Below are 72,089 nucleotides of genomic sequence, written 5' to 3'. Positions count from 1 at the left end.
AACTCTTCAGCAAACCAATCTATCATCACCAAGCTTTTCAACTTTCAATATCCCTCTAATTAACTCAATAATATTTTTCAGAATCATTGTGAAGACTTTCTTTTCATAATGTGAATAACAAGAAGAACTTATAATCAAATATCCATTTAGCCCTAAAAAACTTTTTCATACAATGCTCATGAACAAGTAACCACAAGGGATGCTCTTAATCAATCAATGCCAAGCCAAACTCCCAAATGCAACCATTACCATACTATCCAATATCACTGTTAGTGAGAAAATCAAAGTAGCATCATCAATAGTAAACCATGAGGACAATAGTATTAGCTCAATAAATGGAAAACAAAAACATTATTCATATTAGATTTGTGAGCCTTTGTGCTTGACCGTGCATAAAACCTTTGCAACAACATTTCTCATATAAAACTCTATTCATCATAATATATACCTGATTTTCATTAAAGAAACCAGTGTATATACACACTTATTACACATATAGGAATAGCGTACATATCTCAAAACATACCAAACCATACTCTATATCAAATCTTCTTTGCAACATGCACAGTTTTAATATGACACTATCATCAAACAAACAAAAAGGTCTCATTAACATTGCATCTAATTAATGTTTTACATTCTTTGCATATAGATCATTGACCTAGGTTATTGACTTCTTTTTCAACAAATCAAACATTAGTGAACATATTGCTGCATGTAAAAACCCTCTCAAAACATACATAATAGTAACAACACAAGTTTGTCGGTAGTCACACTATTAGATTACGCTTATTTAATAATCATACAATATCTGCCATAGTAAGCACACCTTGATATTTGCATACACATTGTCAATAATGATCTTTGCATGCACTTTTAAGGAAAATATATATCAACAACATTAAAATCTCTACGTACTTGTCTTTGCATACACAATCATACATTTTTGCATACTTTGAATTCAATCAACTAGGAAAAGCATTGAACATGTTAAGGAATATATCTACGAAACCAATAAACAAAAGCATTAAACCTCTATATATATCATATCAAGCAACCAAGAGTAGATCCAAGACAAATCTCTTTCACTATAAGCAACATCAAACAATCAATGTAGAAGATCTATAGATTCTACATTACATCACTGTGTATAACCCTTGCAAACAAGTAATCACACATGATACACAAAAAACCAAGTGATGGAGTATTCTTATTAATTCTACTTCATATAACTCATTGAATAATTATATATGGGCATTCTCCTTACTCCTTGGTGCACCCAAGTTCCCAAAAAAGTCACATCGAATATATCGTAAAAAATGCAAACCTTGTTATTCATTATCCTTCTGCCTTTATAACTTCTTTTCCTTACCTTGGAAATACCATAGGAAAATCCCTTGGGTTCCTTGATGGGATCAAATATAAATTTATTACTCAAAATATTATGAGAATACCATTGAAAATATTCATGGCTTTTGAGTTTCCATGTATAGGGTCATGTATGTGACCTTTTTTCATGATACCTACATATGTAAGTGACTTTATCTCACAGGATTCATGTACTACTTTTCAAACTACAAATTATTCAATATATATATAAAAAAATGTTAATAAACTTCCTAATCCTCTGCATCACCTATAGAAAAATTCATATCACCTCCAACACTTCAAGAACCTACTCTAGCTCCACCATAAATGTTTTGTTGACAAATCCCTTCTGTGGATAAAAGTGATCTCCCTAGGTTCAATGGCTTAACCTAGAAACAACTAAACAAAAAACACTATATTTCCCTAGAGATATTTGAAATATAGGAAGATAGCATACATGTTGTCCAACACAAGCTTCCTTCTCCTCTTCACCTACTCATTCCAGCTCTAGATTTAACTCCCAAAAGCAGAACCTACAAATTATCCAAGACAGGCAAACATATCGAAATATACAACATGATATACTCAAATAAATCTAAAAAAGAGATCAAGGAATCTTATTCTACACATGTATAATAAAAGATATGATGTATGGGAAAAATAGTGTAATTTGTATTAATGATAATATAGCAATATTATAACCCTTATTGAGGCCTTGATGTTGTGAATCTCTCCCAACATTTTCATACTTTCTTTGAAACAATGATAAAGCCTTCAACCTTTCCAATGCATAAGGATGTATTATGGATGTCCAAATTCAAATGGAAAACATAAGGTAAGAATCAGATATTCCAAAATCCAACCCAAACTCTATAGCAAGTACTTCTTTATAAGGAAAACGAGGTAGTTTTAGATCCACCATACTAGGGCTAGCTCCACTTTGAAAGGAGGTAAGTTTGATGAGATAAGGGTTAAGGTATAAAGCCACATTAGTAGGAATTTGAGATCATATTCAATAGGAAATGAATCAATCCCTTCCCAAATGTTACAAAGGAGGAAGCTTTGAAATTATTTTTTGTTTTTCATCATTTCGAGGTGTCATCACACTTTTAGTAAAGGAAACCTTCCATGACTAGCACAAGTTGCATGTATCCAACTTGCACCATTGTAGATAATAATGTAGACCACTGCAATGGAGTCTCAATTTACGGTTTTGAAGTAATGTAATCTAGGGTTCTTATAACTTTTGGGAATGTATTTTTTTTTGTACTTGGAACATTTTAATGCAAAGCATAACAAATGGGTGAGAGATCTGTGTTTGCGTCCTTTTTCTTATGTGCGAAAACATGGTCTATAACAAATTCGTCCCTAAAGTACAAAGTCAGAAGCTATGGATGAGGACTGAAGTGTCTTACCATGTGAAAAGTATGGATCATGAGTATACTGGTTGAGATGTAATAATCATCAATTAACTATTACAAAAAATTATCATCGTGATATCACCACTGAGGTAGCCATACCCAAACTCATCATATAAGCCATTTAACATCTACGATGATAAAAGTCATGTCCATTTATTTTTCATTGTGGATCCATGCACACATGAATTTTGTACCCCCATAGTCATGATACTTTGTAGATCTATGTATGAATCATGAAATCGTACCCTAGATGGATCAAACTAGATTTGGGGTCTTCTATCACATCACTCAATAGTATGATTCTAGACATGTGAATAGATGTTTTGAAGTTGAAAATGGAAAACACCATATGATTACTGACTAATGATTAAATATTTTAACATATGTGAGAGGAACCACCAATAATGATAATGATGGCCCTCAAGGTATGAAGCGCAATCTATGAGGTGTGAGTAAATGAGTTGAAGTCAAAGACCACATAAAATCTTCCAATTGAATCCCAATGATGAGTACCTAATGTTGAAAAGAAGGAAACTTTCCATTGAGGCATGCAAGTTCCAAGACACTAAGGGGAGTTTCTAGATCAAATTCCTAGATAATGTCGTGAAGTCAATAGGAAGTGACTTATCGTAGGAGGGCCTTGATGTGTCCCCCATCAATGAAACAAAATAGATACTAAGATTTAAGGTAGAATGTGATGATATAGAGTTGGTTCAGGGATGGATGACATGAAATATGGCTATAGGTATTGCAACAAATGTCAACTAAGGATGGAATTTTCTTGAAGATATCAATGACACTTAAATGGAATTGGTAGAATTGACTCAAATACCAATTAGAAAGAGTTTCAATAAGTTGTAATCAACACAGAGGCAAGTAGATTTCCCAACCCAAAATATACATGGAGCTGAAAGAGTGTCATGTTCAAGAGCGACTTACTACCAAAAATTACTTTTTATGCCCTCCTTCCCCAATTTTCCTTTACAAGTATTTTTAATGAACCCTATGAAGGAGTGGTTCGGTCTCGCCATTCTTGATGAGTCCTATTAGCCTTGTTGGTGAATGGACCAAAAATGGATCCAAATATGCTCTTTAAAGTCTCCATAAGCCAGAAAAATCATGCCATTGGACCCAAAAATGCTCTTGAAGTCTTCAAAATTTTCTTAGGATCATCAAAAGATCGAAACAAGCATAGGAGGAGAGCCCTTAAAAGGGAGGAAAAAAACTATCGGGAGGCTAAAACACTGAAAACCTAGTGAAAAAGCACATATCAGAGGCTTAAACAAAGAAATGCATGACAGCCATCTGATCTGGCCGATTAATGGTCCAAATCTAATCAGTGGATTACATCTGTGGATCTGATCGGCGGTCACAATCGGAAATCGCAATCGGCGAAGGCAAGTTGGTAGTTATCGGCGTAGACCAGGTGGAACTTGTGATGGTGATTAACGATTAAACTTGGACCGTCAATCAAGTGCGCAAATCGATGGCCCACGTTACATTGGGGTTTTGCTATCAGAGTTTCACAGAGGCCCGATGAACCGGACCCGACGGTATTATATATGATATTGCATAATATTTGAAGTCCACAGGAAGGCCATTTTTAATGCATTTTTGTGTATTTTCATTATATAACGAAATACAACGGGAGCCTTGGGCAGCACTGATGTGATAAGACCCAGACCCGAAAGGGTTCGAGAATGAAAATTTATAATATTTCAGGTCTGCCAAAGCTGACTTTTCATAGTTCTTAGTTTTTTTGACATATTTTCAAATACAAAGGGAAGACTGGGAATAGGCCATCTGTGATAGCCGATAGTGACCCAAAGGGCAGACCCAGTAGAAGGATAAGCCATATTTAAGGACTTCTGAATTCCAGAGGAACAAAAATGGGTGAGATTTACAATATTACAATGTTTTTCTGTATTAAACAGGAAAACAGTCATTATAAAATTTAAAAGGAAAACAGAGGCCCAAATATCCATTCCAACACAGATTGTTGAGAAAGAAAGACTGGAAAGGGAAACAAAAGGGTCCAGCACGATGCAGCCACAACCAACAAATGATCATGGAGTAGCATAGTGCAACACAGCCAAATCAACCCAAACGATGGTGGGGTATCTATGGCATGAGAGAGCTCATTGCCAGCATTGCAAAATACCAGAATGAGGTTATTATGCTATCAGAGGAAGAAACCTCCGAGCCATGCTTGCCTAATCATGGCATCAAACCTTTAAAATGACAAAGAGGATAGATTAAGACTCTCCGAGCCTTTGAGAGCTCAGGAGCATTGTAAAAGGGCTATAAATGGCTGAAAGAAAGATGTAACAAGGGTTCAACTTCTGGAGACTATTGAGACTTTGCTACTCAAGCTTCTCATTTTCATTCATTAGCAATATAAGCTTCTTTTTCTGTTATATGTTCAATGTCCATTTTCTCTTTTGTTCTAAGCTTTCACTTGAACAGGTTCTTCATGTTTCATCTATATCTAATGCCAGATAATTGTCATCTTATCTCTGCATTGATAAATTAGATTTGCAAGCTTCTTTATTGTCTGTAGCTAGCCATTCATATGTGTTTATATATGCATCTGCCAGTACAGTCAGTACTCTCATTTACATCCTGTAGCTAGTCACTCATATGTGTTTATATATGCATCTTCTGTTATAGTCAGTATTGTCATTTTATCCATTGAATCTACAAACTATTGAGCATTAGTGGTCTAAAGCCTTGTAAGCTGAGGGTGTTCATGCATGCCTTGAGTAAAAAAAAAGTTGAAATGGTTATCTGGCTTGATCCAAACCATCTTTCATTCCAATAGTTCAGAGAACAATATTAAATATTATATGTTACCAGGCATCTCCGAGCTGCAACCTAGGACAGTTTCCTGGAGTGATAACATAATTGGCACCATTGCCGGAGAGAGGAAACTGAAGCTCAGATTCCCTAGGAGATGACACAAATCCAGATTTGATGATAGAAAAAGTATGCACACTTTTTTGGTTGTAATCATCTATCTGGCAACTCTACTGGAGGCCGCACCTCTTGGCGACTCCACTTCATAGTTTTGGATCAGTTTGTGAGGCATACTCTGAGAAATCCTCAGAAGTCAGAAGCTGACCCAGTACCTGACCTTGAAAAAATCATCAAAGGAAGAAAGGTATTGCAGAAAGGAGCATTAGGTTCAAGTAAAACTAAACAATCTTCTATATCTCTTGAAGAAAATCCTACAATAGAACAAATACATGTTGAGAGTATAGCATCTAATACTAGCAGTGAAGAAAAAATCTAATAGATTTATAAATCTCCTTATTCTTTGGGTTCTCCTTTTGTTGTAAGCCTAAAGGAAACCTCACCTCCTATCTGTCATACTCCTTTAGTCTTATCACTCACTCCTCGGTCCTTTATCATTCAGACTGCTAGTACTCTTTTAGCCACCACAACTATGGCAAGACCACAAGCACCTACCAAAATGGAAAGAATCACAGCTGCTAGATATGGACCTCTAGTACTGCCCACTCCTTTGAATACCATGCCTATTGGAGAATATCAGAAATATAGGCCTAATTTCACTAGGACTGAAGGTGTTACAACTGAAGAACATCCTAATTCATTCTATAGCCATGTTGATAACATATACATTAGTGAAGATGATGTGTGGATGAGTGTCTTTGTCCAGAGCCTAGATGGAGAGGATAGGAAATGGTTTAGAGAACTGACCCTAGATCTATAGCAAATATTGAGGCTTTGGATCATGTGTTCCTAAAGCATTGGGGGAATAAGAAGGATCTCCTCTACTACCACACTGAGTTTGGCAACTTAAAGATGGAAAATGGTGAGTTGTTGTCTGATTTTAATAAGAGATTTAACCGCATGTACAACAAGATACCAACTGGAGTAAAACACACCACTACCTTTGCTAAACTCACCTATGCCAGTGCTTTTGATTCTGCCTTCTATTTATTGTTGATAGAGAGGCCATGTGCTACTTTGGCTGACATGCAGGATGTAGCCTTGGAAGTAGAATCAAACATCATGGCTACAGAGAAGCTCAAGGGAAATGTTGATAGAAGGAGACACAGGGGCGAGTCTTCATCATCCTCAGATCCAAAGATAGATAAAATGATCAAGATGATAGAGTCATTAGCCTATGAAATATCTAAATTAAAGGTTGAGCAGCACTCTGGGAAAGGAAGAGTTCCTAATACCTTTGGTCCTAGAAATCCAAATCCATATACAAAAGCTAATGAGCAGTTGTAGATTCTGCAAAGAAGAAAAGATGCCAATGAAGACCAAAGGCTAAAGACCCCTTTTCAAAACACAGTCATGAAGGAAGAATGGTTTGAAGAAGATGATGTGATCCATTATTTTGAATACATAGGTAGTGCTCCTTTTTTGACCTTAGCTACCTATGAAAAGTCATTATTCAATGACGAGATCAGCCAAGAGTGGGATCAACATAGATATAATTTGAGGTCAAAGATGAATAATGCCAAGGAAGCTCCTATTCAAAGAGTTGTTGTCCCTACAGTACAACAAGCTAATGAGCAGAAACAACCAACAGTTGATCCTATCATCCTTAAAGCTCCAACTCACAAGGTGAGAGGCCTTGACAAGTCTCCTTCACCTTTCAATTTTCAATCAGAAATTCAGAAGCTAAGAATACCTATGGCTCTGATTGAACTAGTGAAGAATGAGTCCTTCAAAAGATCCATCCTTGAGGCTCTTGAGCCTAAAGCCATCCAAGCCTCCACTGACTATGCAAATCTGCAAGATGACCAACCAGTTGTTATTCTCAGCGCAATGATTGAAAATTGTGAAGACAAATCCCCATCATTCTATGTCTCTCTGACTATTCATGACAAAACCCTTCATAACTACCTTCTAGACACTGGAGCCAGCCATAATCTAATGCCCAAGGCTGTCATGGATAAATTGGGTCTTGAAATTACCAAGCCTTATCATGACTTGTTTTCTTTATACTCTAGAAAAGTGAAATGTTTGGGATTAATCAAGGATCTATCCATCACTTTGTCTCAGCTACCCATGAAGAGCATGATGATGGATATTGTGGTAGCAGATGTAGCCCCCAAGTTTGGGATGTTTCTTTCCAGAGGTTGGATCAAGAGATTAGGTGGAACATTGCAAAATGATCTGTCCTATGCTACTGTCCTAGTTTTTGGAGGTGAAAATACGAGATTGTACAGAGAAGCTAAGTTGGCTTATATAATCAATGATGAAAGGAATCCCACTAATCATCCCATCTATGCTGTTGACACTAATTTTGGAGCTTGTTTTCTTCATATTGAAGAATCTCAATTGGCCTCTACACAGCTTAAAAAACTAGTTTGCCAGATCACAGAGGAAGAAGGCCCATAGATCTGGGACATGTTCTTTGAAGGAGATTGCTCTAAAGAAGCTATAGGATTAGGTGTAGTCCTTGTGTCCCCCACATGGGAATGCATTGATTCATCTTTTATATTAACTTTTCAGGTGAACAAAACCTTCCAAGAAAACCATCCAAGGCCGAAAGCATACAGAGATGAGGTGAAATATAGACCATCTCTACCTGACAATGTCAAATGTTGGAAATTTTTTGAAGAGGATGATCAAATTAATAGGCTTTTACAAGTCATTGATGAATTTTCTGATATGCACATTGACCAAGAAAAAGAAACCTTTGATAGAAAGGTCAAATAGGATAATTTTCAATTTGGTGACTGGGTTCTCAAATGGGATGTGTTGAAGGAAAAGAAGGGAAACCAAGGTAAATTTGATCCCTTATGGATAGGTCCAATTATCATCACTCAAGTTTAGATGAGAAACATTTTCGTTTTGCACAGTCTGGAAGGAGGAGATGTTTTTGATAGCCCAATCAATGGGCGGTTTTTGAAACTTTATTTCATTTAAGTCTTTAAAGCCTTGGTATTGTACATATGTTTTTTCCAGTTTTTATTTCATTGCAAAATAGACTCCATGCCCAATGGAACACTAGGAGGAAGATTTGATCTTGTTTTTACAGGAAAGGCATTGTTCTATAGTTCTTGAAACCTCACAAGGAGGCTTTCATCCCCAGAAGGAGCCATTGTTAGCCTTGTTGGCGAATGGCCCAAAAGTGGATCCAATATGCTCTTTAAAGTCTCCATAAGCCAGCAAAATCATGCCAATGGACACAAAATTTATCTTGAAGTCTTCAAAATTTTCTTAAGATCATCCAAACATCGAAACAAATGCAAGAGGAGAGCCCTTAAAAGGGACGAAAAACACTATCGGGAGGCTAAAACACTAAAAAAGCAGTGAAAAACCACATATCGGAGGCTGAAATGGAGAAATTCATGACAGTCATCTGATCTGGCCCATCATTGGTCCAGATCTGATCGGTGGTCACAATCAGAAATCACAATTGGTGGAGGCAAGTCAGCGGTTATCAATGGAGACCAGACAGAATTTGCGATAATGATCAGTGATTAAACATGGACAGTAGCTCAAGCGTGTAGATCAACGGCCCACATTACATAGGGGTTTCACTATCGGAGTTTCACAGAGGCCCGATGAACTAGACTCGACGACATTATATATGATATTGGATAATATTTGAAGTTCGCGGGAAGGCCGTTTTTAATGCATTTTTGTGTATTTTCGTTATATAATGAAATACAAAGGGAGCCTTGGGCAGCACCGATGTGATAAGACATGGACCCAAAAGGGTTCGGGAATGAAAATTTATAATTTTTCAGGTTTGCCAAAGCCAAATTTTCATAGTTTTTAGTGTTTTTGACATATTTTCAAATACAAAGGGAAGACTGGGAACAGGTCGTCTGCGATAGGTGACAACGACCCAAAGGGTGGAGCCAATAGAAGGATAAGCCATATTTAAGGACTTTTGAAGTCTATAAGAATAGAAATGGGCGGGATTTATAGTATTACAATGTTTTTCTATTTTTAATAGGAAAATAGTGGCTCGAATAGCCATTCCAACATAGATTGCCGGGAAACAAAGATTGGAAAGAGAAACAAAAGGGCCTAGCATGATGTAGCCATAACCAACAAATGATCATGGAGTAGCACAACACAACATAGCCAAATCAACCCAAACGATGATGGGGTATCTTTGGCACAAGAGAGCTCCCTGCCAATACTGCAAAATACCATAATGAGGTTATTCTGCTGTCAGAAGAAGAAACCTCCAAGCCATGCTTGCCTAGTCAGGGCATCAAACCATTAAAATGACAGAGAGGATAGATTAAGACACTCCAAGCCTTTGAGAGCTCAGGAGCATTGTAAAAGGCCTATAAATGGCTGAAAGAAAGATGTAATAAGGGTTCAACTTCTGGAGGCTATTGAGACTTTGCTGCTCAAGCTTCTCATTTTCATTCATTAGCAATATAAGCTTCTTTAGATGTTATATCTTCAATGCCCATTTTCTCTTCTGTTCTAAGCTTCCATTTGAATAGGTTGTTCATGTTTCTTCTATATCTAATGCTAGATAACTGTCATCTTATCTCTGCATTGATAAATTAGATTTGCAAGCTTCTTTTATTGCCTGTAGCTACCCATACATATGTGTTTATATATGCATTTTCCAGTACAGTCGGTACTCGCATTTACTGCCTGTAGCTAGCCATTCATATGTGTTTATATATGCATCTGCCGGTATAGTCAGGGTTCCCCATTTATCCATTGAATCTACAAACTATTGAGCATTAGTGGTCTAAATCCTTGTAAGCTGAGGGTGTTCATGCATATCTTGAGTAAAAACAAAGTTGAAATGGTTATCTGGCTTGATCCAAACCATCTTTCATTCAAATAGTTTAGGGAACAGTATTGAAGATTATATGTTACTAGACATCTCTGAACTGCAACCTAGAGAAGTTTCTTAGAGTGATAACAAGTCCTATGCTATTTATGTATTTATGACTCTAATGAAGATGTAACTTGGCTTCCTTTTCACATTTAGAGAGTCTCAAAAAGAGGTAAAAAGAATACTCCAAGGGGTTCCTTTTCATAAATTTAGTCCCTTGGGCCCGAAAAGGTGTAAAAAATTACCCATGAGAACATTTTAGTCTTTCATGACTATGGTATTCCTTTTTCGTAAATAGTCAACCCAGTCCATAAAAGGGGTAAAATTATACTCAGTAGACATCGTTTCATTTACTTTAATTATTGCAAAAGAGACAAGTGCTTGAAAATATTTTCAGATTTTTGCAGTTTGAAAAAAACTTGAAGAGGACCCCAGGGGGTTCCTTTTTGGTAACTTTTAATGAGCTCGAAAAATTGGTAAAAGTATGATCAGTAACTTATTCTCATGTATTTATAACAATGAGAAGGATTAACAAATACTAAGATTGATAACATATTCACATGTATCTATGAGCACATGAAGGAATAAAGACTAAACTCGGTAATGTATTCTCATGTACTTACAAACACAAGAAAGAACAAAGACTAAGCTCATAATAAGTTTCTTTTTCTTACACAACCTTGAAATAGAGGAAAATTATGCTTTAGAGTGGTTTCATTTTTACGTAATCTTGAAATAGAGAAAAATTATGCTTCATATAAGTACATTAGCACCAACATAGCAATAGAGGCATGACCATCCAACTTTTTTTTGTCTTCCAACTCTTCTCTTAGCCTATAACCTTCTTTCATGTCATCATGAAGGAAGGAAGAGGATAATGTGATATGGGAAAATGAACTTAAGGTTACATAGAAAAAGAACTATGGTCATAGGTTCGTTTTATTTTTATGCAAGCTTGAAATATAGAAGAAACTATGCTCATGGTGACGTATTTCATTTTTTAATGAGCTTGACACAAGAAAATAGATATGCTTAGGGCACTATTTACCTTGATCATGGCTCTTAAGAGGCCAAGGCTCTGGATGGAATACATATTAAGGTCTTAATCATGGCTTCCAAGAGGTTTTGATCATATGGAATAGCAATGATTTGGAAGGAATCAATATCAAAGGATTAAATAGGGGTCGGAATATTAGACTCCAATGGTCCTAGTAAATAATTTATCATATCACCTACTAGATCTAAGTTAAAACAATTTGAGCAAATAGTGATAGTCTCTTCTTCATCAGGTGTTCTTTGGCAAGTGGAGACATGGAATAGGTTTCCACATAATTAACTTGTGGCAAGGGGGATACCACTTGCATATTAGGAACATTTAGAGAAGTTAGATGGTTGGAAGTCAAATTAGGACCAATGAATTCAAGCTGGTCAACAGTCACAATTTTTCCATCATGTGGGAAAGACATCACTCGAAAGAGTGTGGACACAACATTGTTCATGGCATAAACAGAGTATCGCCCATGGAGAAAATGGATACCCAAGCATCCCTGGAATACCATAACATTAATACACATTTTTTTTCCTTCTAATATAATAGGAAGCTAAGGAAGGATCCCTAAAGGTTCACTGGTTCTTGTGTTAAAATCCAACAAATTCTGAGTAACAAACACAAGTTGAGGGGAACCTAAATATTTCCAAGCAATATAGGGTAGAAAGCTAACAAAGGCCTCTTCATCTATAACAATGTGATATATGTTCTTCTCACAACCCTCCACTATGATTTTGAAACACATGTAAGAAGGGAGATGAGGTTATGTCAATTGATTATAATCGGAGGAAATGACATCATTTCTTCGAAGGGATTCTGTGAAAAAAGGAGAAATGCCTCCTTGTTTGGTGGGATTTGAAGTAGCAAGAAGAACCTGAGAAGTATTAAATTGATTCTCTAAGGGGAGAGTACGATCGATTGAAGATGGAATCGACTCAACCAATGGTTGGTTGGAAAATGACTAATGGGATTCATGCCTAGGGACAGTGGGATTGCCTGAATATGGAATCAGATTGATCACTTCATTAACTAATGGATAATTGGGGAAAAATGATAGTAATGAGTTGGAACTCGTGGTTGAGAATAGTAATGTTTTCCAATAATTTTGAGGCTTCATCCATATGAGGGAAAAGGTGATGTTGATAGGTCCCTTTACATAACCTACAAGAAAACCGAACTTTACCCTTTTTCATGGGAACCTTATTATCACTCATTATCTCTTATCACCAGGATGATCTCCAGAGACTAACGATAAGGGCTGATGTGAGCATATAGACCATGCCTCTAATACTTGGGGAATACCAAGGCAATATCTAAGAAGGTGGTCAATGTTACAAAGATTTTAGTGGAATTTAATTTAATGAGCCATGTTGGAAGGTTTTTCAACATTAGCCATATTCATAGAAATGGTCTGTCGGTTACTGCCTTTCTTATTTTTCTTCTTCTTTTTCTTCCTTTTATTCTTGTTCTTCACTTTTTGGTTACTAAAATCAATATTTTAAGCAGGAAAAGAATAAGAAAGGGAAGAGGAAATGATGTGTGAAGAAGGAAAAGAGTCAACTTGAGGTTGGTGTTATTAAGGTGGGTAACTTACTTGTGAAGCAGTTGGGACATTCATAACTGAGGTTGAAAATAACCATACTGGTAAACCTATTATGAATCCTAGAAGACACAATGTATTCATGTAAGGAGCATAAATATTTCCAAAATAAGGAAAAGGATTATAATTCTAGTCAAAGGGGTTTCCTTGACTGGAAGACTCTTGAACTGTTGCCATCAGACTTAACTTAAGGTCTATTAGGGAGTAAAAAGTGAGAATTCAACCAAATAAACCGTAACAATGAAAAGGGGTACTAAGTATGAAGGGATTACTAGGTTGTTGTGAACTACAATATACTGTTAACCACATGAAATAAACCTCCTCGAATGCTTTGCTTGGTGTATAAAAAACAACAAGGAAACTGACTCAATTACCTATGGAAAGTTTGCAACCGAATGGGGACTTATGATATGAACCTGAGGGTATGTGGAAGTGCAGTCAATGGTGGTGTTGTCTAATGGGTAATTGTATGATGGGAGCATTCATATATATTCTTTGTATGTCGAGTTCCTTCCTATATACCCAAAGATACATGGAAGAACGATCCTATATACCTCAAAGTACTTGCAAAATTGACCATCCGCATAATGTAACGTTGAAAATTAATGACAAATCCTACATTTAGATATGTCGGAACACCTCTCATAGCCTAGACCAACTAAATGTGTTTTTACTATTTCAAAAGAACCTTAGATTAATTCATAAATTTTAAATTCTTCTCTTTGATTAAGGTTTCGGTTTGATTGTAAAAGTGAAACGTTCATTTCAATTCTTAAAATGTAGCTAATATGAGAGAACTCTTTTCAATTCAATGAAAATATGACTAGAGAAAGGAAGAGGTTTTCATTTAACAATGAAGAAATCAAATAATCCAAACAATACCTTAAAAGAAACTATTATAATTTCATAATTTCAAATCCCTAATGTCCAAGATTTTGTTTTATTTCTATTCAATTTACAGTGTAAATAAAATTAAAACTATGACTAGATTACTAAAACAAAAGAAATTTGAGCAGATAACTACTATAACATGAATTGTCCTTTAATGAATTAGTAATTAAGCCATATTGCAAAGAGCTCTAATTAACAAGAAAAAAATAATTTCCTACCAAGGAGCAATCAAAATTAAATTTTGCACAAACTATTGGCCTTACAAAGAACAAAATAGACATGAGACTGAGAAAACCAAAATAAACAAGTTAAATTTCAAAGCAATATAGGGAAGCACTAATCTTTTCATTTTTCAAAAACCATTGCAGGTAGTCTATAGGAACTAGTGTGATGAGTCACACTTAATGAATTGAAAACTTTCACCACAACACACTATCACATAAGGAAAAGTGAGATGTGGCTAATTCGAACAAAAAACAAGAAAAAAACCCTAATAAGGATCGAAATTTATCTTTCAAAATTCAAATTACAGTATTAAGAATACAAAAGGAGCTTGTAATAGCGTCAAGTTAAATCTTAATGTAATAAAGGACAATAAATGAAAAAATAATGAGACCAAGGTAATTTGACACATATCAAAATTTGAATGTTGGGAAAGTGTTATAATTAGAATAACTTGAGGTTGATTATGGCTAAGGAAATTGGCAAAGGAAAAGATGAAATAATTGTTATTTAATTATGAAAATAAAGGAAACTATGATAAAAGGAAGGTGAAGGGACACAAATATGCATGAAAATTAAGGTAGAGGAAAAATGAAGTAAAATGAACAAAAGAGAGGCATCAATGATAAAAAGGCATCAAAGAAATATTTCACAACTTTTTGTCATTTTTGATGTTAGATTAATTTGAGAGAGAGAAAGATAAAGAGATCCAAGAGGAGACACCGAATAAGAAAAGGAAGGAAAAGGAAATAAAATGAAGACAGAGAAAAAGAAAATGAAAGAAAGGGAGCGTAAGGAGTAGGTTGGATCAATAACTTCAACAGGAGGATTTTGCAGGTAACAGGTTGCATATGTGATTTGGTAACTAAGCTATGAATTCATAGTACATGGATTTATTAATTTGGTTAATTTGTTGTCATTGGCATGTGGTTTTCCTGGTTTGACAATGGTTTGAACCTTGCCGTGCAATTTCTTGGATAGCCATGGTGTGATGGGATTCATTCTTGGTTAAGCCTTGGACTACCGGAAGGTGTTTGGAACCAGATGAGGTGGTCTCAGGAACATTCCTAAGGGTTCAAGGTGGATATGGTTTTCTATAGGGATCCCTTGACAGATGTGTGGAGATAGAAAAATTCTTGAAGGTATGGTCAAGGAATTCTGAGGAATCCAAGCTTGATTTGGTTTTTGTGATCTTTGGGTTGGTTTAGGTGAGATCATGGTAGATTGAGGGTGGATGTTGTTTAACCTCGGGAATCCCTGTTTCATTATTTCTTGGTTTATCCCATGAGATCCCACATTATTTATTTGAATATGGCGTGGTGGTGATTAGCTGAAAGAAAGATATGGTTCATCCCATTCTATGGTCGGGTGGTGCATGGAATTCTCTAACTTCGATAGATTTTACATACATGATGATGATCTTTTTTTTCCTATTGTGATTAATGAGAACATGTACTTGTTATTATGATGATTTTATGGTATATTTGGTATTGTTCCTATACTCGTTATATCCTGGTTACAATCTTCATTTTATGATGTGATTTAGTTATGGCTCGTGTTCATGATTCTATAAATTATTGAATGGTTGATCAATTCATGGTCTAAAAAGTGTTATTAAAGCTACCATGAGAGGAAATTAGACCTTCTTGGTGACTCTTGTATGAATTTCATATCTTTGTCATTAAATATGCATTCATGACCTATAGCTCCGATGTTTACCATATGTGACAAAATGTCTATCATGGACTAGGAATGTCTAGGTTAAGTTCTTTTTTGAGTTTTTCTTGGTTGGATTTGTCTTCATCTTATTTATTTTTCTAGAAATTTACAAGAATTTATGGGTGGTGCTCTAGAGGCTAGCTTGAAAAGTGGCTTAGATCTCAGAACCGCAGACACATAACTGGAGCTTTTGGGTCATAACCACATAGAAGCAGGCCTATGAGTGCAATTATAGCTGCATAACTACATGCATAGTGTGTCAAGGGTGTGTTTGGGGTGTCAAGTTAGAGAAAAGAGGTTTCATTTTATGGATTGATCACCCAGGGTGGCTATTTGGCTCCTGAGTGGTGTGTAGTCCCTGAGGGATGTTATAAACGTTTTTGTTTGTAGGCCCCACTTCCATCAGTATAACATGGAGGTCGAGTCATGTCATAGTAGTAATTAGCTCATCATTACGCTGGAGATCTTGGAAAAGTGGTTAAATGTGGGAGGAGGCATTATAGATTAGTATCAGAGCTTCTAGGTTCAAACACTTAGATTGGATGGGCTAAATGGATGCATAACAACATGAATTAGGATGGTTATGGTTATGATGAACGTGGTTAGTATTGTAATTTGTGTCATCATGTATGATGTTGATATGTTGATATGTTGATGTCGTTGTGTATAGATATATATGTATCGTGCTAAACTTGACTGATTTTTGAAGATTTGATAGCCTCCCCTAAAGTTCATTAAGGTATGATTTTTATTATGGTATGTATTTGGTTTATCTAACATGACATGTTTGTAGGAAAAATAAGGCTAAACATGAAGAGTAGAATGGTGTACAAAAGTTCACGTGACTCCCTTTATAAGCCTGATGTGAATTCCCTAGAATGGGAAAGGTCCATTGATTAGTAAGGAGAAGAATATCCTCCTAATCGAGCAGACACATTGTAGATTTTAAGGGATGAAATAAGATGTTGCAAGGAAGACAATAACAAGTTTGTAGGTTTTAACGCTGTACAGAAATTACCTGCATACAAATTCAACAACATAGAAAATAAATAATGCAAGAGCAGAACACATAAAACACATATACACAGAGATTTTCCCCTGGATCCCAAAACCGGGACTACCAGCTTGATTTTTCATTATGTTTCTTTCAATGCTATAATACATATTTATACATGCCAAAGCATCCAATACCATGGACCGAAAACCATCACGTCCAAAAAACATGTGCAAAAATCATGCACAAAACCATAGATGGGTTCACCCAACCTAACATAGGGTCCAAAACCAAAACTTTCCGAGGCGCTGCCCTGGACCCCATAAAGTGGGGTTATGGATGCCCCTCAAAACCCCTGTTAACTACATGGAAAGAATATAACACAACCCAACATTCTCCCACTTGTTGTTTTCTTTCCACAAGGGGCCACAAGAGAGCTTAGTCATTTTTCCAACCCTGAAATGCCCATTGTCTCTCTACACTAAGAGAACTTCTCAAAGCTCATAGATTTTGTCAATGCATTTGCAGTATTCATCAAAGTGTCCACCTTTACCAGCAACACCATTTTGTCTTCTATCATATCCCTCACAAAGTGATATTGAACATCAATGTGCTTTGTCTTTGAATGATATGTAGGCTCTTTGCCAAGAAAATTACAGTTTGGCTGTCACAGTCTATCCTTTTAGCTTCTTGTACTAACCCCATACTTGAACACAATCTCTACAACCAAACTACTTCCTTGCTTGCGTGAGTGGCTACCATGTATTCTGCCTCTGTAGTTGACAGTGCCACTACAGATTGTTTCTTACTCGTCCAACTGAATGCACCTCCAAATAGGTTAAACACATACCCACTTGTAGATCTTCTCTGATCTAGATCTCCAGCCTAGTCTGCATCAACAAATCCATGAATATCCAACACTCTGTCCAATCCTAGTCTTCCTTGGTAGCACAAACCATAATCACTAGTGCCACGCAAATACCTAAAAACCCGCTTCACTGTTGTCTAGTGCTCCTTCCCTTGTTTTGACATAAGCCTGCTCAATACTCCCACTGCATGCGCAATGTCTGGTCTAGTACATACCATTGCATACATCAGGCTACCGACTACACTTGCATATGGAACACAGGACATGTCCTCTTCCTCTTCTTATGTCTTGGGACACTTTTCAGCAGATAACCTCACACCTACAGGAATAGGAACCTTCACCGGTTTACTATCTTGCATATTAAACCTCTGCACTATTGTCTCAACATACTTCCTCTGGTTTAACTAGAGCTTCCTCTTTTCCTGATCTCTTTTAATTTCCATGCCCAAAATATAGTTTGCAACACCAAGATCTTTCATGTCAAATTTGGAGGACAATTGGGTCTTCAAATCCTGGATAACTTCTTTGTCATTTCCAACCAACAACATATCATCCACATACAAGACCAGATAAATAACATGGTCACCAATTAATTTAAAATACACACAGTGATCTACTTTGCTTCTGGTGAAGCCAAGTCCCCGTATAAATGTATAAAATTTCTAATACCACATCCTTGTTGACTTTTTTAACCCATATAGAGACTTCTTTAACTTACATACCAGGTTTTTCTTACCATTCACCACAAAGCCTTCAGGTTGCTTCATGTAGATCTCCTCTTCCAGATCCCCGGGAAGAAATGTTGTCTTCACATCCATCTGTTCTACCTCAAAATCAAAAGCAGTAGCAACAAATAAAAGTAATCTAATAGAAGTTACCTTGGCAACAGGAGAAAAAATATCACCAAAATCAATTCCTGGCACCTGGGAATAACCTTTTGCTACCAACTGAGCTTTGTATTTCTCCACTTTTCCTTTTGTATTTGTCTTCTTTTTGAACACCCATTTACTGCCAATGGGCCTCTTTCCAGAGTTTTCCATCCTATGAATCCACTACTTCCTTCACAGTTCTGTGATCATCATCAGTAATAGACAAAGCAAAATTTGAATAGAAAGGAGATGGACTATACCCTTTTGGTTGCTTTCTTTCTCGAACTGATCTTCTCACAGCCGGAGTTTGTGGCTCTTCATCTTCTGATTCCTCCTCTGCTATAGAGTCTGATTCTTCCTCCTTTAGCTCAAACTCTATCTTCTCAGGTTGCTTTGGTTAGACTTCATGTTTAATAACATCTCTCACCTCTCTAAACACCACATCTTGGTTGTACATAACCTTCCTTGTTACTAGGTTATAAAGCTTATAACCCTTTAAACCATCCTTATACCCAAAAAATATGCACTTTTCAGATTTACTATCCAAATTTGGCTTTTTCTCCTTTGGAACATGTACATATGCATCACATCCAAATACCAGGTAACATGCAGTATCCACCGCCTCTGCCCAGAATTCTTGTCCTAAACCAGCACCACTGAGTATGTTTCTTGCCCTTTCCATCAACGTCTTGTTCATTCTTTCTGCGACTCCATTTTGCTGAGGTGTATATGGAGTAGTCTTTTGCCATGCTATACCACACTTCTTGCAGAATTCTTCAAATTCCTTACTACAAAACTCTTCACCCTTATCTGTCCTTAGCACCTTTATCTTCTTCTCTGTCTGGTTTTCCACTAGAGCCTTAAATTCTTTAAACCTATCAAAGACTTCAGATTTCTTCTTAAGGAAATATATCCATGTATTCCTTGAGAAGTGATCTATAAATGATACATAGTACACAGACTTACCCAATGATGGAACCTTCACAGGTCCAAACACATCACTGTGCACAAGCTCTAATATATGTTTCACCCTCTTACCACCAGAGGGGAAACTCACTCGATTCTACTTCCCGTATACACAATTTTCACAGAAATCAAAATCCAGAGAGCTATTACTCATACCTTCTACCATACCTTTACCATGAAGTATTCGAAGGCCCTTCTCTCCAATCTGTCCAAGCCTTTGATGCCACAACATGGTCTTTTCTCCAGAGACCACTAATTTTCTGCTCCACTTTCAGGAACCACGGAATTGTTGCACGCATCAACAACAGTGCTACCTTGCAGCTTGTACAGAGTTCTAATCCAAACTCCCCAGATCAATACCATTGCTCCCCAAACCATCTTGTAGGTATCCTTCTTGAACACTGTTTTTACACCTACATCATCCATCTTACTAACATAAATCAGATTTTTGGCTAATGCAGGAATACGTAGAACACCCAAAAGTTTTCTAAGCCTTCCACCTTGTAGCTTCAACTTTACTTTTCCATGACCAATGATTCTAGCCTTCTTGTCATGCCCCAAGAAGACATCACCACCATCATATTTCTCATACTCACAGAACCACTCTCTATGGGGAGTGAAGTGAAAGGACGCACCTGAGTTAATCAACCATGCCTCATGATCTACATGTGTACTTGAAGAAGCCAAGTACACATCCCCACCTTCATCTGAGGTGGTTTTTGCCTCTGTAGAAGAATCCTCAAAATATCCCTTTCCTTTATCAGGAGCTTTAGATTTACCGTCCCTTTTGAAGTGGCCTTCCTTTCCGCATTTCCAGCACACCACCTTTACAGGTTTTCCTGGAGATTTAGATCTCCCTCTAGATTTAGATCTCCCACTCGATGACTTATTTTTGTTTCTGTTCTGGGACCATCCTCGTACAGACAAGGCGTCACCATTTTGGCTCTCCATATTTTTCCGTCTCATCTCCTCCGTCAGCAAGGCTGAGATTATTTCATCAAACTGCAAGGCAGTTTCATTGCTACCTATTGCAATAACCAGACTATCCCACGAATTTGGTAGAGAACAAAACAAAATGATGCACTTATCTTCATCTGAAATTTTAATATCAACAGATGCTACCTGACTTACCACAGTATTAAATGCATTCAAATGCTTTATCACCGAGTCTCCATCTTTCATCCTCAGGTTATACAGCATTTTCCACAGGAATAGTTTATTCACCAGAGACTTACCAATAGTTTATTCACCAGAGACTTAGATTGGTACAATTTACTATAGCTTCCCTTGATACATTCAACAATACTGAATCTAAGACACAAAATCATATTGTGCTCTTTACCTTCCGATCCAACTTCTTCCATTCTTCATCAGACACTCCTGTTGGTTTAGTACCCGGATCTACCGTGATCCACCGATCTCTATCCACCAACAGATCCTCCATCTTGTGTTTCCACAACTCAAAACTCTGACCATTAAATTTATCGATCTCTATCTTTCCATTGTTCGCCATCTTCTTTCACCACCAGAATCAATCTCGAAGATCTCCCACTGAATAGGGTCTACCATAGGCCCGAGTGAAACCCCTTAGCAAAAAAGGCGTCCCCTTGAAGCCAAATTTTCTCTGATACCAAATGTAGGTTTTAACCCCGTACAGAAATTACCTGCATACGAATTCCACAACACAGAAAATAGATAATGTGAGAGAAAAACACATAAAACACATATAGACAGAGATTTTCCCCTGGATCCCAAAACCGAGACTACTAGCTTGATTTTTCATTATGTTCCTTTCAATGTTATAATACATATTTATACATGTGGAAGCATCCAATACCATGGACCAAAAACCATCATGTCCAATACCATGGACTGAAAACCATCGTGTCCAAAAAACATGTGCAAAAATCATGCACAAAACCATAGGTGGGTCCGCCCAACCTATCATAGGGTCCAAAACAAAAACTTTCCCGGGCGCTGCCCAGACCCCATAAAGTGGGGTTACGGGTGCCCCTCAAACCCCCTGTTAACTACGTGGAAACAATATAACACAACCAAACAAAGTTGATTGGGGCACATGAAGGAATTGCAAGGGCTTAGGAAAAGTAGGTAGAGCTCAATGGAGTGATTCTATAAATTATTTCAAAGTTATAGAAGCAAGGGTAGATGGGGATATCCATGATGTAGTGGGTTCTCTATTTGGATTTTTAATTGGTTCTCAGGTTTCCTAATGGTTGTGTGTTGGGATACAGTCTCTAGAGCCATGGAACAAATTGGGTTCCCTAGGAGCTATGGTTTGAAATGGTAGTCATTTGAAACCATATAACTATATGTGTTATGGTCTTGTTGACAATGCTCGACCTGCCAATATTCACGGGATCTCCCTAATATGTGGTCCCAAACAGACCTCACACCATTTGTGATAGGATCCAAATCTAGAATATGGCCTCGTTACGATTTTATTAAATATTTTCCTCGGCTCTAATTGTTAGAAAGAGAGATTAATTCATATATACCTTGGAAAAAGAAAGTGAGTGTGTTTGGCAAGCATTAAATTGTAGGTGCATCAAGTTTCTTCTACTACAGAGGGGAAACAAAGTGAGACTCTAAAAGAGAGGTAATAATACCACCCTAGTAGAGACACACAAAAACATGAAATATTTGTCTAACATCCAATGGAATAATCCACAAAGATGAAATGGTCATTGCAACCATTACAACACATGCCCAATATGATAAGTGCTAAAATAACTGAAATAGTTAAACTATTTTTGCACAAGTGAAAACAAACATGAATCATAAACATTCAAAGAACAATCTTACAAATATTCATAACTGATGCATGAAGAACATGTTGGCTATCAGTCTTTATATATTAATTAAAAGTTCCCGAACACATGTAGACAACGAACACAACTAGCTCCAATAGTGGAGTTTTGGAGCCAGTACTTGCTCCTCAAAAGAGCTAGCTTCCTTCTTTGGTGCCTTCTGGGAGGATCCAATCTGAAAATTACTTTTCTCATACAATGGAGGTGTGTATATAACCAAAGGGGTCATTCTTAACCTCCCTTGTGACTCTTTGACTACCCTCAAATTACTATTTTACTTCCTATGACTTTCCGACTTTGCATGAGTCTTCATATTATGTACATGTCCTTTGGACTTCCACTTTTACAATTCATTTTGAATAGGAATTTACATCATCCACAAAAATGATGTGGAACATGATGACTCATGAAATGACATGACATGAAACTAATGACATCGAATGTATGATGACATGGAAATGTCAATTTATTTTGTTGCCTCTTGTTGGGTGACTTTTGTCCACCTCCATATGGATTAGAGATAAGGAGTCTTCAATGTTATCAGTTCTTGAGTTGCAGTCAAAAATTGGTGTCCCTTTGCTTTCTCCTGATTGCTTATCTTGCATATTCAACTAGAAAGGTGTCTTCTATCATGTTTCCCTTCTCCCTCTCCTTCTTCATCATCCTGTCATGGTATGTTAGAGTACTTTCATATGAAATTTACTCGTGACGAGATGACATCAATATGATAGACTCCTATTCTAAGATGCTTCTTGATGATAGACTAAATGAGCTGAAACTGGGGCATAGGTTGTGGTAGAGGCTTAGTAATTGTGCAATTACATAGCTCAAGTATTCAGTGGTGAAGCTTGAGCCTTAAGACTCTCTAGGCTGGTTGTAAGAAATTTTGGTGAAGTTGTGTAGGCATTACATCACTTCTCAAAGATAAGCTACCATTATTCATGTTAGTGTTTTTAATTGTGCCTCCCTCTTGGATCTAATCAACAACAATTTTCTCACCAATAATTTATATATGATACCTTGCTCATGGGCCACCCTTCCCTTCAGGAGGCCTTGGAATTTAAAAAAATCTTGGATGTATTCGTGGCAACACCAGGAACTAATATAAATAAAAGTAAGGCTCAAATTTTCTTGTTTAACACTCCACCTGTACTTAAACTCCCTATCTCTTGTATTATTATCTTCAAAAGAGCTCCCTTCTATCCAGATAATTAGGAGACCCCCAAGCAACAAATTCCCTTCGAAAATATTTTTGGGAAGAGATCTTACTTAAATTTGAAGCTAAACAATTGAGTTGGACCTTTAGAGCCTTGAATCTACCTAAACGCTTCACTTTCCTTGTTGCTCCTAAAGTTATTCTAAATAAGCTTTGAAACCTTCAATGCTCCTTTATTTGGGGAGGGGCCATGTTGGAGTGGAAATGGGCCTTAGTATCTTGGAACAAGCTATGCCTTCCCAAACATGTAGGAGGCTTGGGCCTAATAGAGCCCTCTGTTCTAAGAAAGGCACTGAGTGCTAAAACATAGTGGCGATGGTTAAAAAATCCTGAAATTTTGTGGCTCCGAATGTGGACCAATGAATATGCACAAGGAATCCACTCATCTAAACTAGTCAAAATTTCAAATGACCTACAAGGGTACCATATTTAGGATTCATCTAGCAAAATAAACTTTTGATTCAGGATCACTATTTCTAGGAACTACGAAATGGTATGGTAGCCTTAATATGGGATTATTCTTGGAACCAATGGCGTAAAAATCCCTTCACTTGTCCACTCCCATCAAATTAGAGACAACATAAATCAAATAGGTCTCTTGTTGGTAGCTCATTACTAGGACCATCATCCAACTAACTTGGTTTGGCGCTCTTGGAAGATCTAATCAACTGATTATGAAAGGAATCAAGGAGAAGAGATCTACTTTCTGTTGCCAATTTTGGCTACTAGAAATATAACAATGTAGGTCGAGAATGGTATTCTGCATTAGGGATATGGACTATTAGGAAATTTTAATCTCATGAAGGCTTGTAGAATTTACATGTAACTAGAACAGTCAGAGCCCAATCACATTTGTAAACAACTCTCGAAAATGAAACACTCGATGAAAATTACTTTCTTTCTCTAGTTACTCTTGAAGAACAAGACTTTAACAATGGATAAGGTTCAAAAGCAATGGTTTCATGGGTCCTTCCATTTGTCATCTATGCTAGACTCAAGTGGAATATCATAATCGTCTATTTCCTACTTGCTATTTTTCCTCTAATCTTTGGGATTGGCTTGATGCCTCCTTCAAACGATCAAATATGAATCTGTAAATTATCATGGATATTCCAATGGATAGTTCGTCAAAACTCATTTGATAAATATTACATATAAAATACAAAAACTCTACACTATTATAGTTTTATTAAATTTCTAGACATGTAGATTTTATTGTAATTAATGTATGCATGTGACTAGAAATTATGCAGAAAATAGAGAACAAAAATATAAAATCTCACACACACATAAGACACTAGATATGCTATAGGAAACCCTTTCTAGGGAAATCCCATCTAGAAGGCGAGGTTTCTCTGCTCTCTTTCTCTGTCTGGAAATATGGTCGCAGGTACAAAGAAGTAGTGTATGTGGCCCATGGGCTGCTACAATGCACAAACCCTCTCTATGCACTCTACCTCCTATCCCTCTCAGCTATTTTTTCTTAGCTATGGAACAAATGCACTCAAAAGAATGGAATTCCTTTTCCTCCTAGTGTCCTGATTATAACACAACCTAATAGCCTACTAGTGGTTAAGTTTGACTAAATCAACTCTTAACCAAAGTTACAGTACATACTCTTCTAGAGTCTTTTACATCACAATCATGTGGCTAGCCCCTTTTCCATGAACAATGGGGGGTGACGCAACATCCTCTCAAACCATGGTGGTGAAAATAGGAAGGTCAACTTCTGAGTGGTATAATTTTCACATACAAATTCTGATTGACACACTTCTTATGTTGCTAGAAATATCTCTATCTATAGAATAGAATCAAAAGATGTGGCACTAAATCAATAAGTTTTTACCCCCAAAAAATGTTTCTTGATGCCTCAAAATACTCCTGAAAGGTTATAAAACCTATTTTCCAAATTGGGTCTCATCAATAAAAACGGTCTGATGAACTAATTCCTCCAATTTTTCCACTTCAAATGCATCAAGATGGATGACAAGCAATATAATTGTCCCATTCTGATCAAAGTTGGTTCCTAACTATATCATTGTTGCATTGGAAAATCATACAAACTCTCCTTTCAGTAGCCCCATTCTCAATTGAGCTTGGCTCTGAATCACACGCTTCATTACCTGAAATATTTGTAAAGAAATAAATACTTGAATTTTTTAAAATGATTCATCTACCCTAGAGGTTCTCTGACCTCTCATCCTCTCCTAGCTTCAAGAGACAATTGCCTCCTCGCACTGGACTTCTAAGGATTGGGAATGCCCTCCTGTTGAGAAAGCTATTATGTGTCAACTTGGGATAAGCCCTCATAAGTCCCTTCAACCCTATACTTTTTCTACCTCCTATTGTGTGATGAGCCCCTTTACTTGGTCTCCCCCTGCTCTAGGATTCCTCAAGATTAATATTGATGGGGCTTCAATAGGAAATCTAGGCCTTGCTAGTTTCAATGGAGTATTCATAAACAACTTAGGGAATATTCTTGATATTTTTGTAGGAGATCTCACCTTCACTAATAATAATGAAGAAAAGGTATGGGCACTTGTACATGGTCTAAGCACTCCCTTCAGGAGAAATTACAATCAACTTCTGATAGAAGGGGGTTCACTACTGATCATCGCCATTTGGAGGAAGCTTCAATGTGGTTCATCCATTTTTAAAATCTAAAGTAGTTGGTGCATGGAATATCTCATCTCTAGAGTTGGATCCTTTCCTAAGCACATATATGCTCTGAGGTTGTCTCGTATTCGTTATTCAGGAAATAATATTGTAAATCTCCTAGCCAATTATGCTCTAGACTAAGACAGTTCTTCACTTGATGTGAGTTGGTCCCATGAGGTTCCCAATGAGTGGAGATCTTCCTCTCTCTCCATTGCAAACCAGGATCTTTCCCCCACAATGAGTGTATACTTCAGCCATATCTCTTAAGCATGATGAGAATGTGTTGATCAAGTGACCATCTAACCCATGGTATAAGTCCCTCTGTAGGATGGAATGCTTGGATTAATTCTAGTGTGATGGAAGTAATTACCTACTTTGGGATTATGTACATTGTCCATCTCATCACTTACAATCTCATTATGTGGCCTTATCATTATCAAGAGTGGCTCCCATTAAGGTTGTCTTGTGGTGGCATCATATTTTTCTTGTATTCTTCTTTAAATTTGTTTCCAAACATGGTGCATTGCAATCCTACTTTGTCACAAATGTTAGTTATTCTTAACGTCTCCAACATATCGATTCATGGTCACCATTCCCACAATCCTAAGTATGTCCACACACCTAATGGTTGGTCCATACATTGGTCTACAATGAACTTCATAGAATTGAAAATTTTTCTGTTGACATCCTCCCTTGGCTTGGTAATTAACATCCACCAGAGTGTGCATGGTGGATATGATGTCTTAGTGAGCAACCAAGGTGCTCAATGATAGTTCGAATCTCTAGGACAATGTTGTGCCTCATTTCGATCAACAAGAAATTTTAATCTCATCACAGTCTTCTCGTCTCTCCTTTAGAGGGATCCTGTGGCTTCTTGTATGCAATTTGGGTAATGGTTTTACATGGCTAGTTGAAAGTAGCACAATGTTTGAATCCTTTCAACATACTCATTTCCCCTGCACTTTTGTGGAAGTTCTTGGTGGTCATGTTTGTCGAGGAGGCATCGTCATGGCTCGTTGAGCATGCTTTGTCATGGCTCACCTGTCATGGTTACGTTTGCTAGGAAGACTTAACCATGATTCGTTGTGCATTCTCGATCACGGTTATGTTTGTTAGGAAGGCTTCACCATGTTTTGTTGTGCATTCGTTGTTCATTCGTTGTGGCTATCAGGGCTGATGGCTTGATGGCGGTCTAATGATGGTGCTTCTAAGGAGATCTTAGGATTCATGACATAGTCGATGGCTTCTTCAAGCTTCTGGAAACTCCAATTTTATGTTTTAATAGTCAATGTTTAGTGAATTTTTGTTTTGTGTAGGCTGTAATTGCTCTGGAATAAAAAGCTTTTATATTTTTCTTTCATGTATCTCCATGTTCATTGGAGTCGTTTTTGCTTTATGACTATGAATATGTTGAAACTAGACACATATAATCTCTAGACACTCAATATGTGTTACTTGGTTGGTTTCTTGACACGCAGACCAGTAGCACAGAGAAAAATGGCATGTAAAAACTCCTCTTCCCAAATAGAATAACCAACCTTACGAAAAAGAAAAAGCATTATAATTCCACAAAAAGAAAAATAACTTAGAGGAAGTGACTTATACAAATATCTTGGAATTAATCTTCATTACAAGCATAATTGAAAATATAGCATTAGAAAAGGGATAAATGAAAGGTTAAAAAGTTATTATAATCTTGATAAGTGTGAAGCTTGGAATTGGAGTTCATATTTAGAAAATAGTGGAGAATGATACAACAAATCTAGTAGCACTTTATACCATAAAATATTTAAACTAAAGACACTACATGTTACTCTATCCTCTTCCCTTGGTAGCATAGCAATGAGTAGATAATTAATATATAAGAACAAAATAAATTAATAAAAAAACTCCACCTATACCAAGGCTATGCTAAAGCTTAAAAATATCATTTTGTTTTAACCAATGTAAACTTGAAAATTAATATTATTAAAATAAAAATAAAAAACACCTAAATCAAGATAAATATAAATAATTTGTCACCTCAATAAAAAAAATACTCTTTTTTAAATTATTCTAATTACTTTATTTAAAAACTTACTTTATTTTAAACTATGAGTAGTTTTATTTTTTTTAATTGCTATACCAATTTTAGCTAACCTTTTACTTAATCATAATAATTTAAACATATTTATCTAAAAATTTCAACCCATAAAAATAAAATTTTAAAATAAATAAAATAATATTGTGTTAATTAAATAAAATGATATTAGCTAACCTTTTAATTAATCATAATAATTTAAACACATTTATCTAAAAATTTCAACCCATAAAATAAAATTTTAAAATAAATAAAATAATATTGTGTTAATTAAATAAAATGATATTTACTTTTAATGGATACTAATAACCATGATCTTCATTTGATATAAATGGATACACTATATTTTATGCTGGTTGACCCATGCTTATCTGCATCTATCAACTTATTGCAATTGTTCGACTAAATATGCTCTTTACAAATTATAAACGTAGGAGATTAAATTGACGAGTTGTCACCCTCCATCGCAGCCACTATTAGCGGACAGTCGTAATTTCCCGATTGCATATGGCCAGGAATATGGTTTCCAGTAGAGGCAGACGGGCACCTGCTTAATAGAAACAGAGAAGATTAGCATGGCCCCTGCGCAAGGATGACACCCACAAATCGAGAAATGGTCCAAATTTTTTTGGATCCATTTGACTTCAGTTTTTTGTATGTATACTGAACTTAATATAAACTATGATATTTTTTCTCTCTGAAAAAAAAAAGTATCCCAAAAGTTCTGAGTTCACTAGAAGCCAGAAATAGCACTTTAACCCTAATACAGGGTTCTAGTTTTTCGGAACAACTTTCTTATATAAACCAACAGTGCAAAATACGGTTCAAAACTAGCATATAATTCGGAGGAAAACCAGACCATTCGGATGAGGTACGCTAAATGGCACCGGTGCATTTTTTGGAATCTGAGATTGTTCGTTTTCATATTAATGTTCTAAAATCGAATATCAATTACGAAAACAAAAGCAAAATAGCTACATAAAAGAATGACGAATAATAGCAAAGGTTAGAACATTGAAAGACCCCAAGATACTCAGAAAATGATTAGCTAAAATCAGAACAAATTTACTGCATCTGGTGTTAGCCTTAAATAATCATGTTTTAGAAAATACTCAACAGGGATTGGTCAATCGTAAATAGAACTCCTAAAGAAGTATATCAGAACAGAACAGAATTGTAGACAGATTACGCCATGTGTGAGTGAGGAGGAGGTAAGAAATCTGAAAGCAAAAGTGAATTGAAAGAATTACCCAATATGTAGAGTCGGTTCGCAATGCCTTGACAGGACGTGAGTGTTATAGTTTCCAGCAGTAGAGTGCCACGAGGCGCCGGATATTGGTATAGGATACCGATCACATGGATATTTTCCTCCCAGTTCCGACAACTGAAGCTGTTGTTTTCCACATAGCCATGGTATGGCGTAGGAACCACATTTCATCAGTTGAAGTCTTTGCAAACAAACTATTCCATGATTCATATCTTTGAAAGAACAATGACAATATCGAGGGCCTCCATTTTCCACCTACCTTCTTATGGAGCGACTTGTTTGCTCCCTCCAGTTGCTGCTCCTGCAGGAAATGTCATTCCCCGAACATTCAGAAACTACAAAGCTTCATATAACTAACCAACGACTTCATATTAAATAATCAAACAAGAACTAAAGAAATAGAAATATATAGATTCTCAGTGTTTAATGCTATTTTAAATTTTTTATTTGAAAATGGATCAGAAATAAAGAAATGAAAATATTATGCAAAATTTTTAAAAATATTTTAAACAGGTGGAAATATATTTCAGATCTGATGATATAAGAGGCCTGTGGTTATTAAATTTTAAAAATATTTTAAACGGGTGGAAATATATTTCACATGTGATGATATAAGAGGCCTGTGGTTATTTTTCTCTGCAGTCATTTTCGGCTCGTTTCTCGCTAGGGTGGGCCACTTTCTACACATAGCACAGGCTTTTTCGGACTCATCTTGTCGTGAAGGACGAGCGGCTAGACAGCTCTGAGTCTCTCACCATCCACTATGAAGGTCATCAGATTTGGGCCTTGCCTAGATCGTCTGCTGGTACTTTTGACCCACCTCTGTGTCTTGTGTGCTATTGAGATTTTTATGTGGGTTGGGATAGTGTTGGAGAATTTAATTCCAATCACCAGTTAAGTGTTAAAATTGTCTATCTAATTGTCTTAGTTCAGTTTCAGTTAGTCGAGTTTACTTCAGTTTATTGTTGATGTCCTCATTGTAATTTTATTTAACTGATTAGTAATGTTGAAAACATCAATCTTCAGCTTCAGAGTTTTCAAATTTTATCATGGTATCAGAGTACTAGGTCACATAAAACTCCAGAAAGAGCATCACAAAAAAACAAAAACAAAGGTCGTGAGAGATGGAAGAGAAAATACAAAATCAAATTCAATTCCGTACCGGTAAAAAATAAATACATCAATTACGCATCTGTCCAGAAAGATCACTGCTTCAGTTTTGCATCTCAACCCAAAAAAACTCGGCATATCTCCGCACCCTATGCGATGAGGAGTGCGCAAAACTGCGCAAACGAGGATTCGGCATTTTAATCATCGCAAAACTGCGTAAACAAGGATTCGGCATTTTAAAAAAGGCAGAGGAATTTTCAAAGGTGTCGTAAGTCGTTTTTGTTGAAGAATCAAAGAAAGTCATTTATATGAAAAGTCAAATGAACTAAAATCCCTCCACCTCCACGATAATTCATGAAAATTGTTTCAATGGTTCATTCGTGGTGTTTCAAATGGTCATTCGAAATCTGTTTCAAAGGTTTATTCGTGGAAAGGATTTATTTAAAGGATATTTTAAAAGGCTTTGTGAATATTTGGATGCATTATTTTTTTAATGCGAAGTGGGATTGGTATAATACACAAAGGAATAGGGGTTTCGTATTGTATCAACAGATCATTAAAATTCCCTTCTAAATTTCAAAGAGGGCTTTGAGAGTGGTGATTTTTAAATGGACTTACAGGTTTTTTTAAGTGGACACTGTAATATTAAAAGAAGCGTTATTCAAATTAAAGTGAGTATTTTCATATTTAAAAAAAACGGGTGTGTTAAAGTATTTTTTGGAAGTATTGCTTTTGTGAGTAATTTAGATAAATATTATATTCAAGATGAATCAATTTGAGATTCTTGAACTACCATTGCTACATGTAGACACAATGAATGAGAGCCAAAGAAATAGATATAGTTGACTGTCTAATTTGTTTGAAGATGCGGCCGTAAAGATGTTTTTATTGCATGCAATCACTATGTCTATAAGATGATTGCCTTGTTGAGGTGAATTCATCTAACACAAAAAAAATGGGAAAAGCTAAGAGGCTAAGAAAGTCAAAATAGCAACAAGAGATGTTTGAATTTTTGTTTTTGATGATGAGAAACAACAACTAGAATGAATGAATCAAAGAAAACCAAACAGGCATGGGATATCCTTAAGAGGAGTTTTCGTGTAAGAGGTAGTAATCAAGTTGAAGATAAAAAGTTTGTTGAATCCCACTGTGGTAAGCCGCAAGTGGACGATGATTCTGATAAAAAAGAAGAGAAGGAGCACATTGATGCTCGTGAATCCCACTGTGCACAACCCCAAGTGGATGAAAATTTTGTGATTCCAACAATGAAACTTGTTGATTACAACTTGGTGATTCCAACAAAAAAGCTTGTTGATGACAATTTGGTGAATCCAACAACAGAGCTTGTTGATGACAATTTGGTGAATCCAACGTCAGAGCTTGTTGATGATAGTGAAGTTGCCATTGGAGTAGCCATTGTTATGGTTAATCTAGCAATTGAATTTGCTGATATTAAATTTGATGAGGAGTTGTTACCTCATGATGTATGGTTGCAAATGATGCAACAAAAACATTATATTGACATGATTCTATTTGCGGAGATAATCCCAGTCAAATCTAAAAACCAAGTGGAAGAGACAAAGACAAAGAGAGACGGAGATATAGGCAAAGGCAAAGAAGGAAGCCCACAAAGAGAAAACAGAGACAAAGGAAGAGGGAGAGAGGGAAGCAAAATAAGAGAAATCTCTCATTACAGATCATAACATCCACAACAAATGTGGTTTTGTAGATGCTTTTACACTTGCCATTGATTTCTAATGTTCAGGTAAAATAGCCAATTATAAAAAAGAGTTAAAGTTCCTTGAAGCATGGATTACAACACCATGCCTTGATGAAGTCTGCATAGAAGTTGCAGAAATGAATGTTGAGGACAACATCGATGGTGAACAAATTAATGAATTTTCAAGTATTGCAATCTTGAAGAAATATATTTTTGTTATAAACTCATATAGCAACAAATTTATAATGAAGATTGCAGAAGAAAAGATGGCATGTGGTGACAACCCACATACAAGGCAACTTTTGAAGAAGTTTTGGACATGCTTCGACAACCTGTAACAATGGAAAACCTCCACCAACAAATGAAGAAAGTAATCTTTGAAGGAATACAACAAGAAGAAAAAACTGAAACAATTTAGAGGCTACATGATCTAGAAGAAGAGAAGAAGAAAAGTAAATCTAGTTGAAGTCAATTTTTTTCAATTGTAAGCCTAGTTGAGGGATAGACTAGCAAACATCTTGATTAAATTTTTATGTGGTTGTAATTAAGGGCGAGTGTTGGAGAATCTAATTCCAACCACATGCTATGTGTCAAAACCATCCATCCAAGTGTCCTAGTTCACTTTCAGTTAGTCCAGTTTTGTTCTGCCCCACTGTAGTAATTTATTGTTGATGTTCCCAATGTAACTTATTTTGCTAATTCGTAATATTGAGAAGAGAAATTCTCTACTCGACCTTTTCTCTTAGTTTTTTGTTAGAGAGGGTAACAAGTATGCAATTAGGCTTTATCCTGGTGACGCGAAGGATGAATGGGTAAATAAGGAAACAAATATAACATTAAATCATATATGAGTTTGGTATAAACAAAAATCTTATATTTATAGCAATGGGATCACAATAAAATATAACCATAACAAAGTTCAAGAGATAAGGACTCTTACTTAGTGCCAACTAAATTTTACATTGGAAATCCACATATTTTAAAATATATCCTTGACACTCTAACAATCTATAATATTCATTTCTCTATTATCTCTAACATTTCACCTTAATGGAGAAATGAATTATTTACCATACCTAACTTGATTTCATTTATAGTATATGATCCTCTTGATTAGCAATGTCTATACCTGGTTTAACCTAGCATTTTCATCATAGTTTTATGATGTTTATGTCCATATAAAGGAAGAACCATCCACTAGATTGCATGGGTACGTAGTTGTTGCAACTGTCAAACTACTAGGATGTCCTTCATGTACATGATTCATTCAACCTGCATACTTGTACTTGTGCCTATAACCCCCCCTACATCACCACCGCCATCATCATATTGGGTTTTATCACATTACTTGTAACCATGCTCTAATTTTTTTCATCTTACCCTCAACCATGCTTTAGGTTTTCTTGGCCAACCCTTAACCATGGTACAAGAATCCCTCTACACTTCCCTCTCCTAACTGGTTTCTAGATTACCACAAACCTACACTACAAAGTGGTATTAAGATTACCACGGATTTCACATGGGTATACATGCCTTATTAGGCTTACATCACAACTAACTTAGGTACATACACATTCGATTCATGGAGATACCAAGTAAATATTTTTCAAGGACCTTTAAACTTTCTTACAAACACATGTGACTCACATTACAATACAATATTTGAGTCTATACCACAACACTCAAACTTTTAACATCAATTTGTCCTCCATCCAATTTCAACAACTACTCCATTCAATATCCTTTACTACCATACTGCCTCCAAAACACTATCTCTAGTACAATCACCTGCTTCACTTGGGATTTCTTCATAATAAAAAAATGTATTTTCCCTCTTGTACATGCATACTATTGATTATTGATGTTAACATAAAAAGAGATTCATATACTGAGATACATATGTTCTAACTATTCTACTCGCCATTTTTCGAGGAATCCTCTTCACCTACATGGTTCATCAATGTGTTAAATTTTCTATAATTTTGTCCCTCACATTCTCTAGCTTTTGGGTCTCACTTGCTTAAAGTAGTGGAATTCTCCAAAAACCTCCATATCGACTCTTGCTTCCTTTAATTTTACTTTCATCACCCTTATTCCAAAATCTAACAAGCCATCTTCCTTTGAAAAATTTAGGTCAACTTCTCTCTACAACTCCATCTACAAAGTCATAGATAAAATCATTTTTGGTTACCTCAAGGACATTCTCTTTGACCACATCTCCCTAGAACAGTTTGGAGTCATAAGGGGAATACAAGTCGATGATGTAATTAGACTTGTCCAATGAAGGACCATAATCCATTCATTCAAAGAATAAAATATAAGTTACATATAAGGCTTATATCCCAAAGGAATTCATTTAAGGGATCTAGTTATACATCCAATTACTTCAAATACATATGCGATTATGTCACCATTTCATGTCCTTGATTATGAATTGTATTATATTAGCGTCTTTTGCTCTAATAATCAGTAGGAATGGCATTCCTTTTTTCGATGTTGAAAGGGGTAATATATGGATTTTGTTTCTCTCTTCTCCTTCTCCTTGTTGTGGTATAAGGGCTCAGTACATTGATCAAAAACACTTTGGATAAAGAAAACCTAAAAGGAATCTCTATTAGAAAACCCTATCTCATATCTCACATATAGTTTATTGATGAAATCCTAGTTTTCTATGAAGGAGACTTAAAATACATTGAACATTTGGAGGCACTTCTGAATATTTTCTACAAATCTTCGAGAATGTGGATAAACAAATCTATATCCTCCATTTATGTATAGCTTGGAAAAACATACTCTTCCACCTGTTTTAACATTATTTGCTTATGATAAGTTAGTATATTAGTCAACAATAATTTTAAAATGTTAAGTTAGGATATGGATGAAAAAGAAAGAAAAGTTAAAATGTTAGGCCAATTCAATGTTTTAGAGGAATCCATATCAATAAACTGTTAGGTGTTAGCTGCTATAAACAAAGAAAGTAATAGAGAAATAAAATGTTAGGGAAGAAAAAAGAAAAGAGTGGCTTCATTTCATATTTTTATAAATGCACATGTAGCTAGTCAAAAAGCACCACATTGGTAAATGCAAATGTTAACTTCATGCGCAGAAGAAAATGAAAAGGAGTAAAGGTTTTGCTCTAAGGTTTTATGTATCGATTAATTTTGGTATTAATCCATATTCCTAAGTTTTAAATCCCAAAATCACCCCTCCGCTCATATTACCCTCCACCCACTTATTCCTAAGTTTTAACACCCCTCTCATACATCGCAAATATTCCCAACTATGGTAAATAATTCCCTCTGGCCCCACTGGGTGTCCTATCACATCACGATAACTTTCTGCCACCTCTCACTCCATCTTCACCCATCTCCTAAGATTTGACGGCTTGCATAGCATTTTGGCCCGCCCTCAACATCCAAAATTTACCGTCGGGGGGTGGATCCGAAATGGGCAGTATTTCAAATCACACCCGCCCCTATGTGTCAACATCATAGCTTTTCGGACCCCCTCGAGTGAAACTGCTAACCACTACCCTTCCTATCTAAAAATTTGTTTCCATCACTCCTGATACTACTCTCCTACCCGTTGCACTCCTTCCATTCACCTTTCGCCACATTATTTGCCCGTTAACCCCACCAATTTCATCTGATCCCTCCAGAATTAAGTCGTTAAGCAATCAATTGGTTTAATCATTAAGAACCACACTGTTATATAAACTTCCCTTTCATTCATTAATTGGCTACTGAATTCATGCACTATTACTCTTATTGCTTTGTTACATGTTTGCTGGACTAAACTTCAAGATTTTCACCCACCAGTGACACTATCTGCTAAATTGTTTTCAGCATATTGCCCCTATTCTTGCCCCCAAAACCTATCTCCTCTCTATGTATTGAAGCTTCAAATCCAATTTTCCCTCTTGTCCTTAGCTTTATTCGAAGATGCCTCCAAAGGAGAAAGGACCAGAAGAACCTGCCAATCCCCTAATCTATCCTCCCATTGATTTTCACCACATCCCTTTTGCTGACATAAACCTTCAAAATCCATGAAACTCTTTGTGAATTTGACCTCTTTGAGATGTATTGCTGGCTTTAGGACAAATACATTGACAAATCCAATGACATTCAGTTGTGGGAGTCCAATTTACCCCAATATGCTTTTCCTCATACCCACATCACCCCAGAGTTTGTTAGGAAGTCTCAAGCATCTTATTTGCCAAGCCAAAGGGCCATCATTACCCCTATTGGAGAAATTCTATTTACCATCACTCCTCAAGCCATAGGCTAGATGATGCAAGCCCCCACAGTAGAGAATGCCACCCCCTTTTCCTATGAAGCACTTGTTGAACTGTACTAGAAATTAGACTTTGTTAAAAGGGCCAAAACCATGGAACGTTTCTTGACAGAAGATGCCTCATTGCCAAAGAAAAATCCTCCCTATCCCTTGTCCATTTTCCCTGAGAGAGCTAAGTAGATTATCACAGTGGTCTCCTACCTCCTTGGCTACTACTCTGATCAATGGGTAGATGAGGCCATCATAGGATTTCTATCCATTTTCTCTGGTGATTCTAAGCCTCGCTTCATGTTTAACTTTAGCCAATTTCTTGCAGATTCAATTCATCAACAAATTATCAAATTCCCAACTGAGGAGGTATTCAAGTATTCTTATTTGTTAGTTTATATGTTCTTATACTTTTAGGGAGACATCATCAACCTTTCTTTACAAAAGCTGGATGAAAAAGGAAGCCAATAGTCAGTCATATTCTAGACTACTCTAGTGATGAAGGAACAAAAGGAACACACATATAAATAGTTCATAGAGATGTCGTGCGTCCAACAATTAGTCTCCTAAGCAATAGAATAGAACCAAAGATCAGTGGGGAAATTAGAAAGGTGCTGCAGCTATCAAACCAAGTTCAGACAGGGGATTGGTACCTCTACCAAAACTATACATAATTGAGAATATTTGGGTGTGAGCTTGCACCTTACAAGCTTCCTAAATTCCTCCCAATGAGGATTTTTTCTGTAGAGTACATAAGGCAGATGTTCAATATGCAGTAGATCCACTTCGTAACTGCCAAGAAGAAGTCCCAGTTCAAAATTAAAGCATAGATTGGGCCTTTCACTTGCAACAGTAGAGTAGTAGGGGAAGAAGCAGATAAGCTATTAAAGGAAATGTCATTCAGCCTTAGCTTCACCTAGTCATACGATCCATTAGGGATCATTTCTAAATTAAGAGTAGAAACAAAATCTACTCCTTATTTTCACACTGCCAGACCAGAGATAGAGAAGTACAAAAACCAATTAGAATGGGTTGAGGATACCCTACAAGAGGCAAAGCTGCAGCTAGTATCATCCTCTCCAATACAAACTCCTACCATGTAGAAGAAAACAGCTAAGTGAACTAGATAAGAAGAGTCACCTTTAGGGACTCAAATTTTCAATGAAGGATTCAAGATTATTTATAAGAAGAAGGCCAAGCTTAGTTCCAAACTAAGCCTTAGCAAGGACTCAAAGCAGGAGAACTTTATCAGCATTAATGAGCCACTTGTTTCCTCATTAGTGGGCAATCAGACCGCACTGTCTACCATTACCTCCACGACTTCACAAGTGTAACACCCCTCCCTTGTGTGAATAATTATTGTAAACCTAAGCTATGTTAAATCTAGGTGTGATATCCTCCCTTGTGTCTTAAATGTTTGTAAGCCTAAGATGAGGAAAGATAGGTTTGATACCCTCCATTGTGGGTTAGACTATTCTAAACCTAAGCTGAGGAACGCTAGGTGATATGTAATATGAAAAGAAAATGTGTTATTAAATAAATTAATAAAATAAATCAGTTGGAGGGTGGAGCACCAAGACAGAGGAGATGCTTGCCAAATCCCATGAGGAATGGGATAGAAACGAATCTTTCATGATAAAGCTTTTAGATTTGGTTCTAGATAAGCTTGGATGGGTTGGTTATCCATCGGATGGATGGGAGATAAAGATCCATCGGACATAAAAGCTTTGCGGGAGATAAAGGCAAGCTTTTATGTGGAAAAGCGTCATGGTAGATAAAGACGAGCTCTTCTGGAAAAGACCTAGGCAAATGGAAAAATCCATAAAGTGAGACACCGCTAATGGTAACTAAATCATGAAAGAGGGTATTAAATACCTAGTGCATCGATCAATTAAGGATAGTTGATCCTAGGCAAGATCTTCGGCTCAAGGGGTATCAAAGTTGATTCATGGCTGGGTGGTGGTCCTCTTCCCTCCAAGTGAGGTTTATTTGCTGTCAGATGCGTGGAATGCATGTATGATGATTCTTACTCTCTCTCTCTCTATTATCATTCCAGTTATTTATGAGAAGAGTTCTTAAATTTCTTCGCCAGGAGAATGTTTGATGAATAGTATATGCTTATGTATTAATAGATTTAATGATGTTTCCCTCTAATATGATGAGATTCACTTGCATGGTATGTGTTTCCTTACTTGTTATGAGATTAAAATCATTTAGCACAAATATAAGGATGGTTAAATTTATCTCTACTATGGGAATGACAGATTTCTTATGCATGTTGCATTCTAGTGTGAAGTTAACTGTAGAAGCATGTTCAATGGATAACAGTTCTAGGACCCATTCATGGTAGAATTTGCATGTGACAAATATTCATAAATAGATTACCGATGTTAATGTTTTCTTATGTAATGACTGCAGCTATTATGGGCTTGAGGTGCATGTCAATATTCCTTTGACCATACTTAAGGAGTTGGAAAATGATAACTATAGTGTGTGATGTTAATGATTTCCGTAATGTCTCCTTGAAGTCATTATTCTGAAATGGTCATATAATAGTGTTAAGATAGTTGTTACATTTAACATCAAGTGGTAACTCTAGTGCATGTGGGACACTTAGGGGATCATGTTTCTAATTGCATAAGTAGAGGAATTGCTTCTGATAAGGGTAGTTTAATTAGTTAGTTATGTATGTTGAACCAAGGGTTGGTCAGATCACCTTGATGATGCTTAATTATATTAATGATGCATGGTCAATTCCAGCCATAGTAAACGTAAGATAATACTCCATTAATGCCAGTGTGGATTAACGAGAAGATTACATAGGTTGCATGCCATGATTATTCCTTCACACTCAATGACGATTCTGCTATATATAAGTTGTTTATATGAATCTAAGGGTTCCCATTACGGATCCGATAAAGCATAAAATAATGATGCGATATTATGAGATTGTATAAACTGTTAAAAAATGAATATAGTAATAGGAATAATACTTGTTCCTACCACGATAAATATATTACGTAAGACAATAGTTATATCTTAGCTTCTAAAAAAGAAAAAATTATAGAATTGGGAGCCTAATAAGCTATTATTCTAGGATAGGCCAAAGGGGTACATTACAAATGGTATCAAGCACAAGTTCAAGCCTTGTGGCCTATGGACTCATCTCCCTCCATAAATTTTCATTGGCAGGTTTGATTATAAAACTCCTATAAGAAAAATTACCCCAAAATTTTTGAAGGGTGAAGTTCGGAACATAGAACATGATTCCATAATAAGGAATTCAATGGAACGATAATATATATATATATATATATATATATATATATATATATATATATATATATATATATTCAATATATATATCATGTTAAAACTAATGAGGGTTTTTGTACATATAAAGACGTTAAGTTGCATGTTAAGGTGTGAATGAACTTTTCGCTGAGGCCCATGCCTCATTACTTGTCCATTACCTTGACTCGGACCTAGAAAGGAAAAAATCAATCCAAGACTTAAGGATTAAAGGTCAAACTTAATCACTATCTGTTCAGAACATATTGTGCCTTGACTGATTTATTAATGGGTCGACCGATTCCTTGTGGAATCTTAGGAATAATCTCCATTAATAGAAATACAGAATAATGACTCCCATTTAAAGTCAAAAATTAAATAAAAATGATTGGAAACCACTTAGCTTTGCATTATTCTTGACCTATTTCCTATGACAGAGACTAAAAATACTCCATGAGAAATTGAGTTGCTGACTAAACTATGAGCTGATACCTAGGGTGGGAAGTATGTATGAAAAGAGCCCCGAGGGCAGACATGTGTTGATGGGATGGAAAGATTTTGGATAAGTGGTAGCTCATGAGTGGAGCCCTTTAAGGCGAAGGGGTGAGATTTGTCGACACGCTTGAGCAACAGGAAGTCCGTGGTGACTTAACCATATTAATGGGTGACTACGTTTGTATACAACCCAAGTGAGAAAGGGTTGGGTTGACTACAGTTTGTTTCCTACATTATAGCCATCGAATCAAAATCGTTGAAGATGCTTCTTCTTAAAAGGCCAGAGCGAAGCCCATATCACTGGTTAGTTGCATGCAGATTTCGATGTACAGTGCAGACAATCTAACTGGCATACAAATTCCCAACAATGATAACATTCCGTGGCCACTTATTTTCTTCCTCCATAGTTCATCTATCAAGGAACAGAAAAACAAATCAGTCATTCGGTTGGGGGGCCACAAAGAAGATTCATAGTTCCATAGCCATATTGAAATAAGCATACATGTGCCAGAACCTAAACGCAAGAAATTTATGTTAAGGATCATTTCATTTTCTCCAGACATGCAAAAATAGGATGGAAAGAATACGTATATAATGGAAAGCTACTGTATACATAATCGGTAGCACAACCTTTGAAAAAAAAAAATGTTAAAAATAAATAAATAAATTCTGATATCAACCATCAACGAGTTTTCCACGTTCCATTTAGAGATGAAGTTATTGGCTGAGCACTAGCCAAACAGGAAACATATACATAGTCTTCGCAATCCTAAAATGTTAATAAGTATCCACAAAATAGATATTGTTTTATATGTGTGTACATTAATTGCACCGGGCATGCGAATAAAAATTTACGTTATGGGCTGTGTTTTTTATGGTAATATTTTCAAAAATTGTTGATAGCCTGGTGTTAATAGGGAGTCGAGATCCCTTTTTCCCTTTTTGAGGCCGGAGAAAGCAACGATGTATGACGATGAAGTTGACTGTAGACCGTGTTTTTTAGGATAGTGTGTAAACCACAACACAATATATCAACTGTTGTTGTTTCCTCTTTTTGTAATGGTATGTTTCTAGTGCTTTGTCACATGTTGGAGGCATGCAATATTGGCATCAAAGCCAACAAAACTATTTTCCATGGAAGGATTGGGGAAAAAACTGAAGCTGGGCATATTTCCTTCTGTTGACTATCCGCATACAGTCATTGACAACACAACTTCTATACTCTTGAGCTGAATGATTTAACCATTCTAACAATAGGAAAATAAATATAGAGATAATAAATCAACCATTAGCATATCGGTTTTAGGATGACATGTTGGCAAAAGCCGCAGTATTTCGAGTCATCAAATTAGGAAAAGGCTACTGTAACGGCAGCGTTGTTACTATAAAAACTTCGCTTAACAATTCTATTATTGGATTCTCCATTATTATGTTTCAATTTTAACATTGGTCATTTTCTCAGTGACTGATTTGATTCCCCTATTCTGATCTAACTGAAATTCTCTGATTGACTATTTTGATGGCAATGTCGTAGCTTTCAAGTCAGGCCAACAGTGGAATAAATAAAAGGCTGCTAAGGCAGCATGATTACTATAAAATTCCACAAAGCTCGCCTTCCTTAGCTTTAAAGCATCATCGCCTCGAAAAAACATCTGATTTATGTTCCTTTGTGCCAATCAGATTGGTTTCTTTCCACTGCATGAAAATGCTCTTGCTATGAATTCACAAATCCATAGTCTCGGGAAAAAGAAATTCAGAAGGATAAGGGTTATCCTGACATTCCGTGTCAATATACTTTCCTATGCAGGGGAGGTGACTGAGAGATGGGAGTGAAAGATCCTGTTAGGTTTCTCAAACCCAAGCACAGAAGCACACACACTGTCTTAGGAAGTACAGAAGCAGCATGGCTTGAGCAGATGAAGGCAATGGATAGAGAACCAGAGGATCTTCAATTCCTCTGCATCGCAGGGATTGTTGGAGAAGCTTTCAAGATCCTGCACTCCTGCGCTAAATTGCTAGGGGTTCTCATGCTCACACTTATCTTGCTCTTTATTTCACAATTCTTCTGAATGAAATGCCAGATTCTCATTTTTTTTCATTAGGCTCTCGTGAATAAGCAGATACTACGCATTGGTAAATCTTGTACTAAAATATCTAAAATATCTAGTGTTATTGCTGATTCTCGGGTTGTGTGACTATTCCAAAAATCCTAACGATTGTTCTTTCCTCCAGAAATCATTTGTAAGCATACAGCAAAGGAGTTGTGCTGGGGTTTCCCTCCCTCGTTTTACACTTTAGAGTTCATACAGATAGAGTGGCCAGATTTGACTATGGTATGACATAGATTCTAAATAGAGGATAGAAGGCGAATATCGTCTCATGACTTTGCCTTCCGAGTTCTTTTGAGTAGTTGTCTTGGATAAATTTGCGGGGTTCGAGTTGGAGGTACTATATATATATATATATATATATATATATATATATATATACATATATATATGTAATAATTCTGAAATCATACTTGCTTACAGCTAGTTTTTTTCACTATTGTTGGGGTTCCATAACTTGCATTTTTCTATAGCGAAATCAATGTTTGAATGTCTTTTAGGTTAGATCCATCTTTAATGTGCATAGCTCTCATACTAAAGAAACTCACTAAAAAGGAGTAGTGACAATGATTGTGTAACTTTATTGCTGCAACTGGAACAAACATTTGATGTATATTGCATTATACAGTAAATACATTGTAATTCACATGTTGTTAGCAATTCACTCATAGAACACGACATAATATTGATAAATTATAGCCAATGCTATCTTGTTCCATGTCGAATCTATGAAAAAATCTCAATACTTAGTGACAAGCATGGGCTAATCATCATAATAAAAAGGCCATTGTTGATATGTGTCACAATAATTCATTATCGAAATGACCCATATGTGTTATAACAATAATTCATCGATAGGAAAATTTTCTACCTACAACTCTAGTTTATTTTAGTGGGTTGAATTTCATGTAAATCTCCAAAATAGTCATGCTTGAGCATGTGGAGATTGTGGTATCGAAAGTGAAGGTAAAATACATATATATGCATGATAGCAACTAGATGTACATTAAAGGAAACTTGGGAAAAATTGGTATTGTGAATGATGAAGAGAACTTAGAAAGTTTTGCTTAAAACCTTTAACACAATTTCTACCATTGGATCAACATCCCAAACCATGACATGAATTGATTGATGAATTGTGTGGAAAACTATATTGGAATTGATTGTTCCAATAGATAAGACATTTAAACGGTGATTGGTACAATTGCGGTATAGATGCATGGCTAAATAACATCACCTAGCCCTAGAAAAGAGGATTAGATAACAATGAAAACCATGGTTGTATCATTGTTGTATTGTTGTGTAATGATACATATACCCATCCATTGTCATGAATTGTATGTGTTACCATAGTCTGGCTGAGTGGTCATTCACATAAAAACATTTTAAAAGGCTCATGCTTAATATGCATGCATAGTAATGAGTCATATGAATCTTCCATGTAAGCACTTCCTGATGAATCCTAGTATTGATGGTCTCTTACATGACGAAAGAAGGTAAAATTCATTGCTCAACAATCATAAAGATGTTGGTTACATCAATGCCTATTAAGGGGTAGTATGTTCTGTAGAGGAAAAGAGTGTGATTGACCTAATGATTATATTGGTAAAGTAGTGTGGAGTTGTATTGTGTTGTGATAGACTGTAGGTTTTGTTGCCTAGATGTTGGGCATAGTTGTGACTTGTAGAATCAATGTTAGACTGCTATCAATGCTTACAAATATGCATAGCATGTATAAATTTGGTGTTTCCTCCATGCAGTGGATTTGAGTTGCTTATTGAAATTATATTTTGTTAGCATACATGCATGGGCTGTTATGTGCCAACAATAAATAGGAAAAATATGCATGACTATGTTTAAGAGTCAGGCTGGACAAGGGAATTGAAGGTTATTAGTCTTACAGGAAAAATCTTATAATTAAAGTTGTTATAGCATGCAATAGGGAACAAATGCCCTAAAAGTAAGTAATGCACATGGGAGGAAGATATCATTACTTGAAGTGACCCACTTACATATGTTGCCTTCATGAATGCAAGAATCACAATTCTCATAAAACTAGACTATGATTCTCGACAGAGATTAAACTATGGTCATCATGCTATAAAAACAACTTATAAATGGTATAATTGCTATGAAAGTATTATACCAAGGTAAAGGATGGTGAGAACATGTTATAGTACAAGACTATATAACCTATACAATTTGTCATTCAAATTAATCCTTTGATTAATGCATCTACATACAATGTTATTTGATCTTCAGTTGGAAGAAAGTAAGATTAAGGGGAAAATGAACTTAAACAGATTTCCAGGACATATGCATCTTCGAAGGATATGCATAATGGAACTTATAAGTATTCTTGAGTACAAACCATGGTAATTAATAAGTAGCACAAAATAGTATAGACCACTGGGTCAATTAAATGGTATCCAATAATCTATTTAAAATAGATTGATATCATATAAATAAAAATGCATAATTTCTATCAAGCAATTTTGAGAGGTCCTCTTATTGGATTGCATTGATAAGGCCTCTGGAAAACATAAGGAAATGTTGTGTAAATCAAACAAGAACTCATAAAATAGTTAACTCATCCTTTGGTAAAGGGTGACTTAATGTTAAGGATGAGCTAACATGTAAATACCCTGATATCATAAAAACTTACAACTAAAAGGAGTGTTGGATTGAAAATAGTAAAAAATTTCATGTATAACTACACTGAATTATGCATTCCCAACAAGTTGTTGAGGCATACAAAGTGAAATAGTAAATCATATGGGATGAATTATGATTTGATAATCCATGAGCTAATAGTCTTCTTTAGGACATTAAGCAGAAGCTATGATGAAAATATGCATGAATACAGTACTATACTACTGATATTGTAACCAAATGAAATCTAGAAATGATCTGCACTTGACAAAACTCTCTCTGATTAGAGAGATGAACCATACTTATACAAATTTATTTTCAACTGAGCATAGTTGTTTGGTATGATACTAACATGGTAGGAAAATATGTGGACAAATTTTTTTCATGTAGGTGATACCATGAGGATGGGATTATAGGGTGTACCACAGATGTACTATGTACAACATTACTTATGGGACCGTAGGACTACATATGCTACAAGGTCAAAAAATGAAATGTGTATTGGTGTGTATAACATACCTTGGTTGCAGGTATGCATAGAGTCATTAGATAGAGGTCTAGCCAGGTAAGCCAACCCGGAGGTTACCAATAGGAAGGAAAGTAAGTTTGGTATAAGTAACTGTGGTTAATCACAGTTTGGCATACATAAAATTACGATGAATATATATATATATATATATATATATATATATATATATATATATATATATATATATATATATATGATGATGATGAATATATATTGTTATGTGAACTAATCTATTATGACCTTACATGAATATTAATGTGGAAAATATGCTAATTGATGTATTATATGCAGATAGACTGCAAGAAGCAGGTGGTCGAGAAGAATACAAGGGCTGAAAGAATGCAAGCAGAGAACATGCATTCTTTAGATAAAATAAATCTTACGCAATAGCTTCTTTAATAATATTAAGTAACAGATTATGATATTTATCATAGTTAAACTTTTGCATCAATAAATTCTCACAAATGGTTTGAAAAATGTTATAGGTAGCTATGAAAGGATAGCACTCCTTGAGACTAATGTAGCTATGGAAGGAGAGGTGCTCAGACCACTCCTTGTGACTGATGTACATCGTGAAAATTGCATCAAGGGCAGAGTCATGAGATCTGTTGATTCAAAAACCAGCTACCTGTGAATGAGAACATGATGCACTGATACACCGAGGATGGTGTAAAGTTTAAGGGGGGGACTATGTAACACCCCTCCCTTGTGTACTAAATTATTGTAAACCTAAGCTAAGTTAAAGCTAGGTGTGATATCTTCCCTTCCATGTTAAATGTTTGTAAACCTAAGCTGAGGAAAGATAGGTTTGATACCCTCCTTTCTATGTTAAACTATTCTAAACCTAAGTTGAGGACAACTATGTGATATGTAATATGAAAAGAAAATGTGTTATTAAATAAATTAATAAAATAAATCACTTGGAGGGTGGAGCAACAAGAGGGAGGAGATGGTTGCCAAATCCCATAAGGAATGGGATAGAGATGAATCTTTCATGATAAAACTTCTAGATGTGATTCTAGATAAGCTTGGATGGATTGGATATCCACCAGATGGATATCCAATCGAACATTAAAGCTTTGTAGGAGACAAAGGAAAGATTTTATGTGGAAGACTATCGTGGGAGATAAAGATGAGGTTTTCTAGAAAAGACCTAGGAAAATGGAAATATCCATAAAGCTGGACACTACTAATGGTAACTAAATCATGAAAGAGGGTATTAAATACCCACCACATCGATCAATTGAGGACAGTTGATCCTTGGAAAGATCTTCGGCTTGGGCGGAATCAAAGGTGATTCATGGTTGGGTGGTGGTGCTCCTCCCTCCAAGTGAGGTTTAGTTGGTGTCAAATGTGTGGAATGTGTGTTTGAGGATTCTTACTCTCCCTCTCTATTCTCGTTCCATTTTTTTATGAGAAGAGTTCTTAAATTTCTTCACCGGGAAAATGCTTGATGAAGAGTATATTCTTATGTATTAATAGATTTAACAATGTTTCCCCCTAATCTGATGAGATTCACTTGCATGGTATGTGTTTCCTTACTTGTTATGAGATAAAAATCATTTAGCACAAATATAATGATGGTTAAATTTATCTCTACTATCGGAATGATGGATTTCTTATGCATGTTGCATTCTAGTGTGAAGTTAACTATAGAAGCATGTTTAGTGGATAATGGTTCTAGGACCCATTCATGGTAGAATTTTCATGTGATCAATATTCATAAAGAGATTACTGATGTTAATTTTTTCTTATGTAATGACTGCAGCTATTATGGGCTTGAGGTGCATGTCAGTATTCCTTTGACCATACCTAAGGAGTTGGAAAATGATAACTATAGTGTGCGATATTAATGATTTCTATAATGTCTCCTTCAAGTCATTATTCTGAAATGGTCATAAAATAGTGTTAAGATAGTTGTTACGTTTACCATCAAGTGTGGTAACTCTGATGCATGTGGGACACTTAGGGGATCATGTTTCTAATTGCATAAGTAGAGGAATTGCTTCCGATAAGTGTAGTTTAATTAGATAGATATGCATGTTGAACCAAGGGTTGGTGAGATCACCTTGATGATGCTTAATTATATTAATGATGCGTGGTCACTGCTGGCCATAGTAAACGTAAGATAATACTCCATTAATGCCGATGTTGATTAATCAAATGATTACCTAGGTTTCATGCCATGATTATTCCTTCACACTCAATGACGATTATGCTATATATAAGTTGTTTATATGAATCTAAGGGTTCCCATTACAGATCCGATAAAGCATAAAAGAATGATGTGATATCATGAGATTATATAAACTGTTAAGAAATGAGTATAGTAATAGGAATAATACTTGTTCTTGACACAATAAATATATTATATAAGACAATAGTTAGATCTTAGTTGTAAAAAACTAATAATTTACAGAATTGGGAGCCTAATAAGCTATTATTTCGGAATAGGCCAAAGGGGTTCATTACAGCAAGAGTAGCAGAAACTTATGCACACTAGCACATCTACTATACGGGAGACATAAAATAGTATAATGGACATTTTCAAGGAGATAAAAGTAAGAAATGAGGCCTTGAAGATTAACACCTACAATGACTTTTGGAAGCAGACTTCTGATTCTCAAAGAAGGTTGCTGTCAGCCTCTGATCTAGAAAAAGCGAAAATGAAAAGGGCACTCCTCCAGGCACAGGTTCCTTAGCCCAAGGAAACATCATACTACAAGAATACATCATTTGAATTTGATGTAAAACATATACATCCCATTGACCAAATGGAGATGCATAAGAAGTCTAGGGAAATGATATTTTCCACTATCACTAACACTGCTATGAGTTTGTCTAAACTGCAGGTTACATTGGCTAATGTTCAATCACAACTGAAGATGGAGAACTTGGTGATCAAAGTGGGTTATGCCCTTCAAACATCAATGCTACAGAACAACTTATAAAGAAAAATAATTTAGACATAGCAGCATTGAGGAAGCAGTTAAAATTACCAACTACAGAAGATCCTCTGGCCAAGGATATTGAAGAGACAGAGACACAAAAGGAAGATATGATGAAGCTCATCATGGAGCAGAGTGCAGAGTTGAAGAAAATGGAGATGGAAATGGAAAACTTGATTAAGGAAAAGGAGAAAAATCCCAAAATGGCTCTTGTCCCTTTGGAAGCACTCCCTATCACAACCATTGCTACAACCATATATTCTACAAAAAGTACAGGGGATGCTACAGAATCATCAAAAGAAGACTGAGACTTTTCATGTAGTAGAGCTACAGAGAGCTCAAAATCAAATAGAGGTATGGAAGAAGTTAGCAATTGTCTTCTATTGGCTACACACTAGGTCATGTGAAAGAAATCATATGGAATAATATCATTGAAGAAATAGATGAAATATGGCCATGTATCCAGATTATATTTGAGCAGAAGGAATTGATTGAGAAAGGAAAGAAAACCAATTCTATTATCAATGCTGAATTGGGAGAAATTCCTGCTACATTATAAAGTTCCTTAATTCCAAAAACATATATGAGCTGGATAATATAGGAGTGGAAGATAGAATAGAAACTATTTTGGAGGTAAAGAAAGTTCTAACAAAGAAGAACTTGGTTGTACATCTGAAAGAGGAGTGTCACACTTTGGAGGAAGCAGATACTAGTTTTTTCACTAGAATAGATGCATTGAACAAGAAAGGTCTGCCTTCCTTATTTGTGATCAATGACAAATTAATGACCAAGGAAGGCCACATGAAGAAGCTTCAGGACATTGCCAAGGATATAGCTAAGTCTTCCAACATCAAAGGTTCTATGACATGAAGAGCTTTTTATGAAGCTATCAGCAACATAAGTTTTATCCAACACGCGATAAAACACATTTTTGCAGTAAAACCCATTTTTGCTCAGTATAATGAGGTAGATGAGATCTACCGCAAGGTGACAAAGATTACTATTCCAGAAGAAGAGTGGTGGGAAAATTTTTGTGAATTCCAGGATTGAAAAGACAGGCCAGCTTCATAAGTGCAACACCCGAATAATGGCCACTCATCAATTGTTCTCTTCCAAAGCAGGGCCAAATGTTTAGATCAGTTCACCAGATGCATTCCTTTTGATCGCATTATTTATTTTATGTTAGTTCTAACTTAATAATAGAATGTCGTGTCACTCAGGAGTTAATTATAATATTTTTGTAAATTTTGTTGAAATACTTCATTATGTCGAGGTATTCAGTGGTTAACCCTTGAACAAGTTATCAAGCAGATTTGTACTAAGTTGGAGCATTTTTTATTTAATAAAAGATTCTGGATTTGCCGCATATGGTTTGTCTCTCAGTGAGTTTTATTTCATCTTGTTTATTCATTATGTCTTGTTCATATAAATCATGTCTTTTGCAGTTATCTGATTTAAAATTTAATTTAATTTCAGTTTCTTTTTGGATCCTCTATGAAGTTGTAATTTAAATAAGAGATCAATTTACAAAACTATCTGTTATTGTAATTTCCTCTTTGAGAATAAATTGCACTAGATCTATCTAATAGTCTATTTATATCTTGTTGATTAAGAAAACATTGTTTTCTTAATTTATGCTTATAAATGGTTAAATACTCAGTTTGAATATTAAATCAATTATACTTCGTCATATTCTACTTATCCATCCCACTAAAATAAAAATAACCATGTGTAGTTAAAGAACAACCTTTTATTTTATTAAGAATCTATCTAAGTTTAAAGCACCTATTTATAAACAATTCACTGGTCATCCAATCATTTAAAACAACAAAACATTATAGATGCTTTGGCATAACTAATTGACCTTAGGTTATCTCAAAGGACAACATTAGATTGGCGTCGTTGCTAGGGAGTGAAGGATTGAAAGCTAAATTTTCCCCAGGGCAACAATTCTGCCTTTCCTTTAAGGTGAATAAAGGATAAGGATATAGGTCAAAACATTTCACATGGCGATTACAGTGGTCCAAGCTAGCTCCTTTTAAGCACACTAGATCATGTTCTGATTTTGAGATTGTTAACTCTCTACCAGATCCAGAAAGACTTATTAGGGGAGCCTCTTCAAGGAGAAGACACATAACCCCTTCTTCTTCTTCAGTTTTACACCCTCGATACATCTCATCTGTAGATCCTTTTTCATATGTGCCATCCCATCCTGATTGTACTGAGCTACCTCCTAGGGTTTCCAAACTCCATTCTAGAGGAGTAGATCTTCCATCAACCTTTTTAATACAATCATTTGATTCATATCAAGTCCCATCCATTCCTATCAAATCACCTTCATCTGAGGAAGAATTGGGCTTACATTTACCTGAATTCAAGCCTTGAGATTTCATTACTCCAACTCCTTATTCTATTCCATCAACCTCTACTAATCATGAAGAGACATTTTCTGTCTATTTGAATCCTTTGTTTGATAATAAGGAATACTTTCCACCAGGAGTTCAAAAGTCGGTTGTTAAAACCCCTTTGAAATCCTCAAAAATGTCTCCTCCCTTTTTCTCTCCTCCACATACTAATACCCCTACCAATTCATCTTCATCTCCTTCATCTTCATCATCGTCATCTTTGTCTTCGTCATCATCATTCGCTCAGTCACCCTATACTCCTCCTATTGTTATGGCTTTTCGACCCATTGTGCAAGCAAGGTATGTTGCTCTAGCTCTCCTTGCAAACTTGGGAAATTTTCCTGATGGATATCTAAGACGTCTACCAAGATTTAATGGAGAAACATGTTCCTCAGCAGAGGATCATGTATCAGCTTTCTTAGATTTTCCTGACAATATTAACATAGAACATGAAGATGTTTATATGAGATTATTTGTACAAACTTTAGAAGGAAATGTTAGGATCTGGTTTAGGAAACTTAGAGCTGACTCTATTAGAACATGGAATGACCTCATAGCTATCTTTAAAAACAAATGGGGGGTAAAGAAAGGTCATGTTTACTTTCTCACTGAATTTGAAGAGTTAAAGAGAAACCCTGTTGAACCAGTTGTTGAATTCATCAAAAGATTTAACAAAATCTATCATAAAATTCCTGTTGATTGTAAACCACCAGTAGCAGCTGCAAAGGTCAGATTTTCCAAAGAATTTGAAGATGAATTTGCAGTGCTACTAAGGGAAAGGGTTTCCAATACATTGCAAGACGTGCAGACAAATGCTATAGAGGTAGAAGCTAACAGGTCAGCTTTTGGAAAACTTACAGCTAAAATAGAGAAAGAATAAAGGAAACTAAAAGCTAGGGTTGACGATTCATCTTCTTGCAAATCTAAACTTGAAGATCAGAAAATTGATTAAATTAAATCTTTACTTAGAAACCTTTCTAATATTGAAACACAACCTAAAACTTCTAAGCAAAGTACTATCAGACCTCAAGCTCAAACTCAATTCCAAAGAACTCCTCAAATGCAGATTCTTCAGAGACCAAGTTCTGATCAAAATTTTCAACCACATGATACATGCCCTTTAATCACTGAAGATATCAATAATATTGATTCTTCAGCAGTATTAATGGCAATAGTTCTTTCATCTTCACCTCAGTCTTTTCAACAAGAATAAGGAGATGCTCAACTTTCAAAATACCTAGCATTCTCTGAATTTCTGATTGCAGAATTGAATAAGAGGTATGATCTATGACTGAGATTAGGTCCTAGTAGACCTTCAAAATCTACCACTATTATTGAACTTGCAATAAAATCCATTCAAACACAAACTCCAACACCTTAGACTACAGAGTCATTCACTAAAACCTTTTCATCTGAGAAGACCATTTTAACAACTTTTAATATTGAAAAGGAATTGGAAAGGGTCAAGATTCCTATACCTTTAGCTAAACTTTCCAAAAACTCTGGTTATAAAAATCAAGTGTCTAAATGGATACAGTCCTCTAGTGTAGATGTTGAGGTATATGTTATTAGTTTGCAAGATAAAAATCCCTCAGTACTGTTTGGCCCTAGTTCTGATATGATTGATGAAATTGTTCCACCATTTATGTAACTTTAAAAGCTCATCACTTTCTTTTGTATAATTGCATGCTAGATTTTGTCGCTTCTCATAACCTTATGACAAAGGTGATTATGGACCAGCTTCAGTTACAAGTTGCCCATTCCTATCATGATCTTTACACCTTTGATTCAAAGAAATTACTATGCTTAGGATTGATGAAAGACCTAGTTGTGACCTTAGCTCAAATACCTGTCAAGAGTATAGTTTTAGACATAGTTTTCACTGATATTCCTGCCAAGTTTGGCATGCTTCTATCTAGATCATGTTGTACTAAACTTGGAGGGTCACTTTAGATGGACATGTCTTTTGCTACTATCCCAGTCTACCGAGGTGAACATTTAAGGTTATATGGGGAAGTCATATTCCTTCATACTATTTGTAGGTCTGATCAAGAAAAAAACCACTCTATCCATGCATTAGATCAGAATTCTGGTTTCTTTCAGTTATCTTCACAAAATGCATGAAACAGTCAACTTTGCATTGAAAACATAGTTTCTAAACCTAAAGTTTTACAATCAGACGTCTGGAAAATTTATTTTCATGGCTCTTGCTCAAAAGAAGGAGCAGGAGCAGGAATTGTTTTAATTTCACCAAATAAAGAAAACATAACTCAGTCATGTAAACTTGAATTTGAGGTTACCAATAATGTCATTGAGTATGAGGCTTTTCTTCTTGGTCTTGAGCTAGCTAGGAGTTTAAAGGTTCAAAACATGAGTGTCTTTTCTGATTCTGAGCTTATAGTGAACCAGGTTAGAAATCTATGTCAAATGAAACACCCAAGGCTTAAGTCCTATACAAATGAAGCTTGGGACACAATTGACAATTTCTTCCAAGGATTTAACATAACTGTTATTCCCAGAGATGAAAATATGCATGCTGATTCACTAGTTGTCTTAGGAAGCTCTTTCAAAATCCCTGAGCCAATATTGTTAGAATATCAAATTCAAGTCAAGTATAGACAATCAATTCCTGATAACCTTAAACACTGGCAGATTTTTGAAGATGATGAAAAATTAAAATCTTTCCTTGAAGTCATTGATGAATTCTCAAATATGCAAATTGAAGAAGATCAAAACAATGTTCAAGAATCAAATAACCTAAATCTAGAAACTTCATTTAGTCCTAAAATTCTTAATCATGATATCATCCAATTATCTAATAATTTTATTCCTAAAGGATTAGTTCCATTGGAAAAACTATTTGATAATAATGATGTCTCTAAAAACCCCTTGTTTAACTTGCCTTAAGAAGAAATCGAAGAATGAAATATTGAGACTTTGAATGATGTGAGAAATTTTAAATTGTCATCAACCTTACCTTCGGATGTAAAAATCAAATACTTGAATCTTCTTAAAAATTACAAAGATGTTTTTTCCTGGTCCTATAATGAGTTAAAAACTCATGATACATCTTTGATTGAGCATAGGTTTCCTTTGAAACCAGAAGCAAAACCCTTTCAGCAAAAACTAAGAAGAATGCATCCCATACTACTTCCAACCATTCAGAAAGAACTTAAAAAGTTGCTTGATGCTCATATAATAGTACCTTTAAGGTATTCTAATTGGGTAGTCGACCTAGTTCCTGTCAGAAAGAAAAATTGTGAGATTAGGTTATGTGTAGACTTTTGAAATCTGAACAAATCATATTTAAAAGATAACTATCCATTGCCTAAAATGGATCATCTACTTCGGAAACTTATAGGTACAAATATGATTTCTATGCTAGATGGTTTTTTTGGTTACAACCAGATCATTGTAAGTGAAGCTGACCAAGACAAAACTACTTTCACCACACCTTGGGGTACATTTATGTATGCTAGAATGCCATTTGGGTTAACCAATGCTAGAGCCACTTTCCATAGAGCCATGGATCTAGCATTTGTAGGTAAAACATCTAAATTTACTGTCATTTATTTAGATGATTTAACTATTTTCTCTGATTCTGATGAAAATCATTTAAAACACTTGAGCAAGGTCTTTGATAGGTACATGAAATTTGGCATATCCATCAGTTTGAAGAAATCTTTATTTGTTGTAAAGGAAGGAAAATTACTAGGGCATATAATCTCCAAGGAGGGAGTTATAATTGACCCAAAGAGAGGTTCAGCTATTCAGACCCTATATCTACCAAGGAAGAAGAAAGAGATACAAACCTTCCTTGGAAAGATCAATTTTCTCAGAAGGTTCATCCCTAATTATTCAAAGATAGTTAAGGATAAAACTAATATGCTAAAGAAAAACAATGAAGTGAAATGGATAGTTTCTACTAGATATGATTTTTATTAGATCAAAAGGGCTATATTTGAGGCCCCTACATTAGCTAGCCCTCATTAATCTTCACCTTTTAGCATATTTTATTTTTCATTTGAGACAACCTTAACTGTTGTACTTTTACAGAAGAAGGCAGACGGTGATGACTAGCCTATAGCCTTCTTTTCCAAAGTTATGAGGGATGTTGAACTTAGGTATGATATTATTGAAAAATAAACTTATGCCTTAATTCAAACACTCAAATTCGTTAGAATCTATGTCCTACATTCACACATTACAACTTATGTCTCTAAAAACTGTTTTCACCCAAGCTAACACTGATGGAAGAAGAGGGAGATGGATTGCTAAAATCCTTGAATTCGACGTTGAAATTAAGACCACAAAGCTAGTAAAAGGTGAAGGCCTGGCCAAATTATTAGCTGAATCCAACTGCAAAGTATTGGGAATAAATATAGTTTCTGAAATTTCATCTAGGGAGAATCCACAAGAACCTTCCTTAATATCTGAGGAGAATCCACAAGAACCCCCTCCTCTTATAGAAGGGGAGAATCCATAAGAACATCTTTCTTCAAATCAAGCCATTCTTGTTCACATAGATCAAAAATATCTACTCTCTAACTGGTACTATGATGTTGTACAATTTCTTAGGGATTTTCAATGTCCAGTTGATCTTAACTTGAAGTAGTGCAAAGCCCTGAAGCTTAAAGTAGTAAAATACTGCATTATCAATGCTAATCTATACTGGAAAGACCCTCTTAACATCCTTATTATTTGTTTAATTGAAAATGAAATAGAGGAAATTATAGATCAGTTTTATGCTGGGTTTTGTGGTGGACACTATGCCCAGAGAGCAACATCCTACAAAATTTTAAAGGCAAGTTTCTATTGGCCGACACTTTTTAAAGAAATTGGAGCAAGAGTAAGGAGTTGCATACCGAGCCAAATATTTGTAGGGAAACAAAAACTATCAGCACTTCCTTTGGTTCCAGTATTGGTTCATGCTCCTTTTCTACAATGGGGGTTGGACTTTATAGGGGAAATTCATCCACAATCAAGTAATCAACACAAATGGATTTTAACTACTACAGACTATTTTAGCAGGTGGGTAGAAGCCATACCTATTAAAAATGCAACTGATACTATTGTGATTAAATTTCTTGAAGAAAACATCCTATTAAGATTTGTATGTCCCCAACAGATTGTTACAGACAATGCGACAGCTTTGAACAGTGTTAAAATGATTGAGTTCTGTCAAAAGTATTCAATCCTATTACACCATTCTACACAATACTATCCACAGGGTAATGGGCTAATAGAGTCCTCCAACAAGAGCTTAGTTAAGGTTATTAAGAAGACTCTTGAAGACCATAAAAAGATTTGGGACAACCACCTAATCCATGCAATTAGGGGAAACAGAGTTTCTCCTATGAGATCAATAGGCAAGTCTCCTTTCCAATTAGTTTATGGCAAGGAAGCAATTTTCCCTACTCATTTAGTTTTACCTGTTATGAGATTCCTTCAGGAAGCCTATGAAGAAAAAGATGTTTTCTCAAGAAGGATTAATCAAATTATTGAGTCGAATGAAGACACGGATGAAATTTAGTACAAGCTAAGCAAATACCAAAATAAGATGAAATAATTGTTTGAAAAAAAGGCTAGAGAAAGAAATTTCAAGAAAATGGCCTAGTGCTTAGATGGGATACAAGCAGAGAAGATGAAGGCAAGCATGAAAAATTTGACAACCTCTAGTTTGGTCCATTTAGTATTGCAGAAGTCAAAGGGAATAATACATTCATCCTATTGAATTTGCAAGGAGAGTATTCCTCATTGCCAGTCAATGGGAAATACTTGAAACATTACATTGAGTATTAATTTTTCATCCTTTCATTCATCATCTGTAAATATCTAGAGAGTTTGTTTTATTTTTGAAAAATTTGCAAGTGAGTATATGTTTCAGCTAAGACTCCATAGATCGAGGAGAAGGCACTTCGATCTTCTTATTGTTTGCATCCCACAGGGAGAAGCAGTCCCTAGCTGGAGCCAATGTGGTAACATTATTTGGTTCTGATAAGATAGTATATTAGTCAAAAATAATTTTAAAATGTTAAGTTAGGATGTGGATGCAAAAGAAAGAAAAGTTAAAATGTTCGGCCAATTTAATGTTTTATAGGCATCCATATCAATAAAATGATAGGTGTTAGCTGCTCTAAACAAATAAAGAAAAAGAGAAATAAAATGTTAGGGAAGCAAAAATAAAATAATGGCTTCATTTCATATTTTTATAAATGCACAAGCTGCTAGTCAAAATGCGCTGCATTGGAAAATGTCAAATGTTATCTTCATGTGCAAAAGAAAAGGCAAAGGAGTAAAGGTTTTCCTCTAACATTTTATATATCAATTAATATTGGTATTAATCCCCATTCCTAAGTTTTAAATCCCAAAATCACCCCTCCGCTCATATTAACCTCCACCCAATTATTCCTAAGTTTTAACACGCCTCTCATACATCGCAAATATTCCCAACTATGGTAAAATAATTCCCGCCAGCCCCACTGGGTGTCCTGTCAAATCACAATAAATTTCTACCACATATTACTCCATCTCTTCCCATCTCGCAAGATCCAATGGCCCACATAGCATTTCGGCCCCCCCTCATCATCCAAACATTACCGTCGGGAGGGGGGGGGGGGGTCTGAAATGGGTGGTATTTCTAACAGCGCCTTCCCCTACGTGTCAACATCATATCTTTTCAAACCCCCCTCAAGCAAAACTGCTAACCACTTCCCCCCCATGAAAATTTGTTTCCCTCACTCCTGATACCACTCTCCTACCTGTTGTGCTCCTCCCATTCACCTTTCGCCATGTCAATTGTCCTTTATCTCCACCAATTGCATCCGCTCCCTCCAGAATTAAGCCCTTAAGCAATCAATTGGTTTAGCCATTAATATAATGGACTCGCACCACCTTGAAGAGAAAAACCACACTATTATATAAACCTCCCTTTCATTCATTAATAGGTTACTGAATTCAAGCACTTTTACTCTTCTTGCTTTGTTACAGGTTTGTTGGACTAAACTTTGATATTTTCACCAGCCAGCGACACTGTTTGCTGAATCGTTTTCAGCCTATTTCCCCTGTTCTTGCCCCAAAAACCTAACTCCTCTCAGTCTATTGAAGCCTCAAATCCAATTTTCACTCCTGTCCTTAGCTTTATTCCAAGATGCCTCCAAAGGAAAAAGGACCAGAATAACTTGTCAATCCCCTAATCTATCCTCCCATTGATTTTCACCATATCCTTTTAGCTAACACACACCTTGAAATCCATGAAACTCTCTACAAATTTGATCTCTTTGAGATGTATTGCTGGCTTGAGGACAAATACATTGACAAATCCGATGAAATTTAGATTTGGGAGTCCAATTTACCCCACTATATTTTTCCTCATCCCACAACACCCCAGAGTTTGTTAGGAGGTGTCATGCATGCTATTTGCTAAGCCAAAGGGCCATCATTATCCCTACTGGAGAAATTCTTTTTACGATTACTCCTCAATCCATAGAATAGATGATGCGAGCCGCCAGAGTAGAGAATGCCACCCCCTTTTCCTATGAAGAACTTGTTGAACTCTACCATAAATTAGACTTTGCTTAAAGGGCCAAAACCCTGGAAATTTTCTTGACAGAGGATGCCTCATTGCCAAAGAAAAATCCTCCCTATCACTCCTACATTTTCCCTGGGAGAGCCAAGTAGATTATCATAGTTGTCTCCTACTTCCTTGGCTACTACTCTGATGAATGGGTAGATGAGGCCATCATAGGACTTTTGTCCATTTTCTCTGCTAATTCTAAGACCCCCATCATGTTTAACTTTAGCCAATTTCTTACAGATTCAATTCATCAACAACTTATCCAATTCCCAACTAAGGAGGTATTCAAGTATTCTTCTGTGTTAGTTTATATGTTCTTATACTTTGAGGGAGACAACAACAACCTTGATTTACAGAAGTTGGATGAAAAAGGAAACTAGCAGTCAGTCATCTTCTGGACTACTTTCGTGATGAAGGAACAAAATGAATACACATATAAACAATTCATAGAGATGTTTCTGCATCCAACAATTAGTCTCCTAAGAATTATAATAGATCCACGGATCAGTGAAGAAATTAGAAAGGTGTTGCAGCTATGAGACCAAGGTTCAGATAAGGGATTGTTACCTCTACCAAAAGTATACAGAGTTGAGAACATTTCGTTGTGAGCTTGCGCCTTCCAAACTGCCTAAATTCCTCCCAATGAGGATTTTCGCTCTAGATTAGATAAGGAAGATGCTCAATATGGACGAGATCCACTTCATAGTTGCCAAGAAGAAGTTGCAGTTCAAAATTAAAACATAGATTGGGCCTTTCATTTGCAATAGCAGGGCAATAGGGGAGAAGAAAATAAGCTATTGAAGGAAATGTAGTTCAACATTAGCTTCACCTAGTCATATGATCCAATAGGTATCATTTCTAAATTAAGAGTAGAAACCAAATCTACTCATTATTTTCACATTGCCAGACCAGAGATGGAGAAGTAAAAAAACTAGTTAGAATGAGTTGAGAACACCCTATAAGATGTAGAGGAGGAGCTGGTATCATCCTCTACAATATAGACTCCTACCATGTAGGAGAAAAGAACTAAGTGAACTAGAGAAGAAGATTCCCCTTCACGGATTGAAATTTTCAGTGAACAATTCAAGGTTATGTATAGGAATAAGGCCAAGCTTAGCTCCAAACTAAGCCTCAGCAAGGATTCAGAGCAAAAGAACATTATCACCAATAATGATCCACTTGTTTCCTCTTTAGTGGGTGATCAGACCACATTGTCTCCCACTACCTCCATGACTTCACAAGAGAAATAACAAATTATGCACACTAGCACATCTACTACAGGGGAGACAGAGAAGACTATATTGGACATTTTCAAGGAGATAAAAGTAAGAAATGAGGCCTTGCATATTAACACCTATAACCAGTTCTGGGAGTAGACTTTTGGTTCTGAAAGCAGGTTGCTGTTAGCCTTTGATTCAGAAAAGGGGAAAATGAAAATGCAATTCCTCTAGGCACAGGTTCCCCAGCCGAAGGCAGCATCGGACTACAAGAAGACAACATTTGAGTTTGATGTAAAAGATATAAATCCCATTGACCAAATGGAGATGCATATCAGACTGGGGAAATGATATTTTCCACTGTCACTAACACTACTATGAGTTTGTCTAAACTGCAAGTTACACTGGAAAATATTCAATCGCAACTGAAGATGGAGAAGGTCTTTGCACTTGCCAAAGACACCTGGATTAAAACTCTAGAGGACTTTCTGATCAAGGTGGGTTATGAACCTTCAAACATCAATGTTGCATAAGATATTATAAAGAAAAAGAATTTAGAGATAGAAGCATTAAGGAAGCATTTAAAATTGCCAACTACAGAAGGTCCTCGTCATGGAGAAGAGTGCGCAGTTGAAGAAAATGGAGACAGAAATGGAAAAGTTGATTAAAGAAAATAATAAAGCTCACAAAATGGCTCTTGTCCCTTTTGAGGCACTCCTTATCATGACCATTCTTACAAACATATCTTCTACAACAAGTACAGGGGATGCTGCAGATCAGTTAGAAAATGCAACACAAAACATGTCTCTCCAGACTTAAGAGATCAAAAAGTTGCAAGATGAAGTCAAACTTCTACAGGATCATCAAACGAAGACTGAGACGTTTCATGCAGCAGAGCTATAGAGAGCTCGAAATCAAATAGAGGCATGAAAGAAGTCAGCAGTTGAGTCTTCTATTGGCTACACACTCAGTCATGTTAAAGAAATCATATGGAACAATATCATTGAAGAAATAGATGAAATCTAGCCATGTATCCAGATTATACTCGAGCAGAAGGAATTGATGGAGAAAGCCAAGCAAACCATTTCTACTATCCATGCAGAGTTGGGAGAAATGACTGCTACAACCAACAACATTATAAAGTTCCTCAATTCCAAAAATAGATATGAGGTGGATGATCTAGGAGTTGATGGTAGAACATAAACTATTCTAGAGGTAAAGAAAGTTCTAACAAAGAAGAACTTTGTTGTATAGATGACAAAGAAGTGTCACACTCTGGAGGTAGAAGTTAATAGGTTTTTCAATAGAATATATGCATTGAACAAGAAAGGTCTACCTTCCTTATTTGTGATCAATTTCAAATTAATGACCAGGGAAGACTACATGAAGAAGCTTCAGGACATTACCAAGGATACAACTATGTCTTCCAACATCAAAGGTTCTATGATAGGAAGAGATTTTTACGAAGATATGAGCAACATAAGTTCTATCCAACACAAAATAAAACACATTTTTGCAGTAAAACCCACTTTTCTCGGTATACTGAGGTAGATGAGATCTACCGCAAGGTGAAAAAGATTACTATTCCAGAAGAAGAGTGGTGGGAAAAGTTATGTGAATTCCAGGATTGAAAAGACATGTCAGCTTCACCAACACAGCAACCAAATAGTGGCCACTCAGAAACTGTTCTCCTCCCAAGAAGGGCCAGATATTTAGATCAGCTCACCAGATGCATTCCTTTTGATTGCATTATTTCTTTTCTATTAGTTGTAAGTTAATAATAGAATGCCATGTCACTTAGGCATTAATTGTAATAATTTTGTAAAATTTGTTTAAATACTTCATCAAAGTATTCAGGGTTGAACCCTTGAACAAGTTATCAAGTAGATTTGTACTAAGTTGGAGCATTTTTGAGATAATAAAAGATTCTGGATTTGCCTCATATGGTTTGTCTTTCAGTGGGTTGTATTTCATCTTGTTTATTCATTATGTCTTCTTCATATAAATTGTGTCTTTTGCAGTTATTTGATTTAAAATTTAATTGAATTTCAGATTCATTTTGGATCCTCTATGAAGTTGTAATTTAAATAAGGGATAAATTTACAGAACTATCTATTATTGTAAATTCCTCTTTGAGAATAAATTGCACTAGATATCTATGATAGTATGTTTATATTTTGTTGGTTAAGAAAACACTGTTTTATTAAGTTCTGCTTGTAAATGGTTAAATACTCAATTTGAATATTAAATCAATTATACTTCTTCATATTCTACTTATCCATCCCACTAAAATCAAAATAACCATGTGCATTTAAAGAACAACCTTTTATTTTATTAAGAATCTATCTAAGTTTAAAGCACATGTTTATAAACAGTTCATTGGTCATCCAATCATTTAAAACAACAAAACATTATAGATTCTTTGGCATAACTAATTGACCTTAGGTTATCTCAAAGGACAACACCACCTTCTTTCATTTAAATTGGAGGAAATTGGTTCAGGATTTAAATATTTAGGTTTTATTCTCAAACCAAGTGACTATCAAAAAAATTATTAGTTGTGGCTACATGTGAAAATTGAAAAGAAATTTTGTGCGGTGCAATGATTGGCCATCCCCAACATGTATGCTAGGTCGAGTAAAAGTTGTCTTGTATTTCAAAAGGTTTCATGGAAAAAAATAATCAACTCTCCTTTCACTTCTTATAAATGATATGTGAAGAAAAAAATTGATTATTCTTTCCTCTTGAAAAATATTTCCCACTCCAAAATCCTTGGGGGCGTGGGGACTAAGGAATAATTTTATGTTCTTGAAATGTATAGTTTCTGAGAGTGTCTAGAGATTAATTCAAGGAAATGATTTATGGGCCAAATTTACAATGGCTAAGTACATTCCATAGGAATATATTATAGATTGAATAGATAGGAATTTACAATGGCTAGATTCCAAAGATAGGTTACACTTGCACAACAAAATTGGCATAATCGTGCACCTTAGTGGGGGAAAGATATTTGTAAGATCAAATTCCTACAAATTCAAAGTTTCTCATGTGAGACATTCCACATAATAAATCCCCTTTATTGGATATCCTTCAAAATATATCCTTCCATGTTCTAGGTAGTTGTTATCTTTATTGTATGCAAGTTGAAATAACTATTCACCTCCTCCATGAATGTTGTTTTACAAAACTATTATAGAAAGAAATCCAATTGATAATCTTGATGCCTTGTGTGTGGAATGCAATTTCTTTTGATGGGGTTTTCCTCTCTTGGATGAACACCTAGCACCTGAAGAAGTAATAAGGCTCTTTCTCTCACCATCACTAGGGTCTTATGGATTGGACAAAATCACATCACTAATCATTTTTCTTCTCCATAGTAATGATTCTTATCCAAAGTATCACAATCTTGAATGCTTGTCCACAATCTGAGAAAAATATTCCTCTAAATCCTTAAATATACATACAAATTCATCATGATAAACCATGGTATTTATTCAATGTGGGTTCTCAAAGTGACCCTTTCATTGAGGTGTTGGGGGATCATCTAATGTCCCTATTCTGACTTTATCTCCTTTTTTATAAGGTCGACATCAATTACTAATATTTTCGTTGATTTAAATGGTCTTAACGCTCCTACTTATCCTTTCTACCTAGAAAAAAATATCTTAGATTCATATCTCTGGTGATTCAAAATCGATAATAAACTAGATAACATAGTCTTACACAATCCAAAATTAAGTGCTTTCTTGAAAAGCATAAGTCACCCAGAAAAATAAATAGAAGTAATTACTCATTTAATGTTTGGACATGTGTATAGGTAAATGAATCAAAAATTGAACAATGTACAAATAGCTACATTGATGCTAACATCTAGGAAATCGACAAAAATGTGAAAATTGCTTCATTAGAATATCATGAGTCACGGTTCCAATGAAACTGACATTGGTCACACTTTATGAATGGTTGACATTCAAACTCTATTGCAATTGTATTTTTCTTCCTAAATGACATGAGATAGATTCCTATTAAATGTTTTTTTTATGAAGATATTTTCACTAAGTTTTTTCTTTTTATGAACTCTATATGTATAACATTCTTTTTATAATTTTTTAAATGAAATTAAAATATTCAAAAAAGCTATAAATATAATTGTATTTGTATCTTAATAAAATTATTAAGAGTTTATATAATTTAATTAAAAATAAAGAAATTGCATAATCAAATATAAAAGTACAATCTAATAAAAATATAACTAGCAAAACCACATTAAAAAATGTTAATATACACCATAGTCATATATCAATCACTTCAAAGCTTGAATCCAAGTAAGACATGACAATACTTAACTTCATTGATCATCATTATAATAGATATGTGATTAATATATTGGGTATCATAAACCTTATATATATATATATATATATAACATAACCCATTAAAAAATAAAATTATAAAAGTTCTGTAAATAAATAGGAAAGCTACATAATGCAAATAGAAATGCTAGGCTGATATCTATATAACAATTTAGTATTAATAATAAATTCATTTTGATTTTAAAATTAAATTTTATATGTAAAGAAAATTATCAAATTTAAAGAGAAATTTAATCTATGTCATTTTTTATTTTTTTATAACAACTTCTTTCTTTATAAACTAAAGAATTTGTATTTCATAAGAAAAACAAAGATACAAAGCATACTTACATATCCCACCCAAAAATTTATAATAGAGAACTGAAATATCCCAAAAATCCAATTACAACAAGAGCACAAAGTAGAACACTCGATCCATTTCATCAAAGCATAGCACCATAGTCCTAATACAATCCATTTCCACAATAAACACATAAAGGACAATTTGAAACTAGGCACAAAAAAAACATCTCTTCTTTGATCACAAACCTTTTAAGCCATCAAGTTAAGATGCCATAGAGTGCAGGACCCCACTCCAATATCTGATTTCATCAAAGTAAAGCAGAATTCCTAGATAAGACCAAGCCTCATTGACCCAATGAAAACATGCCTACAGGAGAGCATACAATCACAATTCACCTTCAGAACTCAGAGAATAATAGGAAAATAGAACCTCATTCCAATAATGTCAACCATCAAAAATACCAACACCTTCCAAATTTAGAACCCTGAGAAACAATAGGAAAAAACAAGCTTATTGTGGGAAAGTCAAGTAGGAAGTCACCAATATGTGCACTAACCATATATAAGACCAACCACTAAACATATCATCACCTTACAAATCCAGAACATAGAGAAAAACCACGAACAAAGATCCATCAATAAAAACACAGAGCCATCCATAAATACATGGAGCCATATATAATACCATGTAATCTAGAGTCATATAAAAAATCATAATAGGGAAACAACTCTCCACATTACAAACTAGAACGGCAACCAGAAATATGTCCTTGAAAAACTTACGCCTAAGCCAAAAAATAATGAGGAACCCAACGAAGAAGCCATATCTTGTTGATCACATTTGATATTGCTAAAAATTGATAGCCCACCATCTTTATTCATGATCTGAAGAGGATATTTTAGCTAGAGCCTAAGCACTAGAGATTGAAGGATCCATGAGGTCTCTAGAGGTAGAGTTACTCACAAGAATTCCCTCTACACTCACCAAATGAGAATCAAGATTATCCAAGAAACCTTTGATTAGGGAGCATACATTTAATGTCCTTCAGTGAGGACACAAAATTGTAATTTTCCACCTTCTTGTCTTTGAATACTAACCATAATAAGGTTGACATTTTATGATGTAAAGAAAGAGAATTTAGAAAGTGTAGCTTCCTACTCCTATATTTTTTAGGATGAGGCACGCACTTCCCATCTTCACCAATCGATTCAAAATCCGAATGGCATGGGAAATCCCATCCATCTTGACTTTCCAACACTTGAATTTATTTCCTCACCTACGGAGGGACTGCACTAAAGAAAATAACCACTAAATAATATGAAAAGGATAAACCCTCTTTTTCCGCAAACTATAATTTCCTCCTCCACCACTAATGCTACTCATTCTCTTTCTAGGAGGCATTAGTACTGTAGAAATGAAACAATTAGAACAACTACTAAAAGATTCATGTCCGATAAAAAAGAAAGAAGAAGGATTAGACACAATACCTTGATAATCATATTTAAAAACCACTATGTCATTACCCAATTTCCAAAATACTAGATCAAAATCTATAAAATCGTCAAACTCCTCACAATTTAGAACCATGACACACAAGAGTCGATAATTCCCTGAAAGAATGTGGGACTCCCCTATGATCTTACTTAACACAGAAATGAAGATGCAAAGCATGGTAAGCATAGTTCTACAAACTAGAAAAATACCCAGAACATTTCGATAATATCTCAACAAGACCTTACTCTAAACAAAAAACAATTTATACTTCAAGACCTTACAAGGGTTACGAATCAGAGTCTCCCAAAAAACATTAAACACACCCAAGGACTTAACTAACCATTAAAAAACAAGTGGACATAGATGTTGAGCTAACCAACTATGATACAAAACCAAAAAATGGAAGATTGCATAAGAAATAGGAAATATATTTCTCTCTAGCACAAAAATAATACTTAGGTTGCACACTTGAAAGTAATTTCCAACAACAATACAACTCTTCACAAAATTTTCTTCGTACCTTGATAGATTACAAACCAGAAATATAATTGTAAAGCAACAAATGGAGGTCAAGGGCCTACCCTCACCTCCAATTACACTTGCCTCTTTTGACTCCAAAAACAAGCTAGGAAATTCCATTTAAAGAAAGTGACTCCACTTATAACCCTTTATGCTTCCACAAGTTGGTCCCTGCCATGACCTTCACCTCTTAAATGAGAAGTACACTTAGGAGGTGGTGGGCACAACCTCCTTTGACTCCATCAAATTAGAAATAGCACCCCCATCGAGGTCTTCCATATCTTTATCTAGAAAATATTGAAGAGACTTTATTCCTTCCATCTAAAAAGAGAGAGGTCAACTCACATTCAACTTGATATCTCAAGACTAACAAACCAAATTTTCCATGAAATCAAGAATTGTGTTACTCAATATCTTCGAGTCAAGGACTATTACATATTCCATATTTATAAGTAACACATGAATTCTTCCAACTATACACTCCATCCAACAACTCTTTTCTAATTTACCTAGGGGTTGGCCATTTATATGTTTTGGACATGATGAATAGCAATCTAAGAATCCTTGTCAACCTATAATAATCGAGAACCCTCTCGAATGGATATTTGAAGACCTTTTTCTAACACCAAAAGCCTGCCATGTTATTACTAATCAATCCACAACGCTGCACAAATACTCTCATAGTTGAAGAATTACAATCTCTGAACTTACCTCAAAAACTAGCAATTTGAGGGTTTCCCTTCAATAGTACATCAAAGTTTAGTTTAATGAAGCCTCTCGGACGAGGGGAGAACACACTTTTGATTTGTTATTAAAATCCTTAAATAAATTCTCTTAGGTGGAGCTCACCTTTTGTTCTAGCTCCAATTTCTTCAGAATCTCTGCCTCAACATTGTCTACTTTCCAATTGTCCATTGATTAAGAGACTGCTAATAATGTTTCTCATATGTGTTGTATGATTGGGGGGAGCTCACCTTTTGTTCTAGCTCCAATTTCTTCAGAATCCTTGCCTCAAAATTGTCAACCTTTGTATTTTTCAATAACGAAGAGACTGCTAATAATGTTTCTCTTATGTCTTGTATGATCACCTCTTCTATTTCTGCTACATTCCTTCTTTTATCCTTAAATATTATAGCATTTATCTCCTTCCACATCTTTTGCCAAATTAATTATTTCTCTATATTTGAGTGACCTACATAAAGGGAATGTGTTTCTTTCATAGTTCACATGCCAATAGGTCTCAAGCCCCATCATATTTTATCTAGGTCTTACCAAATTCTTATCTTTCTTTCCACCAATTCATACTACATACTTTTCCATGGAAACTCTTGGGATGATGGGGGCTAATATTCTTTGAACTTCCAAAAATGTCATAGCATTGAATCCTACCATATCTTCCAATAATCCATAACCCTCATAGCTACGAAAGAAGTTGTAAACATTTTTATAGTTCTAATTTCTTCCCTCTTAGACACACATGGGAGTTACTAGTATCATCCCAAAACAATGTGTATTCTCCCCTTTTCACCTCCCAAAAAGCATATTTTTTTAATACATCACAGTTTTCTTGAGCCCACAACCATAGACTAAAACTCAAATTTTCAAGTTACATATGAACCTCTCCTCTTGGGACATGAGAGGGGCATATTTCTTCATCCATATATGTTTCCATAGTTGATCTCCCCCTACCACCCATCTCCACCATAACTTATTCCCTATTGTGGTACTTAAAGTTTTTTTATCACGCAGGCCCAAACCCCAAGCAACTTTGGAAATGATAGGGTATCCTATGCCACTAGTGACCAATTCCTCACCTTGTTACACCCATACCACAAGAACTATCTCCACATGGAAATAAAATCCTTCCAAATATATTTTGGTGCTGACATGAATCACAACTAATATAACAATATGGCCTGAAGCACTCATTAGTGAGTGTTAGTCTCCCTACCAAATTCATAGCTCAAAATGTCCAGTTATTAATTCTATTGATGAGCTTCTTCAAAAGGTATTTCCAACAGGAAATTATTTTCTAATTTAGAACTAATGGAACCCCCATGTACTTAGATGGGAGGAAAGTTATTTGAAACTCCAACACTCACTCCATATGACACTAAATTGATTATTTATAGTTGAAAAGTAATTTATTTGTTTTTTCATTATCATTAAGCATACTTCAAGCTTCCATAAAAGTTTAAAGAAGTGAATGAACTACATTCACTTATTTGAGGCTAGGCTTGCAAGTAAACAAATATCATCAATTAATTATTAGTGAGTCATAGGAAGGCCTTCATGAAATAGAGGCAACCCTCTGATCAAACCTCTAGAAAAGCAATCCTTGAAGAATCATCCCAATCCATCCATAGCCAAATTATACAAGAAAGGGGACAATGGATCACCCTTCATGAGCCCACGTGACAAATTAAATTTATGGAAGGAGATCCATTGCTAAATATAGTAAAGAAGGGTGTAGATATGAGAGATATCACCCAATAATTCCATTACCAGGAGAATCCAAAGGCATCAAGGACCTACAAGAAATAATCCAAACTAATCCTATCGTAAACCTTGCATATATTTAGCTTTATCACCATACCTAGCTTATTTTGACTTTTTAGTGAGTGGATGATCTCATGGGTTGTGATAATTCCATCTGATATCTAACAACCCTCCACAAATCTTGTTTTTTTAGTATAAATAAGAAAATTCAATAATGGTTTTAGCTGATTAACAATAACCATAGTAATTACCTTGTAAATTAAATTACATAATGCAATGGGTCTAAACTCACAGGGGTCTTCATATTTTCCATCCTTAGGGATTAAATAGATAAAGGTGGCATTCAAGCCTCACCACATCAACTGAATATTTATAGATTCCTCCACCACCTCATGAATCTCAACACCTAGAAAACTATAACAAACCTTGAAGCAATTTGTGGTGTAATCATCTAGGCTAGACACTTTGTTTTGAGTCATGATCATTGATGACCTCTAGTATTGTGACAAAGATGTTGCAACTCCTAGCACTACTAGCTTTAATTTACCAATATGGGGTTGATACAAACTTAAGAGGTTAAATGTTGTATACATCGTAAGCTAGGCTCTACTTAAGTTCCTTCCAAGCCAATCAACCCAACCAATGTGTAAAAAGACCATTATACAAATTAAATATTTACTTTGCAAGAATGATAGGATGATGCAAAAAGGAAACCCTAACCTAGTTGCAAGAATGAAAATGTTACACCAAAAGTAAAATCTAATCTATTTGCAAGAAATGGAAATGTTTCACAAATGTAAGCAGTAATCTACTTGTAGAAAATGTGAATGTTAATCTACTTGTTGGAAATGTAAATGTTTATCTACTTGTAGGAAATGTAAACTCTAATCTACTTGCAGGAATGGAAACTTAATTTAATTATAGAAATAGAAATTCTTGAAAGAAAAACTCTAACCTATTGCATAAAGCCAAAGACAAGGAAAGCAAAACTATTCTAATTGCACAAAATAAAGAACATAACTCAACTTCAAATCACTACATTCAAAGGAGATTAATCATCCTAAAAAGTAATCATGTAAACCATTCATGTATCCTTCAATTCATGAACTTGTTTACTAACCCTATTTTCATAAATGTATTGCAGTGGTGAAAAGACAAATCCTATGTTTTATTTTTTTTCCTCAAACTTGGTTTTTAATCATCTTAAAAAGTAATGATGTAAACTATCCATGTATCATTCAATTCGGGAATTTGTTTACTAACACTAATTTCATAAATTTATTACAATGGTGAAAATACAAATCCTATTTTTTATTTTTTATCATCAAACTTTGTTTTATAGTGTAAGGGTCATTGTATACAGGCAAACTTTAGAAATCAAGCTCAGAGGGAAATTATCATAGATTTTACCCTATTTTGATACATAATTGAATCTGAGAGCATTTTGAGGGCTTATAAAGTGTTTTGGAGGTGAGGAACAATAGTGGAAGGAAGGAAGAATATTGTATGATGTCCTTTCCAATCTTAGTACCCCTTAGGGGCTTCTCTTGCGCAAGGTGAAATGCACACGGTGGCATTGAGAAAAGTTGAAATGAACTCTCAGTGATTAGTGTCTTTGAAGAAGGTCTCAAGGGAGGAAGGAGGGTGCTGATAGTAGGTTGAGAATTGGGAATGGTATTTTTATTCCCTGTAATCCAATAGCATGACCTATACACTACAAATATTACCCAATCTTGCAAAACATCTAAAGCATGCTAACAATGTCAATTGCAGAAAATTAAACTAGAAGAGAAAGGATGAGTTGAATTTTATTCAAGATCTTCCTAACACATGAAAAATGGAACATATCTTCTTATACTTTCCAATGAGAGGATTAAAACCACATTTTCCAAGAGAGGTGATTGATGAATCTGCAAAGGAAACTTTTTATATAAATAAAACTTGCAATAAAAGGAAATATTGCTAATCTATGTACAAAAAGAAAGACGCATAATAAAATACACAAATGAGAGAGACTACATCCTTTGGGATGGGCCCTAATCAAATGGGACTCAACCCTCTTAAAAAAAATCGAATTTAATATGAAAATATGCTCTTCATTTATATAAAATAGTTCTCAAGTACATTATATGAAAACTAAAAATGAGAAGTACAACCTCATAGACTGAACAATCAATATTCTTCTTTAAAATTTCAAATCCTTCTAAGCCCTTGGGATCCCTTATTTATACAAAAGTGGATCAGGGTGAAACCTCCTTGGAAGGAGGGCTACTTCCCTCCAAAATCCCAAGAAAGGTGGACCTAGCTTCCTTTTATCCTCATAGTCCTTGAGTGGATCAGTTCTTCAAGAGATCCTCAAACTCTAGGTGAGTAGATTCAGGGAGAAGTAAAGTCAAAAGTGATTAAATGCAAGGGAAAATCCTCCTACATCTCCTTCAAGTTCTGTCAACATATCTCTACATAATAAATGCGCCCTTTTCTTGCAGATTAATCACGTTAGGCCACAAGATATAATAAACAACCTTTAATCTTCCTAATTAAACATATTATAGTGAAAAAGGTGTTATCAAATGAAAGGAGAGAGGTAAATATATACTAAAGGATTCCTAGATGGCACTTATTATATACCTATTAGTGAGGCCCATTAGCCATTATCGCTTACCCAACTTCTTGGAGTGTGATTGACCTCATCAAGGCTTCATTTTTCTCCTTTCTAACAAGACTTGGAATACATGACTTGACCTTGGTAATAGTTGGTTTCCTATTAAGAGGG

The 72,089-nt window shown here is 35.4% G+C and overlaps 1 non-coding gene across 1 annotated transcript; it reads left to right on the top strand.

The window, feature by feature from the left end:
• The first annotated feature begins 29,072 nt into the window (after positions 1–29,072).
• On the top strand, positions 29,073–29,177 carry LOC149261680 (U6 spliceosomal RNA). The gene has a single exon (XR_016261261.1). It is a non-coding gene; the product is annotated as a U6 spliceosomal RNA (small nuclear RNA).
• Positions 29,178–72,089: the final 42,912 nt, after the last annotated feature.

This window comes from Pinus tabuliformis, chromosome 6, assembly GCF_031772625.1.
Source record: "Pinus tabuliformis cultivar Carrire ecotype Pingquan chromosome 6, CPIR1, whole genome shotgun sequence".
Taxonomy (NCBI): domain Eukaryota; kingdom Viridiplantae; phylum Streptophyta; class Pinopsida; order Pinales; family Pinaceae; genus Pinus; species Pinus tabuliformis.
This window is presented reverse-complemented; position numbering and strand designations above follow the sequence as displayed.